The sequence below is a fragment of the Aotus nancymaae genome, unplaced genomic scaffold, assembly GCF_030222135.1.
Source record: "Aotus nancymaae isolate 86718 unplaced genomic scaffold, 86718_ANA_hifiasm-v0.15.2.pri h1tg000115l, whole genome shotgun sequence".
NCBI lineage: Eukaryota > Metazoa > Chordata > Mammalia > Primates > Aotidae > Aotus > Aotus nancymaae.
In genome coordinates, this window is record NW_026988530.1 from 13,628,672 (window position 1) to 13,700,760 (window position 72,089).

The 72,089-nt window shown below is 44.9% G+C and overlaps 4 long non-coding RNA genes across 4 annotated transcripts; 2 read left to right on the top strand and 2 right to left on the bottom strand.

Moving 5' to 3' along the window:
- Positions 1 to 7,056: 7,056 nt before the first annotated feature.
- LOC135272570 (uncharacterized) lies at positions 7,057 to 15,934 on the bottom strand. Its single transcript, XR_010340588.1, has 2 exons — positions 12,576 to 15,934; positions 7,057 to 11,328 (listed from the first exon to the last, which is right to left on the bottom strand). It is a non-coding gene; the product is annotated as an uncharacterized LOC135272570 (long non-coding RNA).
- Positions 15,935 to 23,527: 7,593 nt separating this feature from the next.
- LOC135272572 (uncharacterized) lies at positions 23,528 to 29,883 on the top strand. Its single transcript, XR_010340590.1, has 2 exons — positions 23,528 to 23,877; positions 27,529 to 29,883. It is a non-coding gene; the product is annotated as an uncharacterized LOC135272572 (long non-coding RNA).
- Positions 27,449 to 37,148, bottom strand: LOC135272573 (uncharacterized). The gene is made up of 2 exons (XR_010340591.1): positions 32,422 to 37,148; positions 27,449 to 28,926 (listed from the first exon to the last, which is right to left on the bottom strand). It is a non-coding gene; the product is annotated as an uncharacterized LOC135272573 (long non-coding RNA).
- On the top strand, positions 31,125 to 35,035 carry LOC135272571 (uncharacterized). Its single transcript, XR_010340589.1, has 2 exons — positions 31,125 to 32,387; positions 32,495 to 35,035. It is a non-coding gene; the product is annotated as an uncharacterized LOC135272571 (long non-coding RNA).
- Positions 37,149 to 72,089: the final 34,941 nt, after the last annotated feature.

Here is a 72,089-nt window from a genome sequence, read left to right on the forward strand (position 1 = left end):
ACAAAGACACATGCACACATATGTTTATTATGGCACTGTTTACAATAGTAAAGACTTGGAACCAACCCAAATGCCCATCAATGATAGACTGGATAAAGAAAATATGGCACATATACACCACGGAATACTACGCAGCCATAAAAAAGGATGAGTTCATGTCCTTTGCAGGGACATGGATGAAGCTGGAAACCATCATTCTCAGCAAACTGACACAAGAACAAGAAACCAAACACTGCATGTCCTCATTCATAAGTGGGTGTTGAACAATGAGAACACATGGACATAGGGAGGGGAACATCACACACCAGGGCCTGTCAGGAGGTGAGGATCCTAGGGGAGGGATAGCAAGGGGTGGGGGGATTGGGGAGGGCTAACATTGGGAGAAATACCTAACGTAGATGACGGGGGGATGGATGCAGCAAACCACCATGGCACGTGTATACCTATGTAACAAACCTGCACATTCTGCACATGTACCCCAGAACTTAAAGTATAATTTAAAAAATCTTAAAGCAACTTATTAAATATTTCCAGCTTAGTCTTTTTCTGCCAGAAATGCCATCCAGTGGCAACAGACCCAGCTGCAATAATGTGTGGGTCCTTGTTCTCCCTGCAGGCCCCTATCACCTCAGATTGCTGTTTTCTCATTTGCCCTGTGACATTAATGCTGATATGTAGATGCTTTATTTCCTTTATTAGTAGTTGTTGAAATTTAATGTCAATGAGGTAGAATATGGTTGTATTTTTCTCACTTTTTTACTTTTCCTTATGGAGTAGTTGCTTCCTATATAAAAGATAGCTGCTGAGAGAACAAATCAAATATTAATTATAGATGAATGACTGAACAGTTTCAGATATATTCATGTAGTGGAATACAACTCAATCAGGGCATGCCTGTGTCACAGAATAACATGACTGTATTCTCAATAAGTGTGCCAATAAAAGAAGCTAAAGAATTGCAAATATAATACATATCATACAATTCCATCTGTATAATTATAGATAATGCAACTATTCTGAAGTAACATGGAGAAAATTTGAATTTGTGTGAGAATAACATGGCAGGAGTACAGAAAATTAAGAGAAATTTTAGGGTTAATTGAATATTTAACACCTTGCTTGATGTCCTGATTAAAAGATTGCACACCTAGTTCAACATTTCTAAACTGTGCAGTACAAATTTAGGTTTATTATTAGTTAATTGTACTTGAATAAATCAGTAATTAAAAAGTGAATATATTGGCTGAGAATGAGCAATAAAAATAAATAATGACATTTGAAACATTATAAACTCCTCAAACTTCTCATGTAAGAACTCTGATTATTTCTATACATTTTAAGTGAACACCAAATGCAGCAAAAACACACACAGTTGTAACGAGAGGTATGGACTTCTGCAAACCTCACAAGACATGCCGCACACTGCCCTGGAGTTGTCTCAGGGGACCACCGTCCTTAGTGTTTACAATCACAGGCAGAGATAATGGGGCTAACTCTGTCCTGATGTGAGCTCTTGGACACACTGCAACTGCTCTGTTCTGTAAGTATATTTTTCCGTAAAATGTACCGTTAAAACCTATATTAAATATATATTGGGCAAATAAGAAAAATTACATAAGATAGTGACTTCTAAGTGTTAATCAATGCACAATTGCATAATATAGATTATGTTTTCCTGAAGGGTAGTATTTCTATTCATCTCACCTAGGACCTTCTCTGGGACCTGCCCTCTCCTCAGGCATCCCATCCAGAGCTTGCTATTTAGTGACCCTCAGCTCTGGGAGAGGAGACTCAGTCCCAGCGTTTCTATGTGTTTCTCTTTGGTGTTCAGGACTGAACACAAACAACTTACCTTAGAGTTTGGACTGAGCTGGGTTTTTCTTGTTGCTATATTAAAAGGTGATTCCTGGAGACCTGAAGATATTTAGTGTTCATGGATATGAGTGAGAGAAGCAGTGGATATGTGTGTCAGTTTCTCACCACTGTGTCTCTGTGTTTGCAGGTGTCCAGTGTGAGATGCAGCAGGTAAACTCTGCAGGAGGCTTGGTAAAGCCTGGTGTGTCCCTGAGACTCTCCTGTTGCACCTCTAGATTCAGTTTTAATAGCAATATATGCACTGGATCCACTAGGCTTTAGGGAAGGGGATGGGGTGGGTGTCATGAATTAGTAGTGATGGATCTAGCGCATACTTCACAGATGCCATGAAGGGCTGGTTCACCATCTCAGAGACAATTCCAAGAACTCCTTTTACCTGCAAATAAACAGTGTGAGAGCTGAGGACACTGCTGTGTATCAATGTCTTAGAGACAAAGTGAGGGGAGATCAGTGTGAGCCCAGACACAAACACATGTAGGAAATTAGCTGCAGAGGGTGCTCAGAACCCACTGATCAGAGTCAACCCCAGAGACAGGTGCAGATGGAGGTTAAGGATGTGTTTTCTTTCAGTGGATGGAATTTCTTCTTCACCTGACAGTTTCCCTGGAGGATCTCCCTAATTTCAGAGCTCTGTGACTACCGATGTCATCTGTAACTTTCTGTCATTGTAATTGATATGGTTTGTCTCTATGTCCCCAACCAAATCTCATCTTGACTTATACTTCCATAATTTCCATGTGTGGTGGGAGGGACCCTGTGGGAGATAATTGAATTACAGGGACAGGTCTTTTCCATGCTGTTCTTGTGATTGTGAATAAGTCTCATGAGATCTGATGGGTTTTTTTATGAAAAAAAGGAATTTCTCTGCAAAAGCTCACTTCTCTTGTCTGCTGCCATGTGAGACATGGCTTTAACCTTCCATGATGATTGTGAGGCCTCCCCAGCGAAGTGGAAATGTAAGTCAATTAAATCTCTTTCTTTTGTAAATTTCTCAGCCTCAGGTATGTCTTTGCCAGCAGTGTGAATATGGACTAATACAGTTATTTGGTACCAGGAGCAGGGTGCTGCTGAAAAGATACTAAAAAATGTGGACTCTGGAACTGGGTAACAGGCAGAGGTTGGAAGAGTTTGGAGGGCTCCTAAAAAGACAGAAAAATATGGTAAAATTTGGAACTTCCTAGAGCCTTGTTAAATGGCATTGAGTCAAAATGCTGATAATGATATGGACAATGAAATCCAGGCTGAGGTGGTCTCAGATGGAGATGAGGAACTTGTTGGGAACTGAGCAAAGGTTACTCTTGTTATGTTTTAGCAAAGAGACTGGTAGCATTTTGCCCTTGCCCTAAAGATGTGTGGAACTTTGAACTTAAGAGAGATAATTTAGGGTATCAGGTGGAAGAAATTTCTAAGCAGGAAAGCATTCAAGAATTGACTTGTGTGCTGTTAAAGGCATTAAGTTTTGTAAGGGAAGCAGAGCATAAATGGTAGGAAAATTTGCAATCTGACAATGCAATAGAAAAGAAAATACCATTTTCTGAGGAGAAATTCAAGCAGCTGCAAAAAACTGCCTAAGTGATGAGGAGCTGAATGTTAATCCTCAAAGACAATTAGGAAAATGTCTCTGGGGCATGTCAGATGTCTTTACCGCAGCCCCTGGAAAAAGTATAGTGTTGGACAGGCCCAGGGTCCCCATGCTGTGTGCAGCCTAGGGACTTGGTGACCTGTGTCTCAGCTGCTCCAGCTGTGGCTGAAAGGGGCCAATGTGGAGCTCAGGTCATGGCTTCAGAGGGAGCCAACCTCAAGCTTTGGCAGCTTCCACATAGTGTTGAGACTGCCAGTGCACAGGAGTCAAGAATTTAGGGTTTGGGAACCTCTGCCTAGCTCTCACAAGATGTGTGGAAAAGCCTGGATGTCTAGGCAGAAGTTTGCTGCAGGGGCAAGGCCTTCATGGAGAATGCTGCTAGGGCAGCGTGAAAGGGAAATGTGAGGTGGGAATCCCCACACAGAATTCCTACTGGGGCACCACTTACTGGAACTGTGAGAAGAGGGCCACCATCCTCCCGATCCCAGAATGGTAGATCTACCACAAGCTTGCACCTGCACCTGGAAAAGTCTGCTCATGGAAGCAGCAAAGAGAGGGGCTATACTCAGCAAAACCACAGGGATGGAGCTGCCCAAGGCCATTGGAGCCCACCTCTTGCAGGGATGTGACCTGGATTTAAGACTCATTTTGTGATGTAACATATAACCTTTCATGGAGAATGTTCAGAGCGTGCTTGACAAGAGTATGTATTACACTGCTCTTGGTTGGAATGTTCTGTAGATGTCTATATGATAAATTTTTTCAAGAGTGTTTTTGAACTCCACTGACTTCTTAAGAATTTACTTTCTGCAAGTTCTGTAAATTACTGAAAGTGAGATATTAAGATCTTTTTCATTATTGAATTTTTTTATTTCACCCTTCACATGTCTTGAAGTTTGCCTAATGTAGTTATATTTATGTTTTCAAAAATATGGAAAAAGATATGGATATTGTCAAGTGATTTTCATGATGCAATCACATAATAAGAAATTATATTTCTCTAAATTCTTTTATTGCCACTAAATTCCAGGAGTCTCATATCTGCACTGGGCCCTGCCCTATCCTAAGGCATCCTACCTTTGAGCTTCTATATAGTAGGAGACATTAAAATAGGGCTCTCTACTGATGAAAACCAGCCCAGTTCTGGTCCTAAATCTCTGGGAGAGGAGTCCCAGCCCTGCAACTTCCAAGCATTTCCACTGGGTAATCAGGAATGGACACAGAGGATTCAGTATGGGCTTGGAGCTCAGCTAGATTTTTCTTGTTGCTGTTTTAAAAGGTTATTCATAGAGAATTTGCAAAAGTTTGAGTGTAAGCAGATATGAGTAAGAGGAATAGTGGATGTATTTTGCAGCTTCTAACCAGGATGTCTATGTGTATGAAGGTTACAAGTGAGGTTCAGCTGGTGGGGTCTGGAGAAGGCCTGAGACAGCTTGAAGAGTTCCTGAGAGTCTTCTGTGTGCTTCTGGATTCAACTATAGTGGCTGAATGAGGAGCTACTGAATTAGTTGGGTCCACCAGGCTTCAGAGAAGGTGCTAGAGTCAGCAGTAAGTACAAAGTATGATGGAAGTCAGATACAGCATTCAAACTCTGTGAAGGACAGATTCACCATCACCGAAGACAATGCCAAGAACTCGCTGTGTCTATGAATGAACTGTCAGAGCTGAGAACATGGACTTGTACTACTGTACATCAATTACTAAGTGAGGGAACGTCAGAGTCAGCCAAACACACAATTTCCTGCAGCAAGAAGTGAGGAGGCTGCAGGAACCATGCAACACCCATAGAAGTTAGGGGCATCCCCAGAACAGGCACAGCTTAAGGTCAAAGGCTGCTTCCCTTCAGGGTCTGTGGCTTACTCTGCATCAAACAGTTTCCCTGGGAGCCTCTCTATATTTATGTTTCTGTGCCTACTACTGAGGTCTCTGGATTAGAAAAGTTTATTTTTAAAAAAATTCTTATTTTTCCCAAAGTGAGATGTAAGCAGGGAGGCAGAAAAACACACAGGAGGCCAGGTGAGGCTGTAGACACTTCAGGCCAGGATGCCAGTCTCACAACCAGTGCTGGAAAAACATGGAAGTTTGATGGATCTTCCTAGTTAACCTGTGGTCCAAACTAACTCCAGCTAGGCCATTGGTGCCTCCCAGATTACAGTCGCCCATCAGGAGTCTCCCATCAGTCCCAGCAGAAGCCATACCTTAATATCTCCCCTGTGCACAGCCATTTTCTGGGAGGAGCTCCCATGATTGACACATTTGAACATACACCAGGTGATAGATGTAAGAGAACAGAAGCTGGTTTCCTGTGTAAACATGTTTCTGAATCAGTGTTGTAAATATTTTGAAACACAGCCACTAGATTACATTTTAAGTCTACTTTTATCTCTGCTTTTTAAAAAATGGCAAAATGTATTTCATTTTGTGCATGCACCATTTTGGATTCACAGCAACCATGCATAATAGTTTTTGTTTCTCCACAATCTTATTGCCATTTTTGACCATTAGTATTATGCATTTTAAGCATTCTAATAGGGGAGTAGTGGTATTTAATTTTTGTTTTAATGCACACATCCCTAATGAAAAATTTGTATTTAACAATGTTTACATAATTTTGCTGAGGTGCCTGTTCTGATATTTGGTTCATTTTTTACTGCATTTTTAATTAGGTGTAGTTTATTTGCATATTCATTATAAAAGTCATTTACTAAAATAAAAGAAGTCATTTAACAAATATATTACTTGAATATATTTTCTCCAAGTCTGTAGTAGTCTTTTCACTCCCTTATCAGTATGTATTGCAGAAAAATGTGTGTATGTGTGTTTACAATTTTGGATAAATTAACATGTATAATTTTATTCATCCATAGACCTTTTATGGCATTAAATCTGAAAACTCATTATAAAATAAGCAAGCACTGCTTACCTTTTCTGTGTCTATAATCTCAGGCCACAATCAATACATAAGTGTTTGAACCTCATCTCCTTGATGAGAGTACTATCAACCCAAGATATTGGTTACTTCTGCAAGGGAGATGTGGCCTTCTTTTCAAGTTTCCTTTATTTAATCATCTATTAATAACAGTATTCATTTATGGATGTTTATTTTATATTCTGAGGAAGACCCATGCTTCGTTATTCATGTCATGACTCAAATCACCACAACTTTTTTATCTGCTGGGATCCTGCATCCTCACAGCACACCTCTTCCTTTTGTTCCTGAACACTTCCCTGTTTCCTGGTGTTGTGAGAAATTCTAAGCTCCTTTTCTGTATTATCTTTTTCACACACAGAATCAGCCATTTTTCTAAGGATTGCTGCCTTCTGGCATTGAAGAATGGTACTAAAATACAGAATTGTGAAGTTGGGTGTGTGTGTTGTTAATGGGGTATAAGTGCCTCTAGAACCTCTCAACTAAGTGGCCAAGAATGTGGATGTGTATATCAACCCACATTTATAGACACATCTAAACTATGTATCTGATCTTCTTACCTGTAATACATTAAAAATAAGAACCCACTTGTATCTCCACCCATCTACCTTACCCACTATACTCCATTGTATTACTTAGCTGAACAATTTCAGTAAACATGCAAGCAGAATGAAAATTGTGAAGCTGTACCCCAGTGGAAAACATGTTTATCTACTGGAGTACAGTGCTATGTGCAGTTTATTTACACTTTAGACTTTCAGAATAGCCTAATTTCCAAAGTCATTTAGGTCAGAGTGTATTTTCCACTTTCTTCAATGAAGTATTTTTATCTAATAATTTGTTGTATGCACATTATGCCAACCATGCAAACTTACCAGCACGTTCACCCTAATCCACTACTACGTGGACATTTCTCACTCTTCTTCCTTGCTGTCTGTATCTCCCACTCCAACTGTGAGGAACACCCTCCCACCACACACCCTCTGTTCCCTGTGTTGTCCAGTTCTAGGACTCCTGTAGTGTGGAATCACAAATGGTAAGCTGTGCTCCTTTGTGGAACATCTCCATCAACTAGAGGACAGTGCTGATGTGCAGTTTCTTTATTTAGCAGCTTCGTTGACCTACTTTCCTCAGTGATGTTATTTCATGTATTTTAAAGACATCAGATATCTTCTATATAGTCTGCATTCCATCCTGGGGTCTCTAATTTCTTACTGACTTTTAATATTTTGTAAAGTAAGATCTAGCCTTCATGCTATATATTCTGTGGAATTTGACAAATTTATGACATCACATATCTACCATGGCAATGTTATACATAATAGTTTTGTCACCCTTTAAAGTCTTCTGTTTTTTACACATTCTCACTTTCTCCCCAAATTACTGGCAAATACAAATTTGTTCATTTTGTTTGATGTTTGGCCTGCTCCAGGTTGCCAAATGAATTAAATTATATATTGTGTAGCTTTATCAGACTGGTGGTTTATTTTAGTTAACAATATGTATTTAAAAGTCATTCAAGATTTTCATGGTTTGACAGCTGTTCTTTATAATGGCTAAATTATTCCATTATAAGAATTACCACAGATTGCTTATTCGCCTACAGAAGAACCTTTTGAATGTTTATAGTTTTGGGAAAATATAAATGAAGCTACTGTAATTACTCATATGCAGTTTTCTTTGTGGACATACTTTTAAAGTCAGATAGATAAACACTTAAAAGCATGATTACTGGATTACATAGATGAAGTATGTTAGAATTTGACTAAAATTGCCTCCTGGTAGTTCTGTGAAGTGGGGGACATTCAGCTGACTATGTCTCCTTGGTGGGAGAAAGCCCAGTGCTCAGGGTGGGGCCTCCTGGGTGGATCCAGGCCCAGCTCCATCTCAACCATTAGGTACAGCAGCCTGCCCTGTGGATACACATCTAGGAAGCAATTGCCCCAGATGTGCATTGTCCAGGACCACAGAGACATTCAGGACTCAGGCAGGAAGGGACAATATGAGGAGCAGATGTGGGATAGATGAGGAGGGGAGCCTCGGGCCGAACCTGGGTCCTCCTTTAGCTGAATGGCATCTAACCCCCAGGAGACCTTCCACTACATCTTTTGTAACCCATGCCCTGAAATTTCCAGTCTCAAATATAGTAAACTCAGTGAATTTAGTGTGAAAAAAACTGAAATGGAAACTACTCAAGTTATTTCTGTGACAATTGGTCATTTTCCAGGGAACACCCCAATAATATTGCTAATAACAATATTGCTAATGTCAAAAGCCACACACATCGCATGATGTGACTGTGTCTAATGGTAGAATAAACTTATTTACTCGAAAATTACGTTCACACCAATCTTTTCCCACAGAAAATTCCACTTTCTCTTCTCACGCAATCAACTACAGCATCCTGATTCTCAGAGTTGGAAGCACCCCGTCCTCAGGATTAGGATAGGAAATCACTAGGATGGCCCTGGAATCCTGGTGACAGATCCTTCTGCATCTTTGTGGCAATCAAAGGCAAAGATTCTCTACCTACTTGAAGGACTTTATTTAGAAAATTATGATTTAGTTTGCAAGAATAGTACCTCACACACGTACACACACAGGTTTTTTAATATTTGTTTGTTGTCTTTTCCATGATAACCTCTTATAATGTTGTATACTTATTGGATATATTTGCATTATTTTAATTTCATTAAGGTTCCTCACTCCTTCATGCGTGTATTACATTTCTCTAGAACTATCACGTATTTTATGTACTTAGCCATGTAAAGCTCCTGGTTGCAGTTGTCTGTGCAGCCGGCAGGGGGAGCAGAAGGAAACGGGTCACACTCCTGACCCTCCCTGCACAGCCACAGGTTCAAAAGCAGAGGCCCCTGCTCTGCCCCTTCCCTGGGACAGCTTTCTTAGTGGCAGGTCTTGAGTTAATTAATAAGAGTTTCTCTTTTATGTGTGCGGGTCCAGGTGCAGCTACCAAATCCAGTGCAGGAGTCGGAATAAGCTTCCAAAACACAGTATCACCCAACAGGTAACTGAGTCTATCCCTGCATCTGAATTCCAACTCCTGGACAGATACTCAGAACCATAAGCACTTTTCATATGTGTCCTGTGCTGCGGGTCTTCCGTGTCACTGCATGTTCAGCTACATCTGTGTGGTGCCATTTGCACTTAATGAGATGAGATTCCTGCTGCTCATATTAGGTCAATGGTGATCTCTGAAGCTACTTCTGGTTTCTGCTTTAATATGTAAAGAGCACATCAATCATCGCCCACATTCTTACAATAATAAAAGCCTGGAAAATTGATTATCGATGACTTTTTGTATCTGTTGAAGAAATGAAATTTCAGGGAAAATCAGGACTCCAAAACTAGAAAGACATTAAAATAGAGATTATCAGATTGAGAGAATAAACTTTCTATGGCAATAAAATACCAAATTATAAACAAGATCTAAGGTCACAGCAGGAAACAATTACATCATTCGCCCCTACACTTAAAAAATAGACTATGTGACTATGTTGTAACAGCCACAGGGCTTTTTTTTTTTTCTCTAGTAGCTGTGTAAGCACTGGTCCTGAGATAAGCAATATTAAATCATTTGAAGCTCATGGAACTCCAGACACAAGGTAACTGTGCCCCTGTTCCACAGCCACAAATAGAGCTTTGATTGGACAAGAGACTGATTTCAGCAAATTTCTCCTGAGAAGAGACCACTGACCAGAAACTTGTCCTGGCCAATTTACAGAGACTGTGCACTGTGTGTCTTTCTGCCCCTGTACAAAGCCCTTCTGATGTACAGGGTGAGACTGTAATTCATTTAGTTCTTAAGTCCTCACCCCAAAGCAAATACAAAATGCATGTAACAGATGTGTTTGCTTTTTACACATGAGAGCCTGCCCACCACGTGAATATCCATAGCTCCTTCTACAGGCTGCTGAGTGTGTACACTGGTCAACTCCTCTTCCCCTCTTTTGAAGTGCCTGCTCAGAGGCTCTGTGGGAGGCTTTGCTTCCCAGCCTGTTAAGATGGCCCTCCTGCAGCTTCAACCCTTTATCAGAAATAAAGTTTCCTTTCTAAGTTTATAAATTGGGTGATTCTTCAGTTAACAGCACAAGCTGGTGGGAAGAGTTACATGGCAATTCCATACTTGTCTGGAGGACAGGTGTGGCCATGAATAGGGTAAGAACTCCTGGGGACTGCATACCCCACACTTTTATGGAATTTTCCTTCAGAAACTTCTGGGTTCTCAAGATGAGAATCCAAACAGATTCCCTCATGGCTCTGTCATCAGGAGAACTATTTTCTGATGAATACAGAGAAAAAGTACTCCAAGATCTTTATTCTGTGTGAGGGGGAGCGATTCTTTTCCATCCCAGGCAGCTTCATCTTAGCCTTTGTGTGTCATGAAAAGGGGTATAATTCACAAAACAACCGGGGTGAGATTCAAGAGAATAATCTGTGGATGCCGCAGCCAGGAGGGGGAGTAGAGGATGGAGGAGAATCAGCTGAACCACTGGAGACCCCTCGTAAAGGGCGCAGCACAGAGAAGAAGCAGCAAGACAACACTGGAATTAGATTTCAAGAAAATATCCTGCTCCCCTGCCCATCATATCACCTCCTCACCAATATGATTGATCTGGATTAAAGAGAAAAGTGTAGCAATGCACAGACTCTGTCTGAGGATTAGAACTTAGGGAAACCAAAACTGCCTTTGGTTTCCCTAATTTCTGGTCCTCTGACAGAGTCTATGCATTGAAACATCAAGGACATGAAAGCTATCTAAAGTCTCTGAGACCAACAGCTTCAGGACCAAGGTCACGGCCCCTCCCTCAGTGGCCTTAGATCTACCTCTCATGGGGCATCTGCAGGGTTCCCAGGTGAGAACAGGCAAAAACAAAGCGAAGACACTTTCCAAATCTCTGGTAGCACTGAGTTTGTTTTAGCTCTGTTTGGGGAAGAAAAAAAAACCAGTAACAACAGAAAGCATAAGCAGGACGAGGGTCAGTGTTGGAAGTACTTCTCTTTGGCAAGACACTAGGAAGGAAGGCAAATTTGAGGCTCATTACTGTGTAAATATGCCACTGTGAGTGTATGGTGAGGGTGGGGGGCTTTGAGATATATGGTCTATGCGAAATTTATCATCTGATGTAAACGTCAAGCACAGAACCCTAAAAAAAGAGGCTGCCCCAAAGTCTCCCTCAGTTCCTGGACTCGCCACGTGTCTGGACCGTATCAGTGCATCAGCAGCTCCAGGGAAAGGGCTCTCTGGTGGCTTTAGTGATTCCTTGCTTCCTGTGCTAAGGTCTCCCTATAGATTATGTTGGTTTTTCTGAGGCCAATTTCCTAATTTAAGAGGTTGTGTGAGAAGCAATTGCTGTCACTGAGGAGCATTCTGAGCCAGAGTGCAAGCGCTTCATACTGGGCTTGAGACCCTGGGAGAATTCTCTGTGAGCCCAGACAGGAACTTCCCTGCAGGGCAGGAGCAGAGCTGCAGGGGGCGCTCAGGATGCACAGGACCCAGCCCTGGAGCAGGTGCACAGGAGGGAAGGGGTTTCCTCTCAAGGACTGAATATTCCTTATTTCAACGCTATAATGACATAAAAGTTAAATAAGTATTTAGCAAGCACTGATGTGTCTTTAAGTATTCTCTTGTATATGTAGCCTATACCCAACTCAAAAAATTTAATGCAAACCACATTTAAAAGGAGAAATGTCTACGCCTTTCAAATGTATTTATAGTTAGGAATTGAGAGTGGTTTTATTAATTCAATGGGTGTTACTATCGGGAGACACACCCATCCCAGAAGTCAGATGTGGAGAGGGCAAGGCCCAGGAAATGCTCAGGTTGTCAGTGTGCCATAGGAACAAGGAATCACACTGAGGACCATGCCCTGTGAGACCCTGGGTTTCTGTGAGAGGGATTCTGTCTTCCTGGACTTCTGAGCATGCCAGAGGAAAAATATCAAGAAACAAAGTTCAGGGCAGGGAGCTCAGCATCCCACTGTGGTGTGGTCCAGGTGTGACCTCTCTTCTTCCTCAGGGTGGGGTGTCTTGAGCTATGAAATACCTGCCTCGTGAATATGCAAATTCACTGGTGTCTACCGAGGTAAATACAGATCTGTCCTTGCCCAGAGAGAATCACACAACAACCACATCCTTCCCCTACAGAAACCCCACAGCACAGCATCTCACCATGGACTGGCCTGGAGGATCCTCCTCTTGGTGGCAGCAGTTACAGGTAAGAGAACCCTCAGTTCCAGGGCTGACATGGGAACTGGATCCAGTCCAGAGAGATCTCATCTACTCCTGTCTCCTCTCCACAGCTGTCCACTCCCAGGTGCAGCTGGTGCAGTTTGGGGCTGAGATGAAGAAGCCTGGGGCCTCCGTGAAGGTCTCCTGCAAGGCTTCTGGATACACCTTCACCAGCTACTACATGCACTGGGTGCGACAGGCCCCTGGACAAGTGCTTGAATGGATGGGATGGATCAACACTAACACTGGTGGCACAAGCTATGCACAGAAGTTCCAGGGCATTGTCACCATGACCAGGAACACGTCCACGAGCACAGCCTACATGGAGTTGAGCAGCCTGAGATCTGAGGACATGGCCGTGTATTACTGTATGAGAGACACAGTGTGAAAACCACATCCTGAGAGTGTCAGAAACCCCAGGGAGGAGGCAGCTGTGCTGGCATGGAGGAGATGACAGGGGTTATTAGATTGGAGACTTTCTTAGAAAATTACATTAAGTCCTTAAAGAAAAGAACAATATAAATATGAATTTTAGAAATTTTAGTTATTTGAGAGATTTTTCATACGACATTCATTCTAAGAGCAAATTTCAGGGATTAGAGAATGAATAAAATTGATAAAGCTGATATAGAACTTCCTCTAAAGGTATATTTGTAAACATCAGTTTCTGAATCAGTGTTGTAAATATTTTGGAAGACAAACATGAGTTCACATTTTAACTCTGTATTATCTCTATAAAAAATGCCAAAAAGTGTCTCATTTTATGCGTGTGCCACTGAATTCTCCACCATCAATCCATGATAGTTCTTAGCTTTCCACATTCATATTGCCATTTATCCTTATGGGAATTCTGTGTTTTAACCATTCTAGTAGGTGAGTAATGGCATCTAATTTTTGTTTAAATGCACACATCCCAAATAAAAGATTAATATTTAACAATTTTATATAGATTTGGTGAGATGCTCCTCCTGATAGTTGGTTCATTTTTAACTGCATTGTTTTCTTTTGATTAGTTGTAAGTTTACTTGCGTATTGATTATAAAAGTCATTTAACAAATTAAAATAATTTATGTAACAAATATGTAACTTGAAAGTATTTTCTCCAAGCCTGTGGTTGCCTTTTATGCCCTTATCAGTGTGTATTGCAGAAAAAATATGTGTGTGCCTGCACAAATTTAAATTAAAGACATGTAAAATTTTATTCATTCATAGATCATGTCTTTGGCATTATGTCTGAAATCTCATTATAAAATACACTAATAGTGAATTTTTTCCTTGTCTCTAATCTCAGGCCACAAATAACTCATTCATGTTTAAACTTCACCTACTTGATTGGAGGACTATCCACCTAAGATATTTGGAATGCTTCTGTAAGGAGATGTGTTCTTCTTCCCATTATTCTTTATTTAATCATCTATTAATATCCATATTGGTTTATGGATGTGTACTTCATACTCTGGAGAAGGTCCATGCTACATTATTCATTTTATTGTTGAAACCACCACAGCTTTACCAGGCACTGGGAGCTCATTTAGTTTGGATCCTGCATCCTTATGAGCATACCTCATCCTTTGGTTTTTGAACACTTCCCTGCTTCTTGGTATTACAATAAATTCTAAGCTCGTTTTCTATATTGCCTTTTTCGTGCATAGAAGCAACCATTTTCCCAAAGATTGCTTGTTTCTGATGTTAAAGAATAGTATTAAAATTTAAAAAATGGTGACACTGGGTATGTCTATTGTTAATGTGGTTTAAGGACTTGTAGAACCTCTCAAGCAACTAGCCTAGTAAATGTGCATGTTTACACGAACCCATGTTTATGGACACATCGAAACTATGTGTCTAATCTTCTGTAACTTTATTACATTCAAATGTGAACACACTGGTCTCTTCCCCCAACTATGTCGCCACATGGACCTTTCTAGCCTTCCTTCCTTGATGTCTGTAAATACCCACTGCAAAGTGAGGAACCCCATCCCACCATAGGCCATTGTATTACTTAGTCACACAGTTTCAGGACACAGGCATAGCAATATCAGAAATGTAAAGCTGTACCCTTCTTGGAAACATGTTCAACTATTAGAATAGGGCGCTTATGTGCAGTTTCTTTACACTTTAAACTTGTAGAATTTCCTCATTTTCAAAGTTCCTTAGGCCAGCAACTTAATTTTCCACTTTCTTCAGTGAAGTCATTTTAATTACACTGTAAAATTTTGTTTATAGATTTGGCTTTTATAGAACTTATTTGAAATTCTATAAAAGCCAAAACTATAGTCAAGTAAACATGTAGAGCATATCCCAAGAATTCAGAGAGTGAGTATAAAATAAGTTAAAAGGGCACAGTTTGAGAAGAGTAAAACTATTTTTAGTAATATGCAATGGTTGAAACATGAAATGATTGATTTGTCTAAGCTCATAATTTGTGACAGAAAACATAAACCTAATTTCTGTTTATATTGCCAATCAGTGTGTTTTAGTGATATTACTAAAGTAATTAGGAAGAAAAATGAAGACTATATCCAGAAAAGACCTTTAAATGCAGATCCTACGTCGACACTTCTTACTTCAAAAGAGCAATACTGACACTTGCTCTTCGAAATGTCAATCATGACCCAAAATCACTGGAATCCCCTGAGTGCCTCCAAGAAATACAGAATCACAGGCTCACTCTGACACACGAATTGCAGCCTGTGTTTTAACAAGAATCCTAAGTATATGAAATACACATAAGTTTGAGGACACCAGTGTATCCCCTCAAGGGGACCTGAGGAAGGGAAGGCTAGGGTCCCTCCAGCCCTAGATGTGTCGCAGGACCAAGGGCCCTTGGAGGAGTTTGATTTTAGGTGTGTTGCGCCTGTCTTCTTTCTTGAGGAGTGACCGGCCTCGGGATGGACAGGAGATTAGTACATCTGCAGGTGGCAGCCAGACCCCACTACACTGAGGCTTTAGAAACCACCAGCAAAACAAAGAATGGCCCCGCAGCCACCAAGCTGAGCCAAAGGCAGATCCGCACCAGAAGGTAGGCGGACTACAGAGAAACCGCGCTGGAGTGCAATGGCCACACCCGTGTCAGCACGTGGCACCCACACACACAGGCACACACTCATCAACACACTCAGAAAGATACACGCGCACACGCACTCTCACACACACAGGAAGACTCACGGAGACATCCAACACTCTCACGGAAACACACACTTCCAGGCAGCTCCTGAGGCTGCGGGGTTCAGCTCTCTGCAGGGAAGCCCCTCGGGGTGAGAGCAGCCCCGCGGCAGGCAGGCAGGCAGGCAGGCAGGCAGGACGTACCTGGAAATCCCAGCCGGGAGGGCTTTCAACGAGGGGCACCTTCACACCGTCTGGGCAGGCCTGAAGCATCCTGGGGATTCCTGGGGATCTCCCTGGGCATCCTTGAAGCCCCTTCGGACCTTCTCTCAGCCTGATTCGGCCTGCCGGATTCCTCAAATCTCGGGACCATGGCATGATCCCGCTGAGAGGAAGGGCCGTTGCCAAACGCCGAGGCACTGCCACAGAGGGCCCCTGCTTGCCTAAGCTGCTCAGACCATTCCCCAGGCAACGGTGGCGGTTACTGTGACGCGAGACCCGGCTCAGCGCTGGCGTCTTGCCGCCGGCTGCTTGCGCATGCGCATTCGCGTGCCCGGCTGGGGAGCCGCAACGTTGGCGCTGTCCAGCTGCTGCCGTACAGGTGCACGGGGGAGGCGGTGCCAGGGGCGGCTCTGGGAAGGGGGCTGCGTGCCACAAGCAGCGCTGGACCCCGACAGTCCTGACCTCAGTACCTCCTTGAGCCGGCTTTCCTCTTCGGGTCGGGTGGGGGAGGAGTGCGCTTCAGACCGTGATGTGGGCGCTCGGGACTGCTCTTCCCATTGGATTTCGGATCGGATGGCGTGGCCAGCGATTGGGCTGGCGATTAGTTTGATGAGGTGTGGCGGGGGTCGCTGGACTGCAGAAACATACCTGAGACCCTCGGGGAGGGTGTCGGAAGAACATACCCCCGGCTCCATGAGCTGACTTCCCACCTTTGATCTGAGTCACACACCACGGGGCCCTGCCTTGTTCTCCAAGCTCAGGGACTCCTGCTTCTCAGCACTGCTGTCTGGACATGGAGGGAACAACCACACAGAGGCGAGCCCAGTGTGCAGCAGAGGTGGCGACACCTGGAACTGGCCTCCTGTGGGGGCAGATCAGGTGGACAGAGTGTCTTAGAAGTTCTCTCGCGCTAATCCAAGCCTGAGATGGACGTGTGGACATGCAGCTGAGAACCCCCGAGAAAGCCAAACACAGGCAGATCGCACCTGTGACCACAGGAGGGCCTGTGCTGGAGTCCAAGCCTCCTTCAGGAATTATCGCCAGAGGAGCCAGGAGGATGCAGCCAAGTGCAAACCGCCCCAACCCCCACCCTGGGATCACTCCCCGCCACCTGGCCTGCACCCAGCCACCCCTCAGTCTCCTTAGCTCCGTGCAATCCCTGACAACTAACAGGTTCACTGCTGATAAAACCTGTAGGTCCTACAGCAAAAAGACCTCAATCAATTGCATATTTAAAAGAAAATTAGTAAGACACAGTAGATACTCATATAGGTTCAAATAATAAGAGGATCACAAAATTAGCTGGGCATGGTGATGGGCACCCATAATTCCATCTACTTGGAATACTGAGGCAGGAGAACCACTTGAACCTAGAAGGCGGAGGTTTTGGTGAGCCTGGACCACATCATTACACTCCAGCCTGGGAAACAAAAGTGAAACTCCTTCTCAAAAAATAAAAAATAAAAAAAGAAGGACCCTCCGGTACAATGTATAAAAATGGCAAGAGCTGACCTCTCTGCTTTATTTTCAGTCTTGTGAGGAACGCACTCAGCTGTTTACTAGTAAGTATAATGTTAGATTTAAATTTTTTTGTAATATAATTTTTATCAGATTGAGGAAGTTCTCTTTAATTCTTATTTTACTAATAGATTTTAAAAATCACAAATGAATATTCAATTCAATTTGTTAAAATAATATTTTTCATTTGTTTTGTCAGTCATATGGTGATTTTCATTTATACTGTTAATATGGTGAAATGTTTATTGAACTTTTAATTTTTAATTTATTTCGAGACAGGTTTTTACTCTGTTATTCAGGCTGCAGTGCTGTGGCACAATCATAGCTCACTGCAAACTCTAATTCCTGGGAATCAGTGATCCTCCCACCTCAGCCTCCAGAATAGCTGGGAGTGTGAGCACACATCACCACATCCAGCTATTTTTTTAATTTTAATTTTCAGTAGAGACAGGATTTCACTATGTTGCCTAGACTGGTCTCAAACTCCTGAGCACCAGTGATCTTCCAGCCTCAGCCTCACAAAATTCTGGAATTACAGGCATGAGCCACCATGCTCAGCTTTTAATTTTTAATTTTTATTTGTACATAGTAGGTCTATATATTTATGGGGCACATGAGATATTTTGTTATGGCATACAATGTGTACTAATCATATCAGGATAAACTGGGTATCCACTACCTTAAGTATTATTCATTTCTTCGTGTCAGAAACATTTCAATTTTGCTCTTCATTCTTCTGCAATGTACAATTTATTGTTGACTATAGTCACCCTGTGGTGCTTTCAAATACTGAGCCTTATTTATTCTATCTAACTATATCCTTGTGCCCATTGACCAACTGCTTACCACCCCTGCTACCCTTCTTAGCCTCTGGTAACCATCCTTCCACTCGCTGTCTCTGTGAGTTCAATTGCTTTAGTTTTTAGCTCCCACAGGTAAGTGAGGACATATGAAGTTTGTCTTTCCATGCTTTGCTTATTTCACTTAACATGATGTTCAATTTCATCTATGTTGCTGGAAATGACAGGATCTCATTTTTTTGATGGTTGAATAGTACTCCATTGTGTGTATCTACCACATTTTCGTTGTCCATTCGTCTGTGGATGGACACTTAGGTTGCTTCCAAATCTTGGCTGTTGTGAAAAGTGATGCAATAAGCTTGAGAGTGTAGATATCTCTTCCATGTACTAATTTATTTCTTTTGGGTATATGCCTAGCAGTGGGATTGCTGGATCATATGGTAGTTCTATTTAGTTTTTTGAGGTGCATCCATAGTGTTATCCATACTAATTCACATTCCCATCAACTGTAAGAGGGTTCTTTTTTTTTTTTCTACATTCTCGCCAGCATTTGTTATTGCCTGTCTTTTGGGTAAAAACCACTTTAACTTGAGTGAGATAATATATCATTGTAGCTTTGATCAGAATTTCTTTAATGGTCAGTGGATATTGAACACCTTTTTGTATAACTGCTTTCTATTTGTATGTCTTCTTTTGGGAAATGTCTATTCTGATCAGGTGCCAGTTTTTAAATTGGATTATTAGATTTTTTTCCTATTGAGCTATTGGAGCTTCTTACATATTATGGTTATTAGTCCCTATCAGGTGAATAGTTTGCAAATATTTTCTCCCATTTAGTGGGTTTCTCCTCACTTTGTTGATTGCTTTCTTTACTGTGTAGAAGTTTTAAAATTTGATATGATCCTATTTGTCCATCTTTGCTTTGGTTTCCTGTGCTTGTGGGACAGTATCCAAGAAATATTTGCCCAAGTCAATGTCCTGGAGAGTTTTCCTAATGTTTCCTTTTAGTAAGTTTATAGTTTCATGACTTAGATTTATGTCTTTAATCCATTTTATTTGATTTTTATATGTGGTGAGAGATAAGAGTCTGTTTTCATTCTTCTACATATGGATATCCAGTTTTCTTGTACCATTTATCAAAGAGACTCTTCTTTCCTGAACTGTATGCTCTTGGCACCTTTGTCAAAAATGAGTTCACTGTACATCTCTGAATTTGTTTCTGGGCTTTGTAGTCTGTTCCATTGGTCTACGTGTCTGTTTTCATGCCAGTACCATGCTGTTTTGGATCTTGTAGTTCTATATTATAATTTGAAGTCAAGTAATGTGGTTTCTTCACAGTATCCAGAATACTCAGCATTTCTTAGAATATTCTGGGTCTCCTGTGAGTACATGTAAATTTTAGGATATTGTTTCTGTTTCTGTGGAGAATGTCATTGGTATTTTGATAGACATTGAGTTGAATATGTAGATTGCTTTGGACGGTATGAACATTTTAATGATATTGATTCTTTCAATTCATGAACATGGAATCATTGTTTTGCTGTCCTCTTCAATTTATTGCATCAATATTTTATAGTTTATCATTTATTAGTTTTTAGTGCTAAACTAATCTTGGATTTCTAGAATAAATGCCAATTGTTTTAACCTATTATCTTTTTATATACAAATGAACTGTGTTTGATAATGTTTTGTTAAGATTAAAACAAAAACTTTATGCACTATGATTTCTTCTAAATGAAATTCTAGAAAATGTAGAACTATAGCAACTGAAAGCAGATGAGAGGTTGCCAGGGCTGAGGGGTGAGGGTTATGAATGGACTGAATAGGGTTTAGAGGGAAAGCTTTAGGAATGTCAGAAATGTTCTATATGGTGATCGTGATGGTGATTACATTACTATGCACATTTGTTAAGGTTCATCAAATTGTGCACATAAAGTTGTCGAATTTTATTACATGTAAATTATTCCTCAATAAAGCCAGCCAATTAACATATACAGATTTTTAGTAGAAAAAAGCAAGTTGAGAATGTATTTGTTTGTTTGTTTGTCCATTTGCTTCTTTTTGAGATGGAGATTCACTCTTGTCACCCAGGCTGGAGTGCAATGGTGCAATCTTGGCTCCCTGCAACCTCTGCCTCCCAGGTTCAAGTGAATCTCCTGCCTCAGCCTCTCGAGTAGCTGGGGTTACAGGCACCTGCCACCATGCCGTTATTTTCTTTGTATTTTCAGTACAGACAGGGTCTCACCATGTTGGCCAGGCTGGTCTTGAATTTCTGACCTCAGATGATCTGCCTGCCTCAGCTTCCCAAAGTGCTGGGATTACAGGCATAAGCGACCACACCCAGCCATGTATGTGTTATTAAATTTAATACCTCTACATTTGTGTATATAAAAGTATTTTTTAATGTTTGGAATCATAAAAATATGGGTAATAGTCAAATGGGATATTATCTTTTATTACAGTTGTTCAGTTGTTAAGAAAAGTTTATTTGCACGCTCACTAGTTGTACAATTAAAATTAAATTTAATTATGGCAGCACAAAATAATTTTTGCAGCTATGCACATAACAGAAACTAATGTATAATTTACTCTTTTTGTGTTGTCTTTGCCAGGTTTTTGTTGTTGTTGTCGTTTTTTGTTTGTTTGTTTGTTTGTTTTGAGACCATCTCACTCTGTCACCGGGCTGGAGTGCACGGTGCAATCATGGCTCACTACAACCTCTGCCTCCTGGGTTCAAGGGATTCTCTTGCTTCAGCCTCCCAAGTAGCTGAGGTTACAAGCCCATGCCACCATGCCCAGCTAATTTTTTGTATTTAGTAGAGACAGGGTTTCACCATGTTGGTCAGGTTTTCTCGAACTTCTGACCTCAGGTGGTCCACCCGCCTGGACCTCACAAAGTACTGGGATTACAGGCATGAGTCACCATGCCCAGCCTGTCAGGTGTTTATATTGACATTATATCTGACTTCATAAAATACACTGGAAAAAATTCCCCCCTCTTCTGTTTTGTAGAGAGTTTGTGTACGTTTTTCTTTATCCGTTTGTTGATAGAATTCGATAGTGAAATCAGCAGGGCCTGAAGATTTCTTCTTGGAAAGATTTTTTATTACATTTTCTTCAACAGATATATGACCATTTAGATTGCCTATTTCCCATTGTGTCATTTTACAAATTGATTTCAATGAAATTTATTTATTTTCAAGCTTGTTGGCAAAAAAGTTATTTCAAATTAATTGGTAAAATGTGTGTATTATAATTTTGATATGTATATGTGGTCTGCAGTAATATTCTTTCATTTCTGCTATAAGCAATTTGTGTTTTGGGTGTTTTTATTAGTCTAACCAGGTTTTAATCAATCTTTGCAAAGCAGCAAATTTTAGTTTATAGAGATCTTGAATTTCAGTGATTGACCATCCAAAAGGACTGCTTGCTAAAATTTAGAGCTCATTACCTTTTGGCTGGGTGTGGAAGCTCATGCCTGTAATCCCAGCACTTTTGCAGGCCAAGGAAAGTGATCACTTGAGGCCAGAAGTTCAAGACCAGCCTAAGTGACATGGTGAAACCTCATCTCTACAAATATAGGAAAATTAGCCAGGTGTGGTGGTGCACACCCATGCTCCCAGCTACTCTGGAGGCTGAGGTGGGAGTATCACTCTTAAAATGTGGAGAAGAAATAAATTTTCCTCCCTGTGGCCCCTGTTGATTTGTTGCTTGAATGTCCTAGTAATGTTAAAGAACAATCTGATACAGGTAATACTTCATTTCAGTAAAGATTTTGAAATAGAGACAAATTCATGGAGTGGATACTATGTGGGCCTGCTCTTTGGTGAGGCTTAGCAGATTCACTGGAAACCATGGTGAGAGGGGAGGCAGCCAAGTCAGGAACAGGGATGTGCAAAACCCATCTTATGCAACACTTCCATTCTCCTCCTAGATGCCTTCATGATATCATTTGCTTCTATGATGCTTTGTGCCATTTATCGCTCCTGGTTTAAAAATGAGACATCACTGCTGATGGATGCTCCAGCTTTCCTTTTGGGTTAGAATGACTCCAATGTCAGTTTGCCTGAAAGCAGGAGTTGGTTTCCTTTCCACTCTGGTGCTCATTCCTTATTCGGAGCCTCAGTCCCTCCTCGGCACATCACTGTCCAGGTTTACGCAAATCAACTGTGAGAATATAAGCGCACATTACCAAACCATCAGCAAGGAATGTAAGACGACCCCTAGTTCTTGTCTTCCACAAATGTTGCCAATCAGTCGGAAACACCTACCATTTATTCATGAAAAGAATTTTCAAGAGCTATATTGTAATGCTATATAGGAGGCAATGTTAGCTCTTCAAACTTAAAATGTCATTGTGCTCCAGGCTGAGGGCTTGCAGTGTCTTGGCATCTGGAGATAATCACTTAGTCCCTTGAGAGTTGTTTTAATGAAATGTTTACTGAGCTCTAGCAAATGTTCAGCTGAGTGCTTTGCCAGGATTTGGCTTCCGATAATTTTGTTTCTTCATACAGAGAAGCACAGCTCAGTAAAAGAGAGCTTCCACTACGTAAACCTTACATGCAGCTCTGGCAAGTAAGTCCCATGAGCCCCTGGCCGACCAAGCACCCCTAAGGAAATGTTTATCACTGTTGAGTTTGAGCTTGAAACTAACCAAAAGGAGGTGACAGGTTGGTTTGAAAACAGTCTACGTTGCCAGGCTTCTTACAGCTTGCTCCTTATTTCTTTGCCTTTTACTTACCATTCTTGGGGGGAAAAATAATGCAAACACTGAAATATCTCCTTTTTTTTTATTTTACCCTGAAACTAAATTGAATTGGTTTGGAACCTGATGATTTTCTCTGCTTCATAAAAACCCAAAGCTATCATTTTGATCCACAAATTTCTGTTTGAATCAAATGCTGCCCAGCCTGCTAGGTAACCCCCTCCAGGTTTCTCCCTATTCGGTCCACAGGGAGCTCATGGTGTCGGAAGGGCCTGCAGTTGATCTGGCCATTATTGCACGCTGCAGCCTGACCTCCTCCTGCACTGCTGTCCTTCCTGTTTCTGTAGCTTCTTGTCAACTGAGCTGCATCATAAAGCGAACCGAGAAGCGGCTCCAGAAGGCCGTTTGCGCACTCAGAAAGGCTGCCCATAGAGAGCAGTTTCACCTCCAGCTCTCAGGCATGAATCTCGATGTGGCTAAAAAGCCTCCCAGAACATCTGAATGCCAGGCAGAGTCCTGTGGAGTGGGTCAGGGTCACATAGAAAATCAACGTGGTGAGTGGCCTGGGACATTCTTGCTAACAGCACAGCCTTGGGCTCCATAAATACTCAGGGTACCCAAAAGCAAGTCTGGCTCATCCTCCCTTCTCAGTGCTCACTTTAGAGGACACTCTGGGCAGCCCTTCTCTTTACTAACTATGGTGTTTGTGTCTATTGTCCCTGCTAGGCCCAGAGCTCCCTGGGGAGAGGCTGATTTTGTTCACCTCTGTCCTCAGTGCCTGGCATAATATCTGGCTTGTGGTGGGCACTAAAATGTTTGCTGGCTTGAGGAACAGGAGAGAAGTGGCAAGGTTGATGAGAAGAGAAGAGGAGACATTGCCCTTTACAGGTCTGAGGTATGGTGTTCTTCCCTGGCTGCGGCCGGACTGCAGGGGTAAGGCATGCATGTAAAGGTATGGTTAGAGCCATACTATAGAGGAGGGAGCAGATGCAAGCTCCCAAGAGCCTGGGGGATTGCACATCCCTCTGCAAAACTTCCTGGAGTTCAGCCCAGCAAGGCCAGACCAAGGAGGCAGCAACCTGCCTTTCCCCATTGCCTGCCCTGCCACCTGCACACTGCATGCCTGCCCCTTCTGCTGCTCCCATTGGCTGACTCACCACTGTCCCCTTAGGATTGGCATTCTGAACTAGGACAGGTCCAAATGCAGAATACTGATACATCAAACAACTTCATCCTTAATCTCTGCCCTGGGGAGTTTGCCCTCTCCCGACTGGACTTGGATGGGAGGGCATAGCAGGTCTGGAAGGAATTTACTTTCCTATCTTTCTCTGACCCCTGAACCACCAAACCACATCCTCCTGGGGACAGGCATGCAGGACCATCAGTAGACTGGGTAGAAACCACAGGGAGGATTCTTCAAAACCCCCTTCCCCATGAGAGGGGACTGAAATGCCACAGCTGAGACTGGTCTTCAGGGCAGACAATGAATACTTCTTCAAAGGTGGCTTTTCTGCGAGTTCTTCTCCCTCCTGCTGGAGAACAGCCACCCTAAAGGAGGTGGGGGTTAGATTCCATTGGCAGAAAGGTGAGCTGCTGTGCAGGAGTGGGTAGGGAAAGGAGTTCTGTAGAGGTGCCATCATCCTGTTTCCTACAAAGCCTGCAGGATTCCTTCCCTAATGGTGACCCTTCTCGTTCCCAGTGACCTGGAAGCAAGCCCACCCTCCCCAGGGGAATAGCTAAGAGAATGTATTCCTCTGGGGACCACTAGAGGGAGACAGCAAGAAGGAAGACACAGAATTCTTTCTGACAGCCTAGGAGTTAACTTCCCACCCTTGTAACCCCCACGTGGCACCCAGGGACTGAAAGGCACAGTACATGGAGACCACGCTGAGCTAGCAGCATTCCTTAGAATTCAGGAGCTTGGAGTTGGTCCCGATTACTTTCATGCTGGCTGCTTTGCTTGGACAGTCTGTCTTGGGTATAGGGAAGGCTCCCTTGTCAGGCAGCAACTCCCAGCCCTGTTCACACAAATTTTATGCCAGGCCCCCATGCCAGTTAGTGTCCCCATCATGGTGGCTTTAGGTTCATGGCCGAAGGTTCCAGAAGGTCCTGGTCTCCCAGGCCCAAGGAATGCCATGTAACCCCAGCTGGAGGTGACTTCTGCAGGAATTGAGAGGAAGGAGCACACCTCTCACTCTGTCCTCCAGCTAATAGACTTAGGGACCAGTGACCTTGGCAGCCCAATGGAGAGGTGACTAAGTGATTGACAAATGCAGATTGGCTCATTCTTGCTGCAAGAGCGGGTAAACTACCCCCTGCCCCAGAAAACACAAGTGATGATCAAGAAGGCATTCTCCTTGGGAGAGAAGGGGTAATGGACCCTGACCCCCCTTGATCCCCAAAGAAGCTCTGCCCCACCACTTCAGATACCAACAAAATCCTCAAACAGAATCTAGCATCAGAACTATTAGCAGTGGCTTCCATAATGTGCATGGGTCTCACATGACTGATCTGAAAAAAAAAAGAGGGATATTACTATGGCAACCCTTGCATTCCACCCCAAGTTTGCCAAGGCACACAAAAATAGGGAACATTTTCTTAAAGAACACTCCAGTTCAGCCTGAGTGCAACCTGACTCTCTTCTTCTGTATCCTGCTGACAGAGGCAATTACTCTCAAAGGATCTGGGTGGTTTCTCAGCATTTTTGTCTTGCATTTGAACTTGTCCTTCTATTTACTCAGGAGAACAGGAGTTACATGTAAGCCCTGGTATTTCCCCATCCCTACTCCCAATGCCTCCTCCCAGGGCTCAGAGCCAGGACCCCTTAATCTAGGCAAATAGGCAGAAATATCATCTTGGAAGGCAAACAAGATTTTAAGCCTCCAATCTTTAAAAGCATCGTTTGCCTGTTGAGACACACTCCCATAAGCCAGATGTGTGAACTTTGGTCAACTGAGGTTTACATGCTGTCTTAGGCAAGCCCAGTGGTTTCAGAAATGTTTGTGTGTTTTACTTGCAGAGAACAAGATGTGTCTTATGAGTCTCCTTTCTTGATACCTGCTCTTTCTCAAATTTCACTTGACAAATGGTCTATGATCTTGTGGTTATCCAAAAAAGCCTGTGAAAGATGAACAGGTCCTTTTGACAGTAATGCCCCTCCTGGCTTCCCATTCACAGAATTGTAAAGTGATACATTTCAGAACTGAGAGAGACAAATTTACCTTTGATTCCAAATGCCTCCTACTAGGCTTAAGTCCAGACTCGGGTCATAAATCAAAGACGGTTTTGCCTGTTGCTCTTCACCTAACTCTAGTAGTTTCCCTGAGGCCCTCTGAGGACATGGACAGAAAATAAAGGATGTAACCACCTGAGACAGCTCCCTGGTTTGGGCTGGCCTGACCACGTGTGGGATCCGTGTTTGCTGTATCCTTGCTCTCCTTCCTTGCAGAGGATGCCAAGCTCTGTTCCTCTTAACTGCAGGTCTCAAACCCCATTGGGTCATTTTGCCACGCTATTTCACCAAAGTCCTACAGTCATGACATTTTTCGCTATTTCACCAAGATACAGGGAGGGTCTAGAATCCCCCTGCAAGGAAGGGCCCCTCTTCCTATGTCACCGTAATGGTACAGACGAACTAAGATTAAAATTCTAGACTTCAGCACATCCTGGTTGTATATAACCAGGAAGTCTGCAGAGCTGAGACCCTTTTTCAGACATCTGTCTGAAAAGACCTCAAATCAGAACATTCTCATTGACCTCTGCAGTGATCGCCATGGAGCTCAGAGTCCATAGCCTAAAAACCTTACTGTAGCCACCTTCCCTCTACACCTGATTGCTCAACTGCCCCAGAAGGGAAGAATCCATCTGAATTAGAAAAGAAACATCAAGGGCCGGGCATGGTGGGTCATGCCTGTAACCCCAGCACTTTGGGAGGCTGAGGCAGGTGGATCACTTGAGGTCAGGAATTCAAGACCAGCCTGGCCAACATGGTGAAACTTCATCTCTACTAAAAAAAAAAAAAAACACTACAAAAATTAGCCATGTATGGTGGTGGGTGCCAGTAATCCCAGCTACTCTGGAGGCTGGGGCAGGAGAATCACTTGAACCTGGGAGGTAGAGCCTGCAGTGAGCTGAGATCGTGCCATTGCACTCCAGCCAGGGAGACAAAGTGAAACTCCACCTAAAAAAAATAATTTTAAAAAAAGAAGCATTATTCACCGGCTAAGACTTTTCAATTTGAATTATTTAAAGTGATGGCAACATAGAGGAGAATTTGGGCTGCCTTTTACAGACCCCATCTCTGTGATAATTTAAGTGTCACAACTGTTCAGCTTCACTTCATACTTGTTTGGCTAAGTCACTCAGGGGACTGTCCTCAATTTTTCAGCCCTTTTTGGGCTTGCCATAAATTGTTGTATGTTAGTCCGTTTTGCATTGCTATAAAGGAATACCTTAACACTGGGTAATTTATAAAGAAAAGAGGTTTATTTGGCTCATGGTTTGGCAGGCTGTATGAACAAGGTATCAATATCTGTTTGGCCTCTAGTGAAGCCTCAGGAAGCTTTCACTCATGATGGAAGGTGAAAGGGGAGCAGGCATGTCACACGGAAAGAACAGGAACAAGAGAGAGGAGAGGAGGTGCCAGTCTCCATTTCTTAATAACCAGCAACTGCATGAACTAATAAAGTGAGAATTCACTCGTTACCACAGGGAGAGCACTGAGTCATTCATGAGGAATCTGTCCCTATGACCCAAATGCCTCCTGGCCAGCCCCACCTCCAACATTGGAGATCAATATGAAATTTGGAGGGAACAAATATCCAAACTGTGTGATTGGTTTGGAGGAATGAGATCAATTACACCGACGAGCTAAGCATTTCTCTTAATATCCTATGCTCATTGCTAATGTATGTGGTCATTTTGACAGCTACGGTTTCTCTTTTATATTCATTTGGGACTCTTCATAGGGTCTCGAGAGACATGATAATAATGTTCAAAATGTGTCCAAGGCAAATTTAATTTTATTCCATTGGCCAGAAATATACCACAAAGAATGAGGTTTTTCCAGTCCCACCCACAAGACAGTCCTCTGAAAGTGGATGAAACTTGACCAGCCACCTGCCCCTGACCCTGATCTTGGGGTAGTTCATCAGTTGAGCACAGCCTCCATGCCAAGCATAGACTCACCCATCTCCTTTCCTCAGGTGTGATAGGTTGGCTTTCAAACTAGTGCTTCTCACATGGCTAGAAGTTATTAAGTTGTTGTCCAACTAGAAAAGATGCAGAGGCTGGAATTTTCCAGTGGGATAGAAGAGCAGGCTAATAGGAAGAAATATTCCAGGGAAAACAAGATGCAGCTGTGATACTGCTCCATCCCTGGACTTGAGAGAGACAAAGAAAATTATTAAAGCACTGCAGATGCCATCCTCTGAAGGTCTTCTCTGGATCACTGGCCTACTTTGGAAACACACAGGGCATCGGGTGTCATGGGGCTGCCCATCGATCTGATCCACCTGACAGGCTCTGTGAATTTCAAGAGCAGGCTGGTAGCTTGCCATTCCTGGGAGGATGCTGACATCTGTGAAGCCCAGAATGCCTCTCCCAGGGTGCTCAGACCTGTTGAACTCTGGCTGGGAGAGCAGAGGAGAGAACCGGAAGAGCTGTTGGTGCTACCAGCTGGGGAAAGCACAGAAGGTGGGACTCCTCCACCATTTAGGTTATGTAGAGTGACACACTTCCCTGGCTTCCGGTTCCTCTAACGCCAGAGGAAAAGTAAAGCAGACAAGTCTTCCCATCTGTTTCATCTGAAAGAAGACAGAGTGAATGCTCCCTACTGAGAGGGTCCGAATTTCTCCAGTGAATTGCACTAGGAGATGGCAGCTCCTTTTTGAACACAAGTCCCAAGAGGCAGTTGTGATAAAGTCTCTCTTTTGGTGTCTGCTGTCTGTAAATGAAACAATGCAAATTGGTTTATGTCAAGTGTTTCATATCTTGTGGGCAAGAGATTTTATTTATTCCCTAAGGACTTGCCAGTTGGAGGGAGCATCAAAGATAAGCTTTCTGTCTTTGTCTTGGCAAGTGTGAAAATAAAGGAAGTCAGTCACCTCCCCAAAGGTCACGTGAATCAGAATTCAGGAGGAAGTTGGGGGAAACAAGTCCAGATTCCAAGAAGAGAGGCTTATTTGCTTATTTTTATATCTGAGGAAGCCTTACTAAAAGCTACTGAATAAAGAGCACAATTTTCAGCTATTTCTTTCTTTCCTTTTTTTTTCTGGCTACTATAACAGCAATTCCAATATAGGTTGATAGTGGTTTCTGATTATTCCTAATGCCACAGAAGGAAGAGAGTCACAATCTCTGGTGATTGTGAGGAATTAGCTTAACAGTCCCAGGGCACCGGCCACCAGCGATTGCCCTTTAATGGCTAATGAAGGATGCTGAGGGTTGAGGGGTGCCTGCTGTTGAGGTGACCCAGCCATGACCAGGGAGAGAGGGCAGGAAGAGAGTGGCTGCAGGAGCCACAGGTCTCTTTTTCTCTCTTCCTAAAGTAGACTAATGTCCCAGTAATTGTTTTTCTAACAAGCCCCGTTGTTCTCCCTGGAAAAGCCCTAGATTGGTCAAGAAAGGATCCTCTCGGCTCCTGGTGGACAGTTACACAAGCCAGTGCATCTCAACTCTCCCCAAGGAAAATTAAAGCATATTTTCTCTTTCTTAGTTCAAAATCAGCTTTCAGGTGTCCTTGAGTGGCTTCTTAGTGGGGTCTGATTTTCTCCCCCAGTTCTGAACCAGAAAGAAGCTATTTCTCCAAGACTAACCAAAGACAATGACTTTGGAGAGAAGTTAGACTCAGAAAGTCTGTCCAGGCACTGGGTTGGTGAAATGTCATCTGTTAGGAGGGGAGGAGGGGTCACTGTGACCGTAGCAGTCATTAGACTTGGGACATGAGTTGTCTCTCAAAGCACAGTAGTAAATGACCGTAATCTTTGCCCTGATACATTGGGTTTAAATAGAAGCACAGCTGGGGATTGAGCATGGCCAGGCCCATTGGAGCTTGGTAGCTCTCATATCTAGAATAAGCCACTAAGACTGAACTCATTGATTACCATCTTCCCATTTACCTCATTCACATTCCATTTCTCTCATTCAGTATTAGTTGATGATTTCTGATATTAAGTGATGAGAAAGTCAGCAGACTAGTCAGAAAAAGAATCTTTATATAAGGTGTACATATTAATATAAATTAACTTAGCATGCAACTTATGGATCAAATAAAGTATATATTATTAATATGCTACCTGAGCGTATAAAGGAAAACTTCTATATTTACCAGAGTTTTCTTTAACCGAACTTGTCTGTAAATATATAATCTGTATAAAAAAGAGTCTAATTTACCATTATTTATACAATAGAAAAAAATAAAAGTTTTTTTTTCTTTTGATGAGAGATTCCATTCATTACATGTGGTTTGATTTGCAAATGGGCCAGGAGACTCATTCCCAGGACCCCAAAGGTCAACCAGGTCTGTTCAGTGACAGCTTGCCCTCACCAAGATGCCACAGGTGAGAAAGCTGCCATGGATCTCGCCATCTGCTGGGATGCTAAAGAGAAATGACTGGCATTAGGGGAAGTAAGTGGACTCTGGAACATATGGTGAGAAATATGAAACATCTTCTGGTTGGGGAGCAGATGTTATAATTTTTAAAACTTTGCAGACACCCTAGCTAATGATGTCATTTTTCTGAGATTCTGTGTGCCAAATTCTTCTCGACATGACATTAAGACATTGCATAGCTTTTGCTTAAGCTTTTGGAACTTTTCATGTTATTTGAGCTTCTTGGGTATAGAAAAAGACACATATTTCCTTAAATAAGGAAACAAAATGCAGGGTATGAAAAAAGTTAAGTGACTTGGTTAAGGGCACTAGCTCAGATCATGCCCAAAATTTATTTTATTTTCTTATTTTTTTGAGACAATCTTACTCTGTTACCCAGGCTGGAGTGCAGTGGCTTGATCTCAGCTCACTGCAACCTCCGTCCCCCAGGTTCAAGTGATTCTCCTGCCTCAGCCTCCTGAGTAGCTGGGACTACAGGTGCCCACCACCTTGCCTGGCTGTTTGTTTTTTTTGTATTTTTAGTAGAGATGGGGTTTCACCATACTGGCCAGGCTCGTCTCAAACTCCTGACCTTGTGATCTGTCTGCCTCGGCCTCCCAAAGTAATTCCTCACACTGGGGGAGCCACCACACATGGCCTATTTTTTCCTTCCTTCCTTCCTTCCTTCTTTCCTTCCTTCTTTCCTCCTTCCTTCCTTTCCTCTCTCTCTCTCTTTCCCTTCCTTCCTTTCTCTTCTTCCTTCCTGTCTCTTCTTTCCTTTTTTCTTTCTTTCCTTCTCTCTTTCTTTCTTTTCTTTCTCCTTCCTTCCTTCCTTCTTTTCTCAAGACAGGGTCTCCCTCTGTCACCCAGGCTAGAGTACAGTGCTGCAATCATAGCTCACTGCAGCCTCAGACACCTGGACTCAAGCAATCCTCCTACCTCAGCTTCCTGGGTAGCTGGGACTACAGGTGGGCACCATTATGCATGGCTAATTTAAAAAGTATTTTAGAGATGGGGTCTCAGTATGTTGCAGGAGCGATCCTCCTGCCTCAGCCTTCTGAATAGCTGAGACTGCAGGCTCATCCCACTGCACCCAGTTAATTTTTATTTTTATTTTTTTGGCAGAAACAAGGTCTCACTCTATTGCCCAGACTGGTGTCAAACTCCTGGGCTCCAGCAATCTAACAACCTCAGCCTCCCGAGTAGCTGAGACTATGTGTTTACTGCCCAAATTTGGACCAGAAGTTGGCCTCCCATTTCCAAGAACCATGAAGCAGCTCATATTTTCTTCACTTCTCAAAAATGTTATTCCACATTTTTCCAGATGTCTTGTTTTTAGCCAAAAGACTGAGTTTCCAGTTTTTTGGGTTGGATCTCCCAGCGTCCTCTGGGGTACCCTGTGTTAAATATTGCATTTTATATACCTGCTCGGGGGTAGCCTATGAGGTGAATTCACTAAGCATCTGTTATTGTTTTAAAAATCCTAAAAATAGAATGCTTCCGGCATAAAGCACACTTTTCTTTATGCTTTTCACTACATCAAAGGGGGCATCTGGAAAATTCCAGTGAGATGATGGTTTAGAGGTTATCCTCTCCAATCTGTCATCTTTCATTTTCGTTATTATATTCTAGCACCTAGTTATGAATATTCTTTTTTCTGGGCAATTCACCCAGGAGTTTCCTGTATAACAAACCGCACAGCAGAGGACTGACCACAGAACTCAGTGTCTCGAATCCTGACACACTGAGATGAGGACAAGGAACCCCCGAAGACTCATTGTCCAGTGTGGGCCCAAGCTGGATAAGCGTCCAAGGTAAAACAAATTCTCTCTTAAGATGCGAACCTACCTTTGAATCCCATTGAAATTTTTCCATGATTTCATAGCAAAATGAACTTCGAAGGCTTTTCTTTCCCATACAGGTTTGTGGTTCAGCCACATGCACGATTAGAAAGCGGTGCCAGTGGATTCTCTGCCCAATCTGGAAGGTCTGCCTGTAGCAAGGGGCTTTGTTTTGAGTGACAGAGGATTGGTGCCTTAGCTGCTGCAGACCTGAGGCCAAGTTCTGTTTTGCACTCCCTGGTTTTACAACACAGGACACCTGGGGTTTGTTTTTTCTTTTTTCTTTTTTTTGAGTTGGAGTCTCACTGTGTCACTCAGGCTGGGGTGCAATGGCCCAATCTCAGCTCACTGCAACCTCTGCCTCCCAGGCTCAAGGGATTCTCCTGCCTCAGCCCCCCAAGTAGCTGGGACTACAGGCATGCACCTCCATGCACAGCTAATTGTTTTGTATTTTTGGTAGAGACGGGGTTTTACTATGCTGGCCAGGCAGGTCTCAAACTCCTGACCTCAGGTGAACCACCAACCTTGGCCTCCCAAAGCTTTTTCTAATTATTTATTTAAAGACGGAGTCTCCCAGGCTGGAGTGCAGTGGCATGATCTCTCGGCTCACTGCAACCTCTACCTCCTGGGTGCAAGTGATTCTTGTGCTTCAGCCTCCTCTGTAGCTGGAATTACAGGCACATGCCACCACTGCCTGGCTAGTTTTTTGCATTTTGAATAGAGATGGAGTTTTGCCATGTTTCCCAGGCTGGTCTTGAATTCCTGAGCTCAGACAATCCACACACCTCAGCCTCCGAAAGTGCTGGGATTATAGGTGTGAGTCACTATGCCCGGCCCAAGGCACCTGGGTTTCAATCACTAGGCAGTGCCCTGAGCAGAGGAAACAGTTGTGTTCCAGACTCCCGGGTACACACCTGTAGCTCCTGGTGCTCCACACCTGAGCCCATACTCCGGACCCCAAGCATAGGTCAGTGTGTGGCCAAAGGGCTCCAACTGCTCTTCGGTAATCTGTCCTGCAGCTGTGTTTGGACCTGGCTGGCTGCAACAGTTAAGAACCCTGCTCTCATTTCTGAGCTTCCTAGGACCAAGAAGAAAGACGCAGGTACTAACAGCTGGGGAGCTCTAGGGCCGTGTTAAGATGATATGCTGGCCAGGCACGGTGGCTCACGCATGTAATCCCAGCACATTGGAAGCCTGAGGTGGGCAGATCAGATGAGGTTGGAAGTTTGAGACCAGCCTGACCAACATAGAGAAACCCCATCTCTACTAAAAATACAAAAATTAGCCAGACAAGGTGGCATGCATCTGTAATTCCAGGTACTCGGGAAGCTGAGGCAGGAGAATTGCTTGAACCCGGGAGGTGGAGGTTGTGGTGAGCCAAGATTGGACCATTGCACTCCAGCCTGGGCGATAAGAGCAAAACTCTAACTAAAAAAAAAAAAAAAAATGGCATGCTGTCTCAGATTCTCTGGGGTTCATAGCCCCACTTCGGCTCTTGGGATCTTGGCCTCTCCATCTTTCCCTATCTTTCTTCTCTGCTCTCAGGGTAACTCTAAGTTAGCTGAGCTTCAAAGACCCTCCCAGGCAGGGGTTCTCAACCATGCTTACACATGACAGTTATGCTTTTAAAAAATGTCACTGCTGACCAGGTGCAGTGCCTCATGCCTATAATCCCTGCATGCTGTGATGCTGAGATGGGAAGATCACTTGAGTCCAGGAGTTTGAGATCAGCCTAGGCAATACAGCAAGACCTCCTCCCTCCCCCAAAAGTGGTTTTAAAAGAGTAAAATCTTGGTGGCATGCACCTGTAGTCCCAGCTACTCTGGAGGTTGAGGCAGGAGGGTGTCTGAGCTCGGGAGTTCCAGGTTATAGGGAGCTATGATGGCAGCACTGCACTCCAGCCTGGGTGATGGAATGACACCCTTTCTCTAAAAATAGAAAATAAAGCAATGACGTTGTCTTGGTCCCGCCCTCAGATATTCCACTGTTCTGGGATAACTTCATTGTTCTGGGATGCAGCCTGGACCTCAGGGATTTTTAGAAGCTCACCCTGTGATTCTAACTGCACACAGAGTTAAGAACTAGGGCAGTGAGTTCCTCCTGGTCTTTCTGATTCGTGTTCTTTCCAGGAAAGCAGAACCTGGGACTCATTAAAGATTAATCTTCTCAGGCCACATCTCAGCCTATGCAATCAGAAAGTCTGGAGAGGCCCAAAGCCACAATCCCCCAGGAATTCTGATGCCCCCTCAAGTTTAAGAGCCTTTGTCTTAGTAACACTTTTTCACGGTGATGGACATTGGGATCAATAAATAATTGCAATTTTGTTTTTCTTTTTGTTTTTGAGATGGAGTCCCACTCTGTCACCCAGGCTGGAGTGCAGTGGCTCGAGCTCGGCTAACTGCAACCTCCACCTCCCAGGTTCAAGCGATTGTCCTGCCTTAGTCTCCAAAGTAGCTGGGATTGTAGGCACCTGCCACCATGCCCAGCTAATTTCTTTGTACTTTTTAGGAGAGACGGGTTTTACCAGGTTGGCCAGGCTGGTCTCAAACTCCTGACCTCAGGTGATTAGCCCACCTTGTAACTGCAATTATTGTAAGAATCACCTGGTGCTCACCTCAAACCTATTGAATTCAAATGTCAGATTAAAGCCTACCTGGTGGGGAGCTTTTGAAGAAGCCACAAAAGATCATTGGAGGGGAGGCATAGCCTGGCATAGTGGCTCACACCTGTAATCCCAACACTTTAAGAGGCCAACATGGGAGGATTGCTTGAGGCCAGGAGTTCAAGACCAGCCTGGCCAACATAGTGAGACCCTGTCTTTAAAAAATAAAAGATAGGCGTGGTGGCTCACACCTGTAGTCTCAGCTACTTGAGAGGTTGAGGCAGGAGAATCACTTGAACTTGGGATGTGGAGGTTATAGTGAGCTGAGATTGCACCACTGCACTCCAGCCTGGGTGACAGAGCAAGACTCCATTTAAAAAAAAAAATCAAATTGTAATGGCACACCCCTATAGTCCCAGCTACTTGAGAGGCTGAGGCAAGAGAATTGCTTGAGTCCAGGAGTTTGAGGCTGCAGTGAGCTATGATCATTCCACTGCCCTCCAGCTTGGGTGACAGACCAAGGCCTTATCTCAAAAAAAAAAAAAAAAAAAAAAAGCAAAACAAAAAAACACAAAGAGCAGCCTCAAAAAGGAAAGGAAAATCAGTGAGATTCCCCAAGAGTTGGAGGGATGGAGATGCTGAGGCCTCCTGTGAATCTCAGGTTGTGATGGGGCCTCTGGCAGAGCCCTGCTATTCCCTGGGTGTCTTGGGTAGAAAGTCCTGCATTCCAGAAGATAGTGTTAGGCCAGGCATGAGTGCTCCATCCCAGAGAAGGGCACCGTATGTGTCTCCTTCAGCCTCAATACTTCCCAGCCTTCTAGAATAGAAAAACCAACCTGACTCTCCATGTATTTGAACCTCATGGTTTGCACCTTTGATCTTCCCCCTGTACAAGCCTCTATGTACCAATAACCCCATGAAATGGTTTCTTCTTGGTTGGTGAATTTCCAGTGCCAGCCTCTGGTTTCTCCACTACCCTTCTCCTCTAAGGATGAAGTGTCCAGTCTAGAAAACATGTTATACCCAAATGAGTTTAAATCAGAAGCGCCATGAGTTTGTTGAGAGTCCACTTTTAATGGCTGGTGTCTGAGAGTTACCTAGAGCTCAAACCTCTCAGCTAAGAACAAAGGTGGTCAACATTTTTATACCAGTTTAGCATCAGGGGAGGTAAGCAGATTATTACAGAAGCAGAAGGAGCAGGTTAGGGGAAGGGGGGGTACCTAACAAAAAATTCTATTTAAAACTGTTTTGTTTTGTTTTTGAGAGAGTCTCGCTCTGTCAGTCATTCAGGCTGGAGTGCAGTGGCACATTCTTGGCTCACTGCAACTTCTGACTCCCTGGTTCAAGTGATTCTCCTGCCTCAGCCTCTCGAGTAGCTGGGATTATGGGCATGCACCACCATGCCCAGCTAATTTTTGTATTTTTAGTAGAGACAGGGTTTCACCGTGTTGGCCAGGATGGTCTCAATTTCCTGATCTTGTGATCCGCCCACCTCGGCCTCCCAAAGTGCTGGGATTACAGGCGTGAGCAACTGTGCCTGGCCTAAAGTTGTTTTCTTACTCAGGATGTGGGGTAAGAGGTTACACAGTTGCAAAACAGAACGTACAGGATGTACAGCACCATTGGGCTCTGTTTCTCAGAAAATTGGTTGCAAACATGCCAGGTGTCTTAGACCACAAGCTCTCAGAACAGAATGCCCTGCATAGCTCAGGTTGGGCAACATAGCTCAGGGTGGGCAAAACAGAGTTAGCAGGATTGTTTAAAATGTATTCATTTTAGCCAAGCCAGGGTATTTCAAACAGAACATGGGGCCGGGTGTGTTGACTCACACTTGTAATCCCAGCACTTTGGGAGGCTGAGGAGGGTAGATCGGACTCAAGGAACTCCAGACCAGCTTGAACAACATGGTGAAGCCTATCTCTACTAAAAATACAAAAAATAAAAATAAAAATTAGCTGGTGGTGTAGTGGGTGCCTGTAATCCCAGCTACTCAGCAGCAGACTGAGGTAGGAGAATCATTTGAACCCAGGAGGCAGAGGTTGCAGTGAGCCAAGACTGCGCCACTGCACTCTAACCTGGGCTACAGAGCAAGACTATGTCTCAAAAAAAAAAGTTATAAGCAGATTTTTGACTGTATGAAGGTTGGCACCCCTAACCCCTGTGTTGTTCAAGGGTCAACTGTATTTCATATTTTAGTTTATTGAGACAGGGTCTCACTGTTACCCAAGATGGAGTACAGTAGCAATCAGAGCTCACTGTGGCCTTGACCTCCTGGGCTCAAGCCATCCTCAGCCTCCTGAGTAGCTAAGACCAAAGTTACACACCACCATGCCTGGCTAATTCTTAAAATTTTTTGTAGAGGTGGGGTTTTGCCATTTTGCACAGGCTGGTTTTGAACTCCTGGACTCAAGTGATCCTCCTGCCTCAGCCTCCCTATGTGCTGGGATTACAGGCATGAGCCACCCACCCAGCTGGTCAACTGTATTTAAATAGAAGCTCTAATCCTTGCTTCTCATACCTTCTGCAGGGCCTGTACCCCTCTTGGAAATCCCTGCCAGGGATCTTAAGCTTCATTGTGCTTAAGAAACCTCTCAGCATGTAGTTTCCTGAAACAACCTGCAGAGAGCCTGACTCAGTGGCCCTGGGATAGGGCCCAGGAATCTGCATTTTAAACCAGGGCTGCAAGCAGGGCCTGCCCTTTGAAGTCCACTAGGCCTCCTCACTCCTGCAGTTACCAGTTACAGCAGGTGGAGGAGGGGCTACAGTATAGCTGCTGCTTTTCTGGTTCTGAAGCCTCTGCTGGGAAGGGGCTGGGGAAGGTATGTGGTTTCTGACTTTTTAAAGGGCTTTTTTTCTAGCTAAAGAGGAACATCCTGTCTTCTGGGATGACTCAGTCATGGCAGAAATCTCACTGTAACCAGGGGAATGTGCACATCACAGGCAGCTGCAGTGCCTGGCTAGAGTTTTGCACTTGCCCCCAGGCGCCTACACCAGTGAGGCTTTCCCGAGCAAGGCCTCCATCTTCCATGTGAGCCACGGCCCTCAGCACCACAAGAGCCCCAGGACTGGCTGGTCAGCAAGTTAGTCAACAAACACACACTAGTGCCGGCTATCTGCCAACCTCCAACAGGGATGATGCTGTGATAGAGAAGCAGGCTGGGCATCAGGGGACAGGTGCTAGTCCTGGCTGCTGTCACTCACTGTGTATGGCTGGGCTTGCATTTCCCTCACTGCAAAATAGAGAAAGTACCACCTGCCCACCCTGTTAGGGTGGGTTGGGAGGTAGAGGATAGGACTCAAAGAATGCTGAAGTCCCTGGTTGACTCAGCTCCTAAGCGCAACAGCCTCAGAGCTGTTAGCCTCTCTCCTCCTCCCTGAGGTCATATTTCAAAGTACAAAGATACATACTGAGCACCTTGCAGGTGCAAATTTACTTTTTAAAAAAACCTTATGACTTCCTACTACATACCAGGCACTACATAAGATGCAAAGAATGTAGAAAAGAGTAAAAGCATTACAAAATTTTGAATGGTGCAGACTAGTGCAATACAGAAGTGTTACTACAGGAAGCTTTAAGGTGGGCTTGAGAAATGATGAGGGTTTTGGGGGAGAAGATTGGGGAGGGCATTCCAGGCAGAGGGAACAGCATAGGCAAAGGCACGGAGATCTGAAAGTATGACTTGACCTTGAAGAAGAGCTATGAGCAAGGGTCTCTTAATGCCAGAAAAGGCAGAGTTGTTTCAGCCAGCCTTCCTTAGGGCAACAAGGCTGCTCCTCAAAGGCAGTGAGTGGGGTTTGGTGAAGACTCCAGCCATGTGAGCTGGGGGCTGACCACAGCAGGGTCAGCTCCTTTAGGATGAAGTCCCCACTGGGAGGGCTGTGGAGCTCAGGGCCCTTGCCATCCCTGGAGAAACTGGCCCCCCAGGAAGTAGCAGCCACTCCGCCCTCCTTCTGTACATCTCACCCCCATGCCCCCCCCGCCCCTGCTCTCTGAAGGGTCTAACACACCCCCAAAGTGTCTATCTTCAGTTCCCAAGTGGGATGGACTCCTCTTCCCTGCCACCCACACAGGGCTCCTCTGCCCCCTCAGCCACTCCACAGCCAGTGACCCTTCCCTGTATAGCTCGATCCCTCAGAACGGTCCAGACTCCCAGGTCCTCCTTCACCAGCACAGCCACGCAGCCCGCACTGCCTCCCTGTGCCCTCTGCAACCCCTTCCCTCCAGCCAGGGCTGCCCAGGATGCAGCCCTGCTTCTAACCCCCACCCCCACCCCGATACCTCCCAGATGAGGAAACTGAGGCACAGAGACATGGCAGGCTCTCAGAAGACCTCACAGCCAGGAAGTGCAGCTGGAGGATTCAAAGCCCAGGTGTCGCAACTCTGAAACCAAGACTATTAGACATGTAGGGGGCAGGGAGATGGGGAAAGAAGACCCCCTATATCAGTAACCAGGCCTTCTAAAAAGGCTATGTTGGCCTCAGCCATCCCACATCCCCCACTGTGTGGACACTAGTCCCGCAAGGAAGCACCAGCCACTCCCCCTCTGTGTGTCCCCTCCCTGCCCCTAGCTCACTCCAGCAGCAGAGGCCAAGGAGAAAGAGAAACAGTGCCCTGTCTCTGGTCTCGCCATCCTCAAGAGCTGAGCTGGGTCTGCTGGGACCGTCCTTGGCTCCTCTCCTTGCCCTTACACAGCTGACATAAGGGGCTACTGCTTTGATGGGGAACCCCCCCCCAGTGCTGCCACTGCCTCCTGGCCTGCTCCCCATCCCAGCACTGTCTCTGAGACCCCTTAGCAACCAAGGACAGTAACTCTCCAGGTGCAGATGAGGACACCCCAGGCACAGAGATGGACCCGCCTGTCCAAATTCACAAGAGATCAGCATCGGAGCTGGGACTGGAATCTAGCATCCTGAGACTTGACAAAAATCCTCCTTAAATCCACACTTGCCCTGGGGTCTGGCTCCCCTGAGTCAAGAGAAAAGCGATGCAGCTCCAGCAGCTGCAACTTCCTGGCTGGGCTGGTCCAGTTGCCTGGGCTGTCCCAGAGAGTCAGTGACTGGCCCATCCAGAAGGAAGGTGGCCTCCTGGGCCCTCCTCCGTTCTGATCCCTTGCCTCTCTTGGGCTCCACCACGGTCCTCCCGGCCCAGTTTCAGGGGACCTGCCTTTGAAGTCTTTGTTCCAAACCCAGGGATCCCCCTGTCTCCATTGCATCCTGGCCCGCCTCCAGGCCATTCTGCCAGCCCAGGCTGCTGCTCTCCCACCAGCATCACTCCGCACCTCTCCCTGCCCCTGCCACAGATGAGGCCTCCTCACCTTGCCTCAGCAGGAAGGGCCCAGCCTGATTTCCTACAAGTGTTTGTCAGAAGGAGGGGGTTTGTCTGCATGCAGAGCAGAGCCAGAGGAGCTTAACCCCTTACAAGCCCTCCGAAGGTCTGCGCTGCCCAGAAAAGGACTCAGGGAAAAAACTCCTGATGTCCTGGGCTTGGGATCATCTCAGCCCAGGCCCCACAGGTACAGATGGGGAGACTAAAGCACAGAGAAAGTCAGAGGCTTGGCTGAGGTCACACAGGATGCTGTAGCTCCTGCCCTCTAGGTCCTCTTCAACCAGGGCCTGACTGTGGCTGAGGCTCCTTCCCTCACTAGGCCTCAGGGCCCATCTGCGAGAGCTCCAACTCGACCCCACTCCTGCCCTTCCAGCTCTGACTCTGCCAATGTACAGCCTGAATCTCAGGGAGACCATGGTGATTCCTGCCATCTCAAGCCGCTATCCTCGCCCCGAGGTGGTCCTGCAGTCAGAGTGGGATGTTCCGGACAGCATGGAGGCATGATACTGACAGATGAGGTAAACTTTCCCTGTGGGAAGAACCCTCCAAAGGTTCACCAGATGTTGGGAACAGATAGATCCTGACAGTCAATCAAAGCTGTAAGGCCGGCTGCCTCGCTGAAGAGCCAAATAGACACACTTATCTCTCTGTACTGGCTCCCCACACCTGCTCCTATCTAGTTTCTCCATGCAGGCTCCACACGCCCACTCCTACATTCCTCACTGAACCCTTTCAAAATTTAAAAAGCCCGCGGAAGATTTGTCCAATGACAGTTTAACATTAACCTCCCCAGCCAGTCAGCCTACCAATGAAACTGTCTGCTCTTTGTTTCCCTAACAATCAATCAAATCTCCTTACCAATAAAATTGTCTACTCTTTGTTTCCCAATGACCAATCAACTACCTCCACTTCTTATAAAACCCCACACCCTGAAAAGCCCATTGTGACTTCTCTGGCCCCTTCCTGGACCACAGAACCTCGCCCGAGAACTGAATAAATTGGATTCTCATTTTTCCTCACTGGCCTCAGTTTCCTCATTTTAACTCGACAATATACCTTACAGCTGGTGCCGAAACCCGGGAGGGGTTGTGAGACCCCCTCCTAAAGGGGAAACCAACTCCTCCACCTGAAGCTAAACCAGGGAGCCACTGCGCCACAAGGTAAGACTTCTGTTACCCATAGCCTCTCCCGCTGCTTGACTCCGGACTCCCTGTCTGTAACCACGGCCGCGTCAGGGACTCCTCTCTGCCATGGGCCCAGGGCCCTGGCTCTGTTCAGCTGAGGGCCCAGGGCTCCAGCTCTGCCTCGAGGACCTAAGTGTAGAGGAGACGTCCCTACGCTCTTGTCTTCCCCCCGTAAGGGGTCTGCGGAGGGTCAGGAACCTGAGGGAGACGTCCCCTTCTTCCTGAACCCTCTCTGGTGTCCGGTAGTGTCGTCCGGGACGCCTACCGGTCATCTCTGTGGCAGCGGGCGAGACTTGAGTGACTAGAAGCCCTGTTTACTCCTCCAGGCCCTTAAGGCCTAAATTAAACCTTGGCTCCTAACCCCAAAACCTGCCCTTTGGCAAATCAGCTCCCGTTTAATTATATTCTCAATTTCTCTTTCTGTTTCTCCTTCTGTTCCCGAGTGAGTGTGTGAGTGAGTTTTTTTTCCCTTCCAGTAAAATTGTATCCTGCTTTGCAAGTTTTACAAGTTTACAAATTCTTGTATTCTTGTTCTCTATTGCTAATAACTGTAAGTTTCTACAGTGAAGGTCATAAAAATGCCCAAGCAGGCAAGACTCTAGCTTTCTAAACACTGTATCAAAAAGAAATAGATAAGGCCTGTGCTAAAATCCTTGAGCTCTACAGATAGCAAACATCTGGGTCACATAGCAACTATCACATGTAAGCCTAAGTTAAGTACCTATTACTGCTTAATAAATTGCCTTTGTTCTATGCCTGCAAACTTGTTTTAGTGCCACTGTGTACTTCATGTATAAAAAGCCAAGCCCTGTCTTTGTTAAGTGCTTAATATTAAAATGCTAATCTGCTAAGCCAGTAGCCACCTTAATAAAATCCTCCTGTTTCACAAAAAGAAGAAAAAAAAGAAAAGAAAAGAAAAAAATCATGAGTAACCAAAAATCCCACCCAAACCCTAAGTCACCACTGGGATGCCTAGTTCTAAACCTACCCAAGCTAGGCCTCTCTATAAAAAACAAAAGGCTACTCTTCCTCTCCACCATAGCCTGGCCACAGTATCCGCTAAACAACCAGTCCAAGCGGCCTCCAGAGGGCACACTTAACTTTAATGTCCTCACTAATTTAAACAATTTTTGCCAAAGGAAAAGCAAGTAGGCCGAGGTTCCCTACATCCAAGCATTCTGGTATAAAATATGAAAAACTCCCATACGAGACCTGGTAAACTTGGCATTTAAACTTTTTAATGGCCGGGAGGAAAAGGCTAAGACCATCCACCAGGTCCATTTACAGCAACAGGTAAGCCTCCAAACCCAAACTATCGTAGCAGCCCTAAGGCCGGCAGCACGCCCAGCATCTGGTGGGGAAAACTCCTCAAAGTTCCTCCAAAAAGGTCCCCTAGAACCCACCCAGACTACTTCAAAGGTCCCTCCCGGGCCCTGCTTCAAATGTAGCCAAAAGGGACACTAGGCCCAGCAGTGCCCCTGTCCACGTCCACCTCCCGGACCCTGTCCAATCTGCAAATGAACTGGACGCTAGAAGGTAGACTGCCCATTCTGGACTACAGGCTCACCCCCTACATCTCCATGTGAGGGGCAGGCCAGTCCAAAGAATGCAGTCCCTTCACTTGAACTCCTTGGCCTCATAAATAATTAATGCAACCCGGACTCGAAGACCCCCATCACCCTTGCTGAGCCCAGGGCGCTACGAAGAGCAGATAAGTCCATTTCCTTCTTAATGGACATGGGGGTTTCCTATTCTGTATTGCCTTCCTACTCAGAGCCTAGTACACCTTCCCAGGTCTCGGTTGTGGGAATTAACGGGAAGCCCTCCTGTCCCAACCGGACCCATCCTCTAACTTGTTACCTGGAGGGACATCAGTTCACCCACTCCTTCTTAATCATACCCTCGTGCCCAGTCCCCTTACTGGGATGAGATATCCTCCAGACTTTAGGGGCTACCCTCCAACTCATTGGCTCTCCACAGTCCTCCCCATCTTCTACCCATCTCCTGGTATTAACTTTAAATAACAATGCACCCAGTCACGATTCCTCACTTCAACCCCCTATTCCTCCTGAAATGGTTAATCCCTCAGTATAGGATACTTCCAAGCCCATAATTGCCACTCATCACATGCCAGTCAAAATATTCCTCAAGGACCCTACCCATTTTCCCTCCTGTCCTCAGTTTCCCATCTCAAAAACCCATTGCCAAGGCCTAAGCCTATTATCACTTAACTCCTAGCACAGGGACTCATTCCTACCAGTTCCCCTTGCAACACTCCTATATTGCCAGTCCAAAAGCCGTGTGGCTTTCACCTGGTTCAGGACCTGTGCCTTATCAATGAGGCAGTAATTCCCCTCCACCCTGTAGTTCCCAATCCATACACACTATTATCAAACATTCCCTCCACTACTTCTCATTTTACAGTCCTTAACCTCAAGAATGCCTTCTTTACCATTCCTCTTCACCCTAAGTCCTATTTCCTCTTTGCCTTTACTTAGACCAATCCCAACACTAACCTCTCGCAGCAGTTAACCTAAACGGTCCTGCCCCAGGGCTTTAGAGACAGCCCTCACATATTTAAAAAAGCATTAGTAGCTAACCTAACCTCTTGCCCCCTCAGCCTAGTCTCCTCTTACAGTACGTGGACAACCTGCTGCTTTACAGCCCTTACCTCTCCATGTCACAACAGCATACTGCCGCTCTCCTTAATTTCCTGAGGTCTAGGGGTTACCGGGTTTCCCCTTCCAAAGCACAACTGTCAGCCACCTCGTTAACCTATTTGGGTGTCCACCTTACTCCCCAAACTAAGAGCTTAACAGTAAACCACAAAAAGGCACTACTTACACTACAGCCCCCAGAAACAGCCAATAAAATCCTCTCCCTTTTAAAATTTGTAAAATTTTTCCATCACTAAATTCCTAACTTTGCTGTTCTGGCCAAACCGTTATATACAGCAGCTAAAAACACCCCCCTGGGACCCTTCTCCCAGCCAGGAGTTGTCAAACAAGCCTTTAAAACCCTGCAGGCTGCCCTGTCCAAGGCACCTCCTCTTCAATTACCGGATCTCACTCATCCATTCCACTTATTCACAGATGAAAAACAAGGAATAGCAGTAAAGGTTTTAACCCAACCTCTGGGCCCCACCTATCAGCCTATAGCCTATTTGTCAAAACAGCTTAACCCTACTGTTAGAAGATGACAGCCTTGTCTGCAGGCCCTAGGAGCGACAATGGAACTAACCAAAGAATCCCTAGAACTTACCCTAGGCCAACCCATCTCAGTGTTCTCTCCCCATCGGCTAACTAACCTACTCTCTCACAAGTCTCTCGTGCACCTAGGACCCTCCCGTTTACAGGAGTTTCACCTACTCTTCATTAAAAATCCCTCAATCAGCCTCCATCCTACCTCTCTACTCAACCCGGCTACCTTGCTTCCTCTTCTGTCTCACTCTCCCTCTCCAGCCCACTCCTGTCCTAAACTCATAAATACATTAACCAAACCACGTGAAGGCCTAACTAACCTTCCTCTACCTAATCCAGACCTCACTCTATATATAAATAAGAGTTCTATAATAATGGCTGAGCAACAGCAAAAGGCAGCTTATGCAGTAGTCATAGATTCAGCCACCCTTGAGGCTTGCCAACTTCCCAATGGAACCACCTCACAAAAAGCAGAGCTCATTGCTTTAACCCGAGCTCTCACGCTCCCACAGCGCAAGAAATCATCCCTCGCTTCGGCCTGCCAGTGACCATCCAGTCCAACAACGGCCCGGCCTTCACTGCTCAGGTGGTCCAGCTGGTCGCTAAATCTCTCAACATTTCATGGAAATTACATGTCCCATACCACCCTCAGTCTTCAGGTAAAGTTAAACGGGCTCACAGCATACTCAAGGACCACCTAACCAAACTCGCCATAGAAGTAAAACTTTCCTGGCCCACACTTCTACCTCTTGCCCTGGACTGGGTCTGAGTCACCCCAAGGGAGCCAACGGGTCTCAGCCCCTTTAAGTTACTGTACGGCAAGCCTTTCCTGGTTTCTCACAACCTCCCAGTACAACCACCCCCTCTGGCCTCATATCTCCCATATCTCTCCCTCCTCCGCCACTTACTCAAGGAACACGCAGATCACACTCTCCCTGTAGTCCCGGAATTAAAGAACTTACATCCAACAGTACCTCTTCAGCCAGGGGACAGTGTCCTCCTTCAGGAACTCAAACCAAGGTCTCTGCAGCCCAGGTAGTCAAGACCCCATATTGTTATCCTAACCACCCCAACTGCTGCCAAACTTTTAGGCCACACCTCTTGGTACCATGTGTCCCGCCTCAAGCTGGCCCCTAAAAGTTGCCAGTGGAGGTCCAAATCCTTGGGTCCCACTCGGCTCCGCCTTATGTGTGGCCCCTGCCTACCGCCCTCTAACTCTCCAAACCTTTCTCATTGTGGCCCTTCTAGTCCTTCCCCTTAATTCCAGTCCCCATTATGTCTGGCGGTTCTATCTCCAAGAGTCCTGGACAAATGGCCCCACTACTAAAACTCAATACCTTGCCCAAGCTGACTGCCCGCCCTCAGGCTGCCAATCAGCTATACAATTTAATTTCCCTTTATCCAAGTCCCATATCATAAAAAACTCCTGGAATAATTTTGCCCTCTGCTTTCTATATAACCAAACCAAGAATTATTGTCACCGGTGGAGCACCACCTATAGCAGATGCCCATATGCTTCATGTGTTACACACACAACCTACAAACCCATTAATACCCCAAAAAGTGTATTACTCTCCGGTAACGATCGCCAGGGTGTGGTATCCCTTACTATCTATAATCCTTAAGATGGATGATAAGAAAAGAAAACTGCAAGTAAAGTTTACACCTAGGTTACAGACAGCCGCCCCAGTGGTACGTGGCTAATATTTCGGTCCTACATCTGCGTTGTGCCAGTAGAAATAAACCAACTCAACTCAGTAGGCAACACCATCCTGCAAAATAAAGCCACCCTAACTAAACAGCTCAAACCCTCAGGTAACACTTCCCAACCTTTCTCCTGGCTAATGTTAGTGCAGCAGGAAGCTAATATGTTAAACTTAGTCAAAGCCACAAATTTCACCAACTGTTTTTTATGTGCCTCTCTTAACAAACCCCCCTTAGCCGCAGTTCCCCTCCAAACTGAATTCAACCTGTCACTAAAGTCCACAGGACCTGAGACCACTTTAATAGGGATCCCCTTGTTCAAAATACACTCCCACTCTCTTTCTCTATGTTATGAGACACCTAGCAACCACAGCCTTAAGTACAACACCACAGTAAATATAAACTCTTCCTTTCATGCGCCTCAAGGGGAGTACTTTTAGTGTAATAAAACCCTAACCAAAATTATCAAAACCTCTTCCCCATTCCCCTGTGTGCCCATCACCCTAGTCCCACAACTAAAGGTGTATGGACAAACTAAATTTCTATCCCTCCTTCCATCTTCCCCTCAAGGCTAAAACAAATGAGCTGTCTTCCTCCCCATAGTAGTTAGCCTCTCCCTAGCCTCCTCTTTAGCAGCTGCTGGAATTAGAGGCGACGCCTTAGGCTACAGTATCACTTCAGCTGCTCAACTAAAAAACAAACTCCATGTAGCCATTGAAACATCAGCTGCCTCTCTAGCCTCTCTTCAGCGAAAAATTACGTCACTAGCCCAGGTAACTCTCCAAAACCGACAGACTTTAAACCTACTAATGGCAGAGAAAGGAAGTACCTGTCTGTTTCTCCAGGAACAGTGTTGCTATTACATCAATGAAACAGACCAAATAAAAGAAAATGTCAATACTCTCTATCGCCTCAAGGAGGACCTCCAAGAAACGCCAAGTGCGCCAAACTTTCCTCTTATCTGGTGGCAATCTCCCATATTCACCTGGCTAGCTCCTGTTGTCATTCCCCTAATCATAGTTTGTCTTCTACTAATACTGGTCCCATTCTTTCTTAGGTTTTTACAAGCGCACATGAAAGAAATTTCCAGGGTGGCAATAAATCAAATGCTACTTCAACCCTACGTCCAACTCCCAACTAAGACACCGGCCAACTGACACCCCACTCCGCCCCTGTTCAGCAGGAAGTAGCCAGAAAGAACCGACGTCCTATATCATCAAAAAGGTCAGAATGTAAGGCCGGCTGCTTCGCTGAAGAGCCAAATAGACACACTTATCTCTCAGTACTGGCTCCACACACCTGCTCCTATCTAGTTTCTCCATGCAGGCTCCACACGCCCACTCCTACATTCCTCACTCAAACCTTTCAAAATTTAAAAAGCCAGCGGAAGATTTGTCCAATGACAGTTTAACATTAACCTCCCGAGCCAGTCAGCCTACCAATGAAACTGTCTGCTCTTTGTTTCCCTAACAAGTCCAAAACAGGCGTTTTCAGCCCATTACCGGCATATGGAAGAAACAGCAGTAAGCACAGGGAAATATCTGCTACTAAATCCAAAACGCAGCTATCTAACAGAACGGTTGACAATGTGTGCACTCAACTTCCAGAGTTAAACCCGTGTGTGGATTCAGCAGTCTGCAAACACTTTCTCTGCAGAGTCCCAAAACAGGCGTTTTCAGCCCATTACCAGCATATGGAAGAAAGAGCAGTAAGCACAGGGAAATATCTGCTTCTAAATCCAAAACACAGCTATCTAACAGAACGGTTGTCAATGTGTGCACTCAACTTCCATAGTTAAACCCGTGTGTGGATTCAGCAGTCTGCAAACACTTTCTGTGCAGAGTCCCAAAACAGGCGTTTTCAGCCCATTACCGGCATATGGAAGAAACAGCAGTAAGCACAGGGAAATATCTGCTTATAAATCCAAAACGCAGCTATCTAACAGAACGGTTGTCAATGTGTGCACTCAACTTCCAGAGGTAAACCCGTGTGTGGATTCAGCAGTCTGCAAACACTTTCTCTGCAGAGTCCCCAAACAGGCGTTTTCAGCCCATTACCGACAGATGGAAGAAACAGCAGTAAGCACAGGGAAATATCTGCTTCTAATTCCAACACGCAGCTATCTAACAGAACGGTTGTCAATGTGTGCACTCAACTTCCAGAGTTAAACCCGTGTGTGGATTCACCAGTGTGCAAACACTTTCTCTGCAGAGTCCCAAAACAGGCGTTTTCAGCCCATTACCGGCATATGGAAGAAACAGCAGTAAGCACAGGGAAATATCTGCTTCTAATTCCAAAACGCAGCTGTCTAACAGAACGGTTGTCAATGTGTGCACTCAACTTCCAGAGTTAAACCCGTGTGTGGATTCAGCAGTCTGCAAACACTTTCTCTGCAGAGTCCCAAAACAGGCGTTTTCAGCCCATTACCCGCATATGGAAGAAACAGCAGTAAGCACAGGGAAATATCTGCTTCTAAATCCAAAACGCAGCTATCTAACAGAACGGTTGTCAATGTGTGCACTCAACTTCCAGAGTTAAACCCGTGTGTGGATTCAGCAGTCTGCAAACACTTTCTCTGCAGAGTCCCAAAACAGGCGTTTTCAGCCCATTACCGGCATATGGAAGAAAGAGCAGTAAGCACAGGGAAATATCTGCTTCTAAATCCAAAACGCAGCTATCTAACAGAACGGTTGTCAATGTGTGCACTCAACTTCCAGAGTTAAACCCGTGTGTGGATTCAGCAGTCTGCAAACACTTTCTCTGCAGAGTCCCAAAACAGGCGTTTTCAGCCCATTACCGGCATATGGAAGAAAGAGCAGTAAGCACAGGGAAATATCTGCTTCTAAATCCAAAACGCAGCTATCTAACAGAACGGTTGTCAATGTGTGCACTCAACTTCCAGAGTTAAACCCGTGTGTGGATTCAGCAGTCTGCAAACACTTTCTCTGCAGAGTCCCAAAACAGGCGTTTTCAGCCCATTACCGGCATATGGAAGAAACAGCAGTAAGCACAGGGAAATATCTGCTTCTAAATCCAAAACGCAGCTATCTAACAGAACGGTTGTCAATGTGTGCACTCAACTTCCAGAGTTAAACCCGTGTGTGGATTCAGCAGTCTGCAAACACTTTCTCTGCAGAGTCCCAAAACAGGCGTTTTCAGCCCATTACCAGCATATGGAAGAAACAGCAGTAAGCACAGGGAAATATCTGCTTCTAAATCCAAAACGCAGCTATCTAACAGAACGGTTGTCAATGTGTGCACTCAACTTCCAGAGTTAAACCCGTGTGTGGATTCAGCAGTCTGCAAACACTTTCTCTGCAGAGTCCCAAAACAGGCGTTTTCAGCCCATTACCGGCATATGGAAGAAACAGCAGTAAGCACAGGGAAATATCTGCTTCTAAATCCAAAACGCAGCTATCTAACAGAACGGTTGTCAATGTGTGCACTCAACTTCCAGAGTTAAACCCGTGTGTGGATTCAGCAGTCTGCAAACACTTTCTCTGCAGAGTCCCAAAACAGGCGTTTTCAGCCCATTACCGACTTATGGAAAAAGAGCAGTAAGCTCAGGGAAATATCTGCTTCTAAATCCAAAAGGCAGCTATCTAACAGAACGGTTGTCAATGTGTGCACTCAACTTCCAGAATTAAACCCGTGTGTGAATTCAGCAGTCTGCAAACACTTTCTCTGCAGAGTCCCAAAACAGGCGTTTTCAGCCCATTACCGGCATATGGAAGAAACAGCAGTAAGCACAGGGAAATATCTGCTTCTAAATCCAAAACGCAGCTATCTAACAGAACGGTTGTCAATGTGTGCACTCAACTTCCAGAGTTAAACCCGTGTGTGGATTCAGCAGTCTGCAAACACTTTCTCTGCACAGTCCCAAAACAGGCGTTTTCAGCCCATTACCGGCATATGGAAGAAAGAGCAGTAAGCTCAGGGAAATATCTGCTTCTAAATCCAAAACGCAGCTAACTAACAGAACGGTTGTCAATGTGTGCACTCAACTTCCAGAGTTAAACCCGTGTGTGGATTCAGCAGTCTGCAAACACTTTCTCTGCAGAGTCCCAAAACAGGCGTTTTCAGCCCATTACCGGCATATGGAAGAAACAGCAGTAAGCACAGGGAAATATCTGCTTCTAAATCCAAAACGCAGCTATCTAACAGAACGGTTGTCAATGTGTGCACTCAACTTCCAGAGTTAAACCCGTGTGTGGATTCAGCAGTCTCCAAACACTTTCTCTGCACAGTCCCAAAACAGGCGTTTTCAGCCCATTACCGGCATATGGAAGAAAGAGCAGTAAGCTCAGGGAAATATCTGCTTCTAAATCCAAAACGCAGCTATCTAACAGAACGGTTGTCAATGTGTGCACTCAACTTCCAGAGTTAAACCCGTGTGTGGATTCAGCAGTCTGCAAACACTTTCTCTGCAGAGTCCCAAAACAGGCGTTTTCAGCCAATTACCGGCATATGGAAGAAACAGCAGTAAGCACAGGGAAATATCTGCTTCTAAATCCAAAACGCAGCTATCTAACAGAACGGTTGTCAATGTGTGCACTCAACTTCCAGAGTTAAACCCGTGTGTGGATTCAGCAGTCTGCAAACACTTTCTCTGCAGAGTCCCAAAGCAGGCGTTTTCATTCCATTACCGGCATATGGAAGAAACAGCAGTAAGCACAGGGAAATATCTGCTTCTAAATCGAAAACGCAGCTATCTAACAGAACGGTTGTCAATGTGTGCACTCAACTTCCAGAATTAAACCCGTGTGTGGATTCAGCAGTCTGCAAACACTTTCTCTGCAGAGTCCCAAAACAGGCGTTTTCAGCCCATTACCGGCATATGGAAGAAACAGCAGTAAGCACAGGGAAATACCTGCTTCTAAATCCAAAACGCAGCTATCTAACAGAACGGTTGTCAATGTGTGCACTCAACTTCCAGAGATAAACCCGTGTGTGGATTCAGCAGTCTGCAAACACTTTCTCTGCAGAGTCCCAAAACAGACGTTTTCAGCCCATTACCGGCACATGGAAGAAACAGCAGTAAGCACAGGGAAATACCTGCTTCTAAATCCAAAACGCAGCTATCTAACAGAACGGTTGTCAATGTGTGCACTCAACTTCCAGAGTTAAAACCGTGTGTGGATTCAGCAGTCTGCAAACACTTTCTCTGCAGAGTCCCAAAACAGGCGTTTTCAGCCCATTACCGGCATAAGGAAGAAACAGCAGTAAGCACAGGGAAATATCTGCTTCTAAATCCAAAACGCAGGTATCTAACAGAACGGTTGTCAATGTGTGCACTCAAATTCCAGAGGTAAACCCGTGTGTGGATTCCGCAGTCTGCAAACACTTTCTCTGCAGAGTCCCAAAACAGGCGTTTTCAGCCCATTACCGGCATATGGAAGAAACAGCAGTAAGCACAGGGAAATATCTGCTTCTAAATCCAAAAGGCAGCTATCTAACAGAACGGTTGTCAATGTGTGCACTCAACTTCCAGAGTTAAACCCGTGTGTGGATTCAGCAGTCTGCAAACACTTTCTCTTCAGAGTCCCAAAGCAGGCGTTTTCAGTCCATTACCGGCATATGGAAGAAACAGCAGTAAGCACAGGGAAATATCTGCTTCTAAATCGAAAACGCAGCTATCTAACAGAACGGTTGTCAATGTGTGCGGTCAACTTCCAGAATTAAACCCGTGTGTGGATTCAGCAGTCTGCAAACACTTTCTCTGCAGAGTCCCAAAACAGGCGTTTTCAGCCCATTACCGGCATATGGAAGAAACAGCAGTAAGCACAGGGAAATATCTGCTTCTAAATCCAAAACGCAGCTATCTAACAGAACGGCTGTCAATGTGTGCACTCAACTTCCAGAGTTAAACCCGTGTGTGGATTCAGCAGTCTGCAAACACTTTCTCTGCAGAGTCCCAAAACAGGCGTTTTCAGCCCATTACCGGCATATGGAAGAAACAGCAGTAAGCACAGGGAAATATCCGCTTCTAAATCCAAAACGCAGCTATCTAACAGAACGGTTGTCAATGTGTGCACTCAACTTCCAGAATTAAACCCGTGTGTGGATTCAGCAGTCTGCAAACACTTTCTCTGCACAGTCCCAATACAGGCGTTTTCAACCCATTAACGGCATATGGAAGGAACAGCAGTAAGCACAGGGAAATATCTGCTTCTAAATCGAAAACGCAGCTATCTAACAGAACGGTTGTCAATGTGTGCACTCAACTTCCAGAATTAAACCCGTGTGTGGATTCCGCAGTCTGCAAACACTTTCTCTGCAGAGTCCCAAAACAGGCGTTTTCAGCCCATTACCGGCATATGGAAGAAACAGCAGTAAGCACAGGGAAATATCTGCTTCTAAATCCAAAACGCAGCTATCTAACAGAACGGTTGTCAATGTGTGCACTCAACTTCCAGAGTTAAACCCGTGTGTGGATTCCGCAGTCTGCAAACACTTTCTCTGCAGAATCCCAAAACAGGCGTTTTCAGCCCATTACCGGCATATGGAAGAAACACCAGTAAGCACAGGGAAATATCTGCTTCTAAATCCAAAACGCAGCTATCTAACAGAACGGTTGTCAATGTGTGCACTCAACTTCCAGAGTTAAACCCGTGTGTGGATTCAGCAGTCTGCAAACACTTTCTCTGCAGAGTCCCCAAACAGGCGTTTTCAGCCCATTACCGGCATATGGAAGAAACAGCAGTAAGCACAGGGAAATATCTGCTTCTAATTCCAAAACGCAGCTGTCTAACAGAACGGTTGTCAATGTGTGCACTCAACTTCCAGAGTTAAACCCGTGTGTGGATTCAGCAGTCTGCAAACACTTTCTCTGCAGAGTCCCAAAACAGGCGTTTTCAGCCCATTACCCGCATATGGAAGAAACAGCAGTAAGCACAGGGAAATATCTGCTTCTAAATCCAAAACGCAGCTATCTAACAGAACGGTTGTCAATGTGTGCACTCAACTTCCAGAGTTAAACCCGTGTGTGGATTCAGCAGTCTGCAAACACTTTCTCTGCAGAGTCCCAAAACAGGCGTTTTCAGCCCATTACCGGCATATGGAAGAAAGAGCAGTAAGCACAGGGAAATATCTGCTTCTAAATCCAAAACGCAGCTATCTAACAGAACGGTTGTCAATGTGTGCACTCAACTTCCAGAGTTAAACACGTGTGTGGATTCAGCAGTCTGCAAACACTTTCTCTGCAGAGTCCCAAAACAGGCGTTTTCAGCCCATTACCGGCATATGGAAGAAAGAGCAGTAAGCACAGGGAAATATCTGCTTCTAAATCCAAAACGCAGCTATCTAACAGAACGGTTGTCAATGTGTGCACTCAACTTCCAGAGTTAAACCCGTGTGTGGATTCAGCAGTCTGCAAACACTTTCTCTGCAGAGTCCCAAAACAGGCGTTTTCAGCCCATTACCGGCATATGGAAGAAACAGCAGTAAGCACAGGGAAATATCTGCTTCTAAATCCAAAACGCAGCTATCTAACAGAACGGTTGTCAATGTGTGCACTCAACTTCCAGAGTTAAACCCGTGTGTGGATTCAGCAGTCTGCAAACACTTTCTCTGCACAGTCCCAAAACAGGCGTTTTCAGCCCATTACCGGCATATGGAAGAAAGAGCAGTAAGCTCAGGGAAATATCTGCTTCTAAATCCAAAACGCAGCTATCTAACAGAACGGTTGTCAATGTGTGCACTCAACTTCCAGAGTTAAACCCGTGTGTGGATTCCGCAGTCTGCAAACACTTTCTCTGCAGAGTCCCAAAACAGGCGTTTTCAGCCAATTACCGGCATATGGAAGAAACAGCAGTAAGCACAGGGAAATATCTGCTTCTAAATCCAAAACGCAGCTATCTAACAGAACGGTTGTCAATGTGTGCACTCAACTTCCAGAGTTAAACCCGTGTGTGGATTCAGCAGTCTGCAAACACTTTCTCTGCAGAGTCCCAAAGCAGGCGTTTTCAGTCCATTACCGGCATATGGAAGAAACAGCAGTAAGCACAGGGAAATATCTGCTTCTAAATCGAAAACGCAGCTATCTAACAGAACGGTTGTCAATGTGTGCACTCAACTTCCAGAATTAAACCCGTGTGTGGATTCAGCAGTCTGCAAACACTTTCTCTGCAGAGTCCCAAAACAGGCGTTTTCAGCCCATTACCGGCATATGGAAGAAACAGCAGTAAGCACAGGGAAATATCTGCTTCTAAATCCAAAACGAAGCTATCTAACAGAACGGTTGTCAATGTGTGCACTCAACTTCCAGAGTTAAACCCGTGTGTGGATTCAGCAGTCTGCAAACACTTTCTCTGCAGAGTCCCAAAACAGGCGTTTTCAGCCCATTACCGGCATATGGAAGAAACAGCAGTAAGCACAGGGAAATATCTGCTTCTAAATCCAAAACGCAGCTATCTAACAGAACGGTTGTCAATGTGTGCACTCAACTTCCAGAGATAAACCCGTGTGTGGATTCAGCAGTCTGCAAACACTTTCTCTGCAGAGTCCCAAAACAGGCGTTTTCAGCCCATTACCGGCACATGGAAGAAACAGCAGTAAGCCCAGGGAAATACCTGCTTCTAAATCCAAAACGCAGCTATCTAACAGAACGGTTGTCAATGTGTGCACTCAACTTCCAGAGTTAAACCCGTGTGTGGATTCAGCAGTCTGCAAACACTTTCTCTGCAGAGTCCCAAAACAGGCGTTTTCAGCCCATTACCGGCATATGGAAGAAACAGCAGTAAGCACAGGGAAATATCTGCTTCTAAATCCAAAACGCAGCTTTCTAACAGAAAGGTTGTCAATGTGTGCACTCAACTTCCAGAGTTAAACCCGTGTGTGGATTCCGCAGTCTGCAAACACTTTCTCTGCAGAGTCCCAAAACAGGCGTTTTCAGCCCATTACCGGCATATGGAAGAAACAGCAGTAAGCACAGGGAAATATCTGCTTCTAAATCCAAAACACAGCTATCTAACAGAACGGTTGTCAATGTGTGCACTCAACTTCCAGAGTTAAACCCGTGTGTGGATTCCGCAGTCTGCAAACACTTTCTCTGCAGAATCCCAAAACAGGCGTTTTCAGCCCATTACCGGCATATGGAAGAAACACCAGTAAGCACAGGGAAATATCTGCTTCTAAATCCAAAACGCAGCTATCTAACAGAACGGTTGTCAATGTGTGCACTCAACTTCCAGAGTTAAACCCGTGTGTGGATTCCGCAGTCTGCAAACACTTTCTCTGCAGAGTCCCAAAACAGGCGTTTTCAGCCCATTACCGGCATATGGAAGAAACAGCAGTAAGCATAGGGAAATATCTGCTTCTAAATCCAAAACGCAGCTATCTAACAGAACGGTTGTCAATGTGTGCGGTCAACTTCCAGAATTAAACCCGTGTGTGGATTCAGCAGTCTGCAAACACTTTCTCTGCAGAGTCCCAAAACAGGCGTTTTCAGCCCATTACCGGCATATGGAAGAAACAGCAGTAAGCACAGGGAAATATCTGCTTCTAAATCCAAAACGCAGCTATCTAACAGAACGGTTGTCAATGTGTGCACTCAACTTCCAGAGTTAAACCCGTGTGTGGATTCAGCAGTCTGCAAACACTTTCTCTGCAGAGTCCCAAAACAGGCGTTTTCAGCCCATTACCGGCATATGGAAGAAACAGCAGTAAGCACAGGGAAATATCTGCTTCTAAATCCAAAACGCAGCTATCTAACAGAACGGTTGTCAATGTGTGCACTCAACTTCCAGAGTTAAACCCGTGTGTGGATTCAGCAGTCTGCAAACACTTTCTCTGCAGAGTCCCAAAGCAGGCGTTTTCAGTCCATTACCGGCATATGGAAGAAACAGCAGTAAGCACAGGGAAATATCTGCTTCTAAATCGAAAACGCAGCTATCTAACAGAACGGTTGTCAATGTGTGCACTCAACTTCCAGAATTAAACCCGTGTGTGGATTCAGCAGTCTGCAAACACTTTCTCTGCAGAGTCCCAAAACAGGCGTTTTCAGCCCATTACCGGCATATGGAAGAAACAGCAATAAGCACAGGGAAATACCTGCTTCTAAATCCAAAATGCAGCTATCTAACAGAACGGTTGTCAATGTGTGCACTCAACTTCCAGAGATAAACCCGTGTGTGGATTCAGCAGTCTGCAAACACTTTCTCTGCAGAGTCCCAAAACAGACGTTTTCAGCCCATTACCGGCACATGGAAGAAACAGCAGTAAGCACAGGGAAATACCTGCTTCTAAATCCAAAACGCAGCTATCTAACAGAACGGTTGTCAATGTGTGCACTCAACTTCCAGAGTTAAAACCGTGTGTGGATTCAGCAGTCTGCAAACACTTTCTCTGCAGAGTCCCAAAACAGGCGTTTTCAGCCCATTACCGGCATAAGGAAGAAACAGCAGTAAGCACAGGGAAATATCTGCTTCTAAATCCAAAACGCAGGTATCTAACAGAACGGTTGTCAATGTGTGCACTCAACTTCCAGAGTTAAACCCGTGTGTGGATTCAGCAGTCTGCAAACACTTTCTCTGCAGAGTCCCAAAACAGGCGTTTTCAGCCCATTACCGGCATATGGAAGAAACAGCAGTAAGCACAGGGAAATATCTGCTTCTAAATCCAAAACGCAGCTATCTAACAGAACGGTTGTCAATGTGTGCACTCAACTTCCAGAGTTAAACCCGTGTGTGGATTCAGCAGTCTGCAAACACTTTCTCTGCAGAGTCCCAAAACAGGCGTTTTCAGCCCATTACCGGCATATGGAAGAAACAGCAGTAAGCACAGGGAAATATCTGCTTCTAAATCCAAAACGCAGCTATCTAACAGAACGGTTGTCAATGTGTGCACTCAACTTCCAGAGTTAAACCCGTGTGTGGATTCAGCAGTCTGCAAACACTTTCTCTGCAGAGTCCCAAAACAGGCGTTTTCAGCCCATTACCGGCATATGGAAGAAACAGCAGTAAGCACAGGGAAATATCTGCTTCTAAATCCAAAAGGCAGCTATCTAACAGAACGGTTGTCAATGTGTGCACTCAACTTCCAGAGTTAAACCCGTGTGTGGATTCAGCAGTCTGCAAACACTTTCTCTGCAGAGTCCCAAAACAGGCGTTTTCAGCCCATTACCGGCTTATGGAAAAAGAGCAGTAAGCTCAGGGAAATATCTGCTTCTAAATCCAAAACGCAGCTATCTAACAGAACGGTTGTCAATGTGTGCACTCAACTTCCAGAGTTAAACCCGTGTGTGGATTCCGCAGTCTGCAAACACTTTCTCTGCAGAGTCCCAAAACAGGCGTTTTCAGCCAATTACTGGCATATGGAAGAAACAGCAGTAAGCACAGGGAAATATCTGCTTCTAAATCCAAAACGCAGCTATCTAACAGAACGGTTGTCAATGTGTGCACTCAACTTCCAGAGTTAAACCCGTGTGTGGATTCAGCAGTCTGCAAACACTTTCTCTGCAGAGTCCCAAAACAGGCGTTTTCAGCCCATTACCGGCATATGGAAGAAACAGCAGTAAGCACAGGGAAATATCTGCTTCTAAATCCAAAACGCAGCTATCTAACAGAACGGTTGTCAATGTGTCCACTCAACTTCCAGAGATAAACCCGTGTGTGGATTCAGCAGTCTGCAAACACTTTCTCTGCAGAGTCCCAAAACAGGCGTTTTCAGCCCATTACCGGCACATGGAAGAAACAGCAGTAAGCCCAGGGAAATACCTGCTTCTAAATCCAAAACGCAGCTATCTAACAGAACGGTTGTCAATGTGTGCACTCAACTTCCAGAGTTAAACCCGTGTGTGGATTCAGCAGTCTGCAAACACTTTCTCTGCAGAGTCCCAAAACAGGCGTTTTCAGCCCATTACCGGCATATGGAAGAAACAGCAGTAAGCACAGGGAAATATCTGCTTCTAAATCCAAAACGCAGCTTTCTAACAGAAAGGTTGTCAATGTGTGCACTCAACTTCCAGAGTTAAACCCGTGTGTGGATTCCGCAGTCTGCAAACACTTTCTCTGCAGAGTCCCAAAACAGGCGTTTTCAGCCCATTACCGGCATATGGAAGAAACAGCAGTAAGCACAGGGAAATATCTGCTTCTAAATCCAAAACACAGCTATCTAACAGAACGGTTGTCAATGTGTGCACTCAACTTCCAGAGTTAAACCCGTGTGTGGATTCCGCAGTCTGCAAACACTTTCTCTGCAGAATCCCAAAACAGGCGTTTTCAGCCCATTACCGGCATATGGAAGAAACACCAGTAAGCACAGGGAAATATCTGCTTCTAAATCCAAAACGCAGCTATCTAACAGAACGGTTGTCAATGTGTGCACTCAACTTCCAGAGTTAAACCCGTGTGTGGATTCCGCAGTCTGCAAACACTTTCTCTGCAGAGTCCCAAAACAGGCGTTTTCAGCCCATTACCGGCATATGGAAGAAACAGCAGTAAGCATAGGGAAATATCTGCTTCTAAATCCAAAACGCAGCTATCTAACAGAACGGTTGTCAATGTGTGCGGTCAACTTCCAGAATTAAACCCGTGTGTGGATTCAGCAGTCTGCAAACACTTTCTCTGCAGAGTCCCAAAACAGGCGTTTTCAGCCCATTACCGGCATATGGAAGAAACAGCAGTAAGCACAGGGAAATATCTGCTTCTAAATCCAAAACGCAGCTATCTAACAGAACGGTTGTCAATGTGTGCACTCAACTTCCAGAGTTAAACCCGTGTGTGGATTCAGCAGTCTGCAAACACTTTCTCTGCAGAGTCCCAAAACAGGCGTTTTCAGCCCATTACCGGCATATGGAAGAAACAGCAGTAAGCACAGGGAAATATCTGCTTCTAAATCCAAAACGCAGCTATCTAACAGAACGGTTGTCAATGTGTGCACTCAACTTCCAGAGTTAAACCCGTGTGTGGATTCAGCAGTCTGCAAACACTTTCTCTGCAGAGTCCCAAAGCAGGCGTTTTCAGTCCATTACCGGCATATGGAAGAAACAGCAGTAAGCACAGGGAAATATCTGCTTCTAAATCGAAAACGCAGCTATCTAACAGAACGGTTGTCAATGTGTGCACTCAACTTCCAGAATTAAACCCGTGTGTGGATTCAGCAGTCTGCAAACACTTTCTCTGCAGAGTCCCAAAACAGGCGTTTTCAGCCCATTACCGGCATATGGAAGAAACAGCAGTAAGCACAGGGAAATACCTGCTTCTAAATCCAAAATGCAGCTATCTAACAGAACGGTTGTCAATGTGTGCACTCAACTTCCAGAGATAAACCCGTGTGTGGATTCAGCAGTCTGCAAACACTTTCTCTGCAGAGTCCCAAAACAGACGTTTTCAGCCCATTACCGGCACATGGAAGAAACAGCAGTAAGCACAGGGAAATACCTGCTTCTAAATCCAAAACGCAGCTATCTAACAGAACGGTTGTCAATGTGTGCACTCAACTTCCAGAGTTAAAACCGTGTGTGGATTCAGCAGTCTGCAAACACTTTCTCTGCAGAGTCCCAAAACAGGCGTTTTCAGCCCATTACCGGCATAAGGAAGAAACAGCAGTAAGCACAGGGAAATATCTGCTTCTAAATCCAAAACGCAGGTATCTAACAGAACGGTTGTCAATGTGTGCACTCAACTTCCAGAGTTAAACCCGTGTGTGGATTCAGCAGTCTGCAAACACTTTCTCTGCAGAGTCCCAAAACAGGCGTTTTCAGCCCATTACCGGCATATGGAAGAAACAGCAGTAAGCACAGGGAAATATCTGCTTCTAAATCCAAAACGCAGCTATCTAACAGAACGGTTGTCAATGTGTGCACTCAACTTCCAGAGTTAAACCCGTGTGTGGATTCAGCAGTCTGCAAACACTTTCTCTGCAGAGTCCCAAAACAGGCGTTTTCAGCCCATTACCGGCATATGGAAGAAACAGCAGTAAGCACAGGGAAATATCTGCTTCTAAATCCAAAACGCAGCTATCTAACAGAACGGTTGTCAATGTGTGCACTCAACTTCCAGAGTTAAACCCGTGTGTGGATTCAGCAGTCTGCAAACACTTTCTCTGCAGAGTCCCAAAACAGGCGTTTTCAGCCCATTACCGGCATATGGAAGAAACAGCAGTAAGCACAGGGAAATATCTGCTTCTAAATCCAAAACGCAGCTATCTAACAGAACGGTTGTCAATGTGTGCACTCAACTTCCAGAGTTAAACCCGTGTGTGGATTCAGCAGTCTGCAAACACTTTCTCTGCAGAGTCCCAAAACAGGCGTTTTCAGCCCATTACCGGCTTATGGAAAAAGAGCAGTAAGCTCAGGGAAATATCTGCTTCTAAATCCAAAACGCAGCTATCTAACAGAACGGTTGTCAGTGTGTGCACTCAACTTCCAGAATTAAACCCGTGTGTGAATTCAGCAGTCTGCAAACACTTTCTCTGCAGAGTCCCAAAACAGGCGTTTTCAGCCCATTACCGGCATATGGAAGAAACAGCAGTAAGCACAGGGAAATATCTGCTTCTAAATCCAAAACGCAGCTATCTAACAGAACGGTTGTCAATGTGTGCACTCAAATTCCAGAGGTAAACCCGTGTGTGGATTCAGCAGTCTGCAAACACTTTCTCTGCACAGTCCCAAAACAGGCGTTTTCAGCCCATTACCGGCATATGGAAGAAAGAGCAGTAAGCTCAGGGAAATATCTGCTTCTAAATCCAAAATGCAGCTATCTAACAGAACGGTTGTCAATGTGTGCACTCAACTTCCAGAGTTAAACCCGTGTGTGGATTCAGCAGTCTGCAAACACTTTCTCTGCAGAGTCCCAAAACAGGCGTTTTCAGCCCATTACCGGCATATGGAAGAAACAGCAGTAAGCACAGGGAAATATCTGCTTCTAAATCCAAAACGCAGCTATCTAACAGAACGGTTGTCAATGTGTGCACTCAACTTCCAGAGTTAAACCCGTGTGTGGATTCAGCAGTCTGCAAACACTTTCTCTGCACAGTCCCAAAACAGGCGTTTTCAGCCCATTACCGGCATATGGAAGAAAGAGCAGTAAGCTCAGGGAAATATCTGCTTCTAAATCCAAAACGCAGCTATCTAACAGAACGGTTGTCAATGTGTGCACTCAACTTCCAGAGTTAAACCCGTGTGTGGATTCCGCAGTCTGCAAACACTTTCTCTGCAGAGTCCCAAAACAGGCGTTTTCAGCCAATTACTGGCATATGGAAGAAACAGCAGTAAGCACAGGGAAATATCTGCTTCTAAATCCAAAACGCAGCTATCTAACAGAACGGTTGTCAATGTGTGCACTCAACTTCCAGAGTTAAACCCGTGTGTGGATTCAGCAGTCTGCAAACACTTTCTCTGCAGAGTCCCAAAGCAGGCGTTTTCAGTCCATTACCGGCATATGGAAGAAACAGCAGTAAGCACAGGGAAATATCTGCTTCTAAATCGAAAACGCAGCTATCTAACAGAACGGTTGTCAATGTGTGCACTCAACTTCCAGAATTAAACCCGTGTGTGGATTCAGCAGTCTGCAAACACTTTCTCTGCAGAGTCCCAAAACAGGCGTTTTCAGCCCATTACCGGCATATGGAAGAAACAGCAGTAAGCACAGGGAAATATCTGCTTCTAAATCCAAAACGAAGCTATCTAACAGAACGGTTGTCAATGTGTGCACTCAACTTCCAGAGTTAAACCCGTGTGTGGATTCCGCAGTCTGCAAACACTTTCTCTGCAGAGTCCCAAAACAGGCGTTTTCAGCCCATTACCGGCATATGGAAGAAACAGCAGTAAGCACAGGGAAATATCTGCTTCTAAATCCAAAACGCAGCTATCTAACAGAACGGTTGTCAATGTGTGCACTCAACTTCCAGAGATAAACCCGTGTGTGGATTCAGCAGTCTGCAAACACTTTATCTGCAGAGTCCCAAAACAGGCGTTTTCAGCCCATTACCGGCACATGGAAGAAACAGCAGTAAGCCCAGGGAAATACCTGCTTCTAAATCCAAAACGCAGCTATCTAACAGAACGGTTGTCAATGTGTGCACTCAACTTCCAGAGTTAAACCCGTGTGTGGATTCAGCAGTCTGCAAACACTTTCTCTGCAGAGTCCCAAAACAGGCGTTTTCAGCCCATTACCGGCATATGGAAGAAACAGCAGTAAGCACAGGGAAATATCTGCTTCTAAATCCAAAACGCAGCTTTCTAACAGAAAGTTTGTCAATGTGTGCACTCAACTTCCAGAGTTAAACCCGTGTGTGGATTCCGCAGTCTGCAAACACTTTCTCTGCAGAGTCCCAAAACAGGCGTTTTCAGCCCATTACCGGCATATGGAAGAAACAGCAGTAAGCACAGGGAAATATCTGCTTCTAAATCCAAAACACAGCTATCTAACAGAACGGTTGTCAATGTGTGCACTCAACTTCCAGAGTTAAACCCGTGTGTGGATTCCGCAGTCTGCAAACACTTTCTCTGCAGAATCCCAAAACAGGCGTTTTCAGCCCATTACCGGCATATGGAAGAAACACCAGTAAGCACAGGGAAATATCTGCTTCTAAATCCAAAACGCAGCTATCTAACAGAACGGTTGTCAATGTGTGCACTCAACTTCCAGAGTTAAACCCGTGTGTGGATTCCGCAGTCTGCAAACACTTTCTCTGCAGAGTCCCAAAACAGGCGTTTTCAGCCCATTACCGGCATATGGAAGAAACAGCAGTAAGCATAGGGAAATATCTGCTTCTAAATCCAAAACGCAGCTATCTAACAGAACGGTTGTCAATGTGTGCGGTCAACTTCCAGAATTAAACCCGTGTGTGGATTCAGCAGTCTGCAAACACTTTCTCTGCAGAGTCCCAAAACAGGCGTTTTCAGCCCATTACCGGCATATGGAAGAAACAGCAGTAAGCACAGGGAAATATCTGCTTCTAAATCCAAAACGCAGCTATCTAACAGAACGGTTGTCAATGTGTGCACTCAACTTCCAGAGTTAAACCCGTGTGTGGATTCAGCAGTCTGCAAACACTTTCTCTGCAGAGTCCCAAAACAGGCGTTTTCAGCCCATTACCGGCATATGGAAGAAACAGCAGTAAGCACAGGGAAATATCTGCTTCTAAATCCAAAACGCAGCTATCTAACAGAACGGTTGTCAATGTGTGCACTCAACTTCCAGAGTTTAACCCGTGTGTGGATTCAGCAGTCTGCAAACACTTTCTCTGCAGAGTCCCAAAACAGGCGTTTTCAGCCCATTACCGGCATATGGAAGAAACAGCAGTAAGCACAGGGAAATATCTGCTTCTAAATCGAAAACGCAGCTATCTAACAGAACGGTTGTCAATGTGTGCACTCAACTTCCAGAATTAAACCCGTGTGTGGATTCAGCAGTCTGCAAACACTTTCTCTGCAGAGTCCCAAAACAGGCGTTTTCAGCCCATTACCGGCATATGGAAGAAACAGCAGTAAGCACAGGGAAATACCTGCTTCTAAATCCAAAAAGCAGCTATCTAACAGAACGGTTGTCAATGTGTGCACTCAACTTCCAGAGATAAACCCGTGTGTGGATTCAGCAGTCTGCAAACACTTTCTCTGCAGAGTCCCAAAACAGACGTTTTCAGCCCATTACCGGCACATGGAAGAAACAGCAGTAAGCACAGGGAAATACCTGCTTCTAAATCCAAAACGCAGCTTTCTAACAGAACGGTTGTCAATGTGTGCACTCAACTTCCAGAGGTAAAACCGTGTGTGGATTCAGCAGTCTGCAAACACTTTCTCTGCAGAGTCCCAAAACAGGCGTTTTCAGCCCATTACCGGCATAAGGAAGAAACAGCAGTAAGCACAGGGAAATATCTGCTTCTAAATCCAAAACGCAGGTATCTAACAGAACGGTTGTCAATGTGTGCACTCAACTTCCAGAGGTAAACCCGTGTGTGGATTCCGCAGTCTGCAAACACTTTCTCTGCAGAGTCCCAAAACAGGCGTTTTCAGCCCATTACCGGCATATGGAAGAAACAGCAGTAAGCACAGGGAAATATCTGCTTCTAAATCCAAAAGGCAGCTATCTAACAGAACGGTTGTCAATGTGTGCACTCAACTTCCAGAGTTAAACCCGTGTGTGGATTCAGCAGTCTGCAAACACTTTCTCTTCAGAGTCCAAAAGCAGGCGTTTTCAGTCCATTACCGGCATATGGAAGAAACAGCAGTAAGCACAGGGAAATATCTGCTTCTAAATCGAAAACGCAGCTATCTAACAGAACGGTTGTCAATGTGTGCGGTCAACTTCCAGAATTAAACACGTGTGTGGATTCAGCAGTCTGCAAACACTTTCTCTGCAGAGTCCCAAAACAGGCGTTTTCAGCCCATTACCGGCATATGGAAGAAACAGCAGTAAGCACAGGGAAATATCTGCTTCTAAATCCAAAACGCAGCTATCTAACAGAACGGTTGTCAATGTGTGCACTCAACTTCCAGAGTTAAACCCGTGTGTGGATTCAGCAGTCTGCAAACACTTTCTCTGCAGAGTCCCAAAACAGGCGTTTTCAGCCCATTACCGGCATATGGAAGAAACAGCAGTAAGCACAGGGAAATATCTGCTTCTAAATCCAAAACGCAGCTATCTAACAGAACGGTTGTCAATGTGTGCACTCAACTTCCAGAGATAAACCCGTGTGTGGATTCAGCAGTCTGCAAACACTTTCTCTGCAGAGTCCCAAAACAGGCGTTTTCAGCCCATTACCGGCACATGGAAGAAACAGCAGTAAGCACAGGGAAATACCTGCTTCTAAATCCAAAACGCAGCTATCTAACAGAACGGTTTTCAATGTGTGCACTCAACTTCCAGAGTTAAACCCGCGTGTGGATTCAGCAGTCTGCAAACACTTTCTCTGCAGAGTCCCAAAACAGGCGTTTTCAGCCCATTACCGGCATATGGAAGAAACACCAGTAAGCTCAGGGAAATATCTGCTTCTAAATCCAAAACGCAGCCATCTAACAGAACGGTTGTCAATGTGTACACTCAACTTCCAGAGTTAAACCCGTGTGTGGATTCAGCAGTCTGCAAACACTTTCTCTGCAGAGTCCCAAAACAGGCATTTTCAGCCCATTACCGGCATATGGAAGAAACAGCAGTAAGCACAGGGAAATATCCGCTTCTAAATCCAAAACGCAGCTATCTAACAGAACGGTTGTCAATGTGTGCACTCAACTTCCAGAATTAAACCCGTGTGTGGATTCAGCAGTCTGCAAACACTTTCTCTGCACAGTCCCAATACAGGCGTTTTCAACCCATTAACGGCATATGGAAGGAACAGCAGTAAGCACAGGGAAATATCTGCTTCTAAATCGAAAACGCAGCTATCTAACAGAACGGTTGTCAATGTGTGCACTCAACTTCCAGAATTAAACCCGTGTGTGGATTCCGCAGTCTGCAAACACTTTCTCTGCAGAGTCCCAAAACAGGCGTTTCCAGCCCATTACCGGCATATGGAAGAAACAGCAGTAAGCACAGGGAAATATCTGCTTCTAAATCCAAAACGCAGCTATCTAACAGAACGGTTGTCAATGTGTGCACTCAACTTCCAGAGTTAAACCCGTGTGTGGATTCCGCAGTCTGCAAACACTTTCTCTGCAGAATCCCAAAACAGGCGTTTTCAGCCCATTACCGGCATATGGAAGAAACACCAGTAAGCACAGGGAAATATCTGCTTCTAAATCCAAAACGCAGCTATCTAACAGAACGGTTGTCAATGTGTGCACTCAACTTCCAGAGTTAAACCCGTGTGTGGATTCAGCAGTCTGCAAACACTTTCTCTGCAGAGTCCCCAAACAGGCGTTTTCAGCCCATTACCGGCAGATGGAAGAAACAGCAGTAAGCACAGGGAAATATCTGCTTCTAATTCCAACACGCAGCTATCTAACAGAACGGTTGTCAATGTGTGCACTCAACTTCCAGAGTTAAACCCGTGTGTGGATTCACCAGTGTGCAAACACTTTCTCTGCAGAGTCCCAAAACAGGCGTTTTCAGCCCATTACCGGCATATGGAAGAAACAGCAGTAAGCACAGGGAAATATCTGCTTCTAATTCCAAAACGCAGCTGTCTAACAGAACGGTTGTCAATGTGTGCACTCAACTTCCAGAGTTAAACCCGTGTGTGGATTCAGCAGTCTGCAAACACTTTCTCTGCAGAGTCCCAAAACAGGCGTTTTCAGCCCATTACCCGCATATGGAAGAAACAGCAGTAAGCACAGGGAAATATCTGCTTCTAAATCCAAAACGCAGCTATCTAACAGAAAGGTTGTCAATGTGTGCACTCAACTTCCAGAGTTAAACCCGTGTGTGGATTCAGCAGTCTGCAAACACTTTCTCTGCAGAGTCCCAAAACAGGCGTTTTCAGCCCATTACCGGCATATGGAAGAAAGAGCAGTAAGCACAGGGAAATATCTGCTTCTAAATCCAAAACGCAGCTATCTAACAGAACGGTTGTCAATGTGTGCACTCAACTTCCAGAGTTAAACCCGTGTGTGGATTCAGCAGTCTGCAAACACTTTCTCTGCAGAGTCCCAAAACAGGCGTTTTCAGCCCATTAGCGGCATATGGAAGAAAGAGCAGTAAGCACAGGGAAATATCTGCTTCTAAATCCAAAACGCAGCTATCTAACAGAACGGTTGTCAATGTGTGCACTCAACTTCCAGAGTTAAACCCGTGTGTGGATTCAGCAGTCTGCAAACACTTTCTCTGCAGAGTCCCAAAACAGGCGTTTTCAGCCCATTACCGGCATATGGAAGAAACAGCAGTAAGCACAGGGAAATATCTGCTTCTAAATCGAAAACGCAGCTATCTAACAGAACGGTTGTCAATGTGTGCACTCAACTTCCAGAGTTAAACCCGTGTGTGGATTCAGCAGTCTGCAAACACTTTCTCTGCAGAGTCCCAAAACAGGCGTTTTCAGCCCATTACCGGCATATGGAAGAAACAGCAGTAAGCACAGGGAAATATCTGCTTCTAAATCCAAAACGCAGCTATCTAACAGAACGGTTGTCAATGTGTGCACTCAACTTCCAGAGTTAAACCCGTGTGTGGATTCCGCAGTCTGCAAACACTTTCTCTGCAGAGTCCCAAAACAGGCGTTTTCAGCCCTTTACCGGCATATGGAAGAAACAGCAGTAAGCACAGGGAAATATCTGCTTCTAAATCCAAAACGCAGCTATCTAACAGAACGGTTGTCAATGTGTGCACTCAACTTCCAGAGTTAAACACATGTGTGGATTCCGCAGTATGCAAACACTTTCTCTGCAGAGTCCCAAAACATGCGTTTTCAGCCCATTACCGGCATATGGAAGAAACAGCAGTAAGCACAGGGAAATATCTGCTTCTAAATCCAAAACGCAGCTATCTAACAGAACGGTGGTCAATGTGGGCACTCAACTTCCAGAGTTAAACCCGTGTGTGGATTCAGCAGTCTGCAGCACTTTCTCTGAAACAGTCCCAAAACAGGCGTTTTCAGCCCATTACCGGCATATGGAAGAAACAGCAGTAAGCACAGGGAAATATCTGCTTCTAAATCCAAAACGCAGCTATCTAACAGAACGGTTGTCAATGTGTGCACTCAACTTCCAGAGTTAAACCCGTGTGTGGATTCAGCCGTCTGCAAACACTTTCTCTGCAGAGTCCCAAAACAGGCGTTTTCAGCCCATTACCGGCATATGGAAGAAAAAGCAGTAAGCACAGGGAAATATCTGCTTCTAAATCCAAAACGCAGCTATCTAACAGAACGATTGTCAATGTGTGCACTCAACTTCCAGAATTAAACCCGTGTGTGGATTCAGCAGTCTGCAAACACTTTCTCTGAAAGAGTCCCAAAACAGGCGTTTTCAGACCATTACCGGCATATGGAAGAAACAGCAGTAAGCACAGGGAAATATCTGCTTCTAATTCCAAAACGCAGCTATCTAACAGAACGGTTGTCAATGTGTGCACTCAACTTCCAGAGTTAAACCCGTGTGTGGATTCAGCAGTCTGCAAACACTTTCTCTGCAGAGTCCCAAAACAGGCGTTTTCAGCCCTTTACCGGCATATGGAAGAAACAGCAGTAAGCACAGGGAAATATCTGCTTCTAAATCCAAAACGCAGCTATCTAACAGAACGGTTGTCAATGTGTGCACTCAACTTCCAGAGGTAAACCCGTGTGTGGATTCAGCAGTCTGCAAACAGATTCTCTGCAGAGTCCCAAAACAGGCGTTTTCAGCCCATTACCGGCATATGGAAGAAACAGCAGTAAGCACAGGGAAATATCTGCTTCTAAATTCAAAATGCAGCTATCTAACAGAACGGTTGTCAATGTGTGCACTCAACTTCCAGCGTTAAACCCGTGTGTGGATTCAGAAGTCTGCAAACACTTTCTCTGCAGAGTCCCAAAACAGGCGTTTTCAGCCCATTACCGGCATATGGAAGAAACAGCAGTAAGCACAGGGAAATATCTGCTTCTAAATTCAAAACGCAGCTATCTAACGGCACGGTTGTCAATGTGTGCATTCAACTTCCAGAGATAAACCCGTGTGTGGATTCAGCAGTCTGCAAACACTTTCTCTGCAGAGTCCCAAAACAGGCGTTTTCAGCCCATTACCGGCATATGGAAGAAACAGCAGTAAGCACAGGGAAATATCTGCTTCTAAATCCAAAACGCAGCTATCTAACAGAACGCTTGTCAATGTGTGCACTCAACTTCCAGAGTTAAACCCGTGTGTGGATTCAGCAGTCTGCAAACACTTTTTCTGCAGAGTCCCAAAACAGGCGTTTTCAGCCCATTACCGTCATATGGAAGAAACAGCAGTAAGCACAGGGAAATATCTGCTTCTAAATCCAAAACGCAGCTATCTAACAGAAAGGTTGTCAATGTGTGCACTCAACTTCCAGAGTTAAACCCGTGTGTGGATTCCGCAGTCTGCAAAGACTTTCTCTGCAGAGTTCCAAAACAGGCGTTTTCAGCCCATTACCGGCATATGGAAGAAACAGCAGTAAGCACAGGGAAATATCTGCTTCTAAATCCAAAACGCAGCTATCTAACAGAACGGTTGTCAATGTGTGCACTCAACTTCCAGAGTTAAAACCGTGTGTGGATTCCGCAGTCTGCAAACACTTTCTCTGCAGAGTCCCAAAACAGGCGTTTTCAGCCCTTTACCGGCATATGGAAGAAACAGCAGTAAGCACAGGGAAATATCTGCTTCTAAATCCAAAACGCAGCTATCTAACAGAACGGTTGTCAATGTGTGCACTCAACTTCCAGAGTTAAACCGGTGTGTGGATTCAGCAGTCTGCAAACACTTTGTCTGCAGAGTCCCAAAACAGGCGTTTTCAGCCCATTACCGGCATATGGAAGAAACAGCAGTAAGCACAGGGAAATACCTGCTTCTAAATCCAAAATGCAGCTATCTAACAGAACGATTGTCAATGTGTGCACTCAACTTCCAGAATTAAACCCGTGTGTGGATTCAGCAGTCTGCAAACACTTTCTCTGAAAGAGTCCCAAAACAGGCGTTTTCAGCCCATTACCGGCATATGGAAGAAACAGCAGTAAGCACAGGGAAATATCTGCTTCTAAATCCAAAACGCAGTTATCTAACAGAACGGTTGTCAATGTGTGCACTCATCTTCCAGAGTTAAACCCGTGTGTGGATTCAGCAGTCTGCAAACACTTTCTCTGCAGAGTCCCAAAACAGGCGTTTTCAGCCCATTACCGGCATATGGAAGAAACACCAGTAAGCTCAGGGAAATATCTTCTTCTAAATCCAAAACGCAGCTATCTAACAGAACGGTTGTCAATGTGTGCACTCAACTTCCAGAGTTAAACCCGTGTGTGGATTCAGCAGTCTGCAAACACTTTCTCTGCAGAGTCCCAAAACAGGCGTTTTCAGCCCATTACCGGCATATGGAAGAAACAGCAGTAAGCACAGGGAAATATCCGCTTCTAAATCCAAAACGCAGCTATCTAACAGAACGGTTGTCAATGTGTGCACTCAACTTCCAGAATTAAACCCGTGTGTGGATTCAGCAGTCTGCAAACACTTTCTCTGCACAGTCCCAATACAGGCGTTTTCAACCCATTAACGGCATATGGAAGGAACAGCAGTAAGCACAGGGAAATATCTGCTTCTAAATCGAAAACGCAGCTATCTAACAGAACGGTTGTCAATGTGTGCACTCAACTTCCAGAGTTAAACCCGTGTGTGGATTCAGCAGTCTGCAAACACTTTCTCTGCAGAGTCCCAAAACAGGCGTTTTCAGCCCATTACCGGCTTATGGAAGAAAGAGCAGTAAGCTCAGGGAAATATCTGCTTCTAAATCCAAAACGCAGCTATCTAACAGAACGGTTGTCAATGTGTGCACTCAACTTCCAGAGTTAAACCCGTGTGTGGATTTAGCAGTCTGCAAACACTTTCTCTGCACAGTCCCAAAACAGGCGTTTTCAGCCCATTACCGGCATATGGAAGAAAGAGCAGTAAGCTCAGGGAAATATCTGCTTCTAAATCCAAAACGCAGCTATCTAACAGAACGGTTGTCAATGTGTGCACTCAACTTCCAGAGTTAAACCCGTGTGTGGATTCAGCAGTCTGCAAACACGTTCTCTGCAGAGTCCCAAAACAGGCGTTTTCAGCCCATTACCGGCATATGGAAGAAACAGCAGTAAGCACAGGGAAATATCTGCTTCTAAATCCAAAACGCAGCTATCTAACAGAACGGTTGTCAATGTGTGCACTCAACTTCCAGAGTTTAACCCGTGTGTGGATTCCTCAGTCGGCAAACACTTTCTCTGCAGAGTCCCAAAACAGGCGTTTTCAGCCCATTACCGGCATATGGAAGAAACAGCAGTAAGCACAGGGAAATATCTGCTTCTAAATCGAAAACGCAGCTATCTAACAGAACGGTTGTCAATGTGTGCACTCAACTTCCAGAATTAAACCCGTGTGTGGATTCAGCAGTCTGCAAACACTTTCTCTGCAGAGTCCCAAAACAGGCGTTTTCAGTCCATTACCGGCATATGGAAGAAACAGCAGTAAGCACAGGGAAATACCTGCTTCTAAATCCAAAACGCAGCTATCTAACAGAACGGTTGTCAATGTGTGCACTCAACTTCCAGAGATAAACCGGTGTGTGGATTCAGCAGTCTGCAAACACTTTCTCTGCAGAGTCCCAAAACAGACGTTTTCAGCCCATTACCGGCACATGGAAGAAACAGCAGTAAGCACAGGGAAATACCTGCTTCTAAATCCAAAACGCAGCTATCTAACAGAACGGTTGTCAATGTGTGCACTCAACTTCCAGAGTTAAACCCGTGTGTGGATTCCGCAGTCTGCAAACACTTTCTCTGCAGAGTCCCAAAACAGGCGTTTTCAGCCCATTACCGGCATAAGGAAGAAACAGCAGTAAGCACAGGGAAATATCTGCTTCTAAATCCAAAACGCAGCTATCTAACAGAACGGTTGTCAATGTGTGCACTCAACTTCCAGAGTTAAACCCGTGTGTGGATTCCGCTGTCTGCAAACACTTTCTCTGCAGAGTCCCAAAACAGGCGTTTTCAGCCCATTACCGGCATATGGAAGAAACAGCAGTAAGCACAGGGAAATATCTGCTTCAAAATCCAAAACGCAGCTATCTAACAGAACGGTTGTCACTGTGTGCACTCAACTTCCAGAGT